This window comes from Enhydra lutris, unplaced genomic scaffold, assembly GCF_002288905.1.
Source record: "Enhydra lutris kenyoni isolate GAN:26980312 unplaced genomic scaffold, ASM228890v2 scaffoldscaffold5, whole genome shotgun sequence".
Classification (NCBI taxonomy): Eukaryota; Metazoa; Chordata; class Mammalia; order Carnivora; family Mustelidae; genus Enhydra; species Enhydra lutris.
The window spans coordinates 13968906-14038518 of NW_019154089.1; the positions used below are offsets into that span (position 1 = coordinate 13968906).

Below are 69613 nucleotides of genomic sequence, written 5' to 3' on the forward strand. Positions count from 1 at the left end.
CCTACCATAGGGAAACTTGGAAGCGGTTGCAGCACAGAAATCACAAACGCAATTTCACGGGCGCTGCTAGCGAGGAGGGGAGGGCTGAGCTGTGGGTGATGCAGGTGTATCTGTGTCCACACGTGTCTGTGACTGTTGCCTGAGTGTGTTGTGTGCGATTATTTAGTCCTTTGATGATGCCTGCCATGTCTGAGATGAGAGGGGCCGCAGGCAACAGCTGTGACAGGACTCACATCCCACTGGTCAGCAAATACTTGGAACAAGGTAATCTGGAGTTCCGTGACCAACAGAAGACAGTGATGTGAGAGATGATGACAAGGAGAGGGTGGTGACCAGTATTAAACTGGGGTGGTCAGATCAGGTATCTGAGGAGGTGAGGTTGGAGCAGAAACCTGAACAAAAAGGGGGTTCGCATGGGAAGATCTGGGGAGAAGAGCACTGCAGCAGAGGAAGGGCCCACCTCTCTGTGTCTGTGTCCATGGCGGGTGGACAGTCAGTGAGGCTGAGCCCGGCCCAGCCTCCCCAGTCTGTGGGTCAAGCCCCACCTCACCTTCCCTTCTTCTGCCTGTGCTCTTTCTTCCACCTGGGTAGCTGCCCTCAACTGTGCCTGTCGAAATCCTTTCCTCCACTGATCTTTCCCTTGTTCTCCAACCACAAGTGATTTCTTACCACCCCATTCTGCTCAGCTGGGCACTCAAGGCCCTACCCCCACCCCTGCACCACCCCCATGTCAGCCCTGGCAGGCCTTTGCTGGCTGGCTCATCTGAAAATTGTCCTCTTTCCCTGACGAAGGGCTGAGGGCTGTCCCGGTGTTCCTCCTATTTGCCTGTCTCCCTCCCAGTCTCCCCACCCCCACCCCTAGTAATCTGGCTCCACAGCTTTCTCTGGAACTTTATTTTTGTTTTCTCCCTTCCCTATTTATAGCTCTCTCCCCTCCGAACCATCCCTGCATCCATCCGGTTGCCTAGAAACTGGCTCTGGGCTGAGGGTGGGGGAAGGCCAGGCCGAGCCCAGGCAGGGGGGAAGGAAGAGCTGTCACCCACAACCCCCCCCAGCACCACCCCCAGGCTCCCAGAAGCCCACCCCGCCCTCTGCCCAGCACCCATGGGTGTTTTTTAAAAGATAAAACAAAATGTGAAAAACAGCAGCTATGGTAAAGCCCTTCACAGCCTCTAAAGGGCAGGCTGCCTGTGATTTCACTTGGGCCTCTCAGTGGCCTACCCCCCAGAGGCCTGGACTCATTTTCTCAGATGAGAAAACTGAGGCTTCAGGAAGCAAAGGCCCCACAGCTGAGGTCTTCTCAGTAGCAACACCACAGCTCTGAATTTGTTAGTTTTGGGATATTGGCCTGAGACACTGAAAAGGAAGATTTAACAGTATAAAAAATTCCATAACCCATGAGTTGCAGAGGGTAAAGAGAAACATTTTGTCACGATCCTTCTGCACACTAAGGAACCAAGAATGCCTCTGCCATGCCCTCCACGGTGCCCCTTTGTGCTGGTCCACCAGCACCCCCTTTTCTTTAGAGGGGGGAGGGGCAGAGAGAGACTCTTAATCGAGCTCCACACCCAGCATGGGTGCCTGATGTGGGGCTTGATCTCACAAGGCTGAGATCATGACTTCAGCCAAAATCAAGAGTTGGAGGCTTAGCCGACTGACCCATCCTGGCACCCCCACCATGCCCCTTTTGATGCCCCAACCACGCGTTCACCATGCCACACTGCAGTCCCCCTACCATGTTGCCCCTATACCCCACCATGTCCAGCTGTAGCTCTTCTCTAGCCCTGATGCTTATCTTCCACAGGTTGGACCGGGAATCCTGAGCTTGGTTCCTGGCTCTGTCATTTCACCAACTGGGTGACCTTGAATAGTTCATGTAACCTCTCCAAGCTTCAGTTTGCTCAGCTCAAAAGTAAGGATATGAATTTTCACCCCATAACACTGATAAGAGAATTAAGTGAGATACTGATGAAAAGGTGTTTTGCAAACTATAGAGGGCTGTATCATGTGAGTGATCAATTAGAATAGTAAATGTTGTTATTGTTGTCATCATCAGGGCCAAGAGATGGGGCAGGGCCACCAAAGTGGACCCTCGGATCAGAGAAGGAGCCCATGACCTGTGTTGGGGGAAGAAAGAGCTCCTTCCCTGGCAGAATAAAGGCCGAGGGTAGGGACTGCCTGAGAGCACCTGCAGGCCACTGAAGAGCAGAGTGTGTTCTTGTGCCTCACTCCTCTTTCTCAAGCACCCCTATTCCCTGTCCCCATCCCCTACTACCCCCTCTTCTTGTCCCCCACCCCAAGGCCCACCTCTGCCTTCAAAATAGCCTCTCTGGGGAGAATGGGGGAGAGGCCTGCCAAGGAGCAGCTGGGCCATGATTCAGCCTGAGTCACCCATCCAAATCCTAGGGCCGCCCCCAGCTGGGCCGGAGCCTGCAGCTGCCAGAGGGAGGGGGGGTGTGGCGAGGGAGGGGGCCTATGTGGGCAGCAGATTGTGCTCAGAGGTGCCTAGTCCAGGGGCTCTCAGGAATATCAGGGCAGAGCTGGGAGGGCCTGGGAGTGATGCATACGAGGAGGTCAGGGTGGGGAAGGTCACCCCACAGACATCAGTTATCTGGGCTGACTGAGGAGGCAGGGTTTTCGTGTGTGTGTGTGTGTGTGTGTGTGTGTGTGTGTGTGTGTGCGCGCCTGCACAGGTACGGGGTGTCACACGTATATGTGTTGTCACTTTCTAGCTCTGTGACCCTGGCAAGTTACTTAACCTCTCTCTGAACATCTGTTTCCTCACTTAGGAAATGGGAAACATATTATCAATCTCAGATGGTTTTCCTTAAGTATTAAATGTAATAAGATGATGATTGAAAAACACCTGGGCAGTCAGTGAACGGAACACCACTACCACCACCACCATCATCTAGGGTTGAGTTGATTATACATTGCTTGCGTGAGAATGGATACATATCTGAGTGCTTGTATTCAGGGGCGTGGGTACAAGCCTCAGTGGGGAGAGGGTCTGGATGAGTGTTTCTTGAACTGGGTGAACGTATTCTGTGTGTATGTTTCTGAAGCACAGATAAGAATTCTTCAGAAAGTGGGTTTATGTGGCACTGTCTGCCATATGGTCCCACCCCTTCTCTCCCTCTCCCTACCCTTTCACACACATACATACACACACACACACACACACACACACACACACACACACATCACACCTCCCTGAGAGGCCATGATTTGCTGAAATTCAGCCTAGACCAGGACCAGTGCTCAGGCAAAGGAGTTGAGAAACTGTGGACGCTGCTGTATTGGCAATCTCAGACTTTCTCAAAAGACTTTAACCTCAAGCAAAGCTGGAATGAGTGTGAAAGGGGGAATGTGGAGTGGATATGAACATGAGAGAGCATGAGCTGTGTGTGTGTGTGTGTGTGTGTGTGCAGGCACACACGCGTGCACACAGGGATGGAATTGGGGGGTGGCTGCCTCTCTGCTCTGGTACAGTCTGCTTGTCTCCATGGCGCCTGTTGCCACACACGCTTGCTTTTCAGAAAGTCACTGGGATTGTTTATTCCACCCCCAGCCTGGGTGCCAGCCAAGGAGCTGCAGGCACTTGTTTATCTTCTGGTGCGTAAGAGTGTGTATGGCTTCCCAGCAGCAGACCAACCCGAGATACGTGCACACACACACTCACACAGGTGTGATGACCATGTTAGTTATCACAAGATGAGCCTGAGCCCCAGGGTGAGCCACAACCCAGCCTGGGCAGATTTGCTCCACATAGAGATGAACCCCCAGCAGCTCCACATAGAGACACACCACCAAGTTAGCAACCCCTAAAGGGCCAGGAAAGTGTGAGAGCCAGTTGCCCTGGTTGTGGTCTTGGGCTCTAGCCCCACCCCCAGAACTAATCACTGCATGGTGGTTGGCCAGTCCTAGGTCACTGCCCACCCCTACAGCTGACAGTGAGGCCCATCCAATGCCACCACATAGACTGGGGTGGGAAGGTAGCCCCCAAGGAAAATGGAGGTGCTGTGCTCAAAAAAGAGTGCACAGGACTGGCCTTGCCATAACCTTAACATCTATTACAAGTGCTGTGCTATGCTTGGTGCTTGGTGGTTTTATCTCTCCCTATATCCTCTTCAGAGCTCTGAGAGCTGAGTTACATAGGATGAAGTTGAGGCTCAGACAGACCTCAATCAAGGCCACACAGCTAGTGCTGGCAAAGTCAGGATCTGAACCCACACTGCCTACTTCCATGCCCCTTTTGAGCTCCCACTGTGCTTTAGCAAGTGTTTTGTTGTCTGGAAATTTTCATTTTTAAACATGTTTATATCAATAAGTCCCCATGAAACAAACATGGTTGGAGAGTTTGACAAAGGACACAGATGGAAAGAGGCCCTGACTGTGCCCATGAGGCAGACACAGCTAGAGATCTGACCACATCCCTTCAGATGCCCTTACAATTTCTGCACCCACCAGCAAAACTCCCAACAGGTGGTCCCTGCACCTTTGTCAAAAATCTCCCCTTGGGCTTTGGAACCCACTTTACCCACATAAACTGTGTGCCATAAGTGCCTGGTAACTAACACATAGCTCCACGGGCTGGCCCTTCATCAGTGTCCGCCAGATGCTGAGATATAAATATACCAGCTCCTGTACCCTCAGCCAGGGGAATTCTGAGGTGTACATTTACCCCATTTTCTAAACTTCCTGCAGGAATACACTTCACCCACCCACTGGGATAGCTGGCTTAACAACCGCCTCTTATTGGATGCCTTCCCCTCCTGGGTCACCTTCCCAGTCCGCTGCTGACACCACCCATGGAGGTGTCTCTGCACCTCCCAAGTAAACCACTTTCCCTCAGTCTTCATCTCAGGATCTCTGGGCTGCCCCAGGGCTCTGGATCCCACCCTCTTCTTCCACCCTGAGCATCTGGGCCCAGCCGTTGTGCTCTCCCTTCCTGGCATCTTCCCTTTCCCTCACTACTGGCCCCTCTCATCAGAATTTAAATGCCTTCAAATCTCCTCAATTTAACCTTCCACCCCACTGTAGAGCTTATGATATTGCCTGTCTCCCTCCAAGCCCAAATCTGCTGAGAGTCATCTGCTAGCTCTCTTTACTTCTTTACTCCAATTTACTCATCAATTCCCCCGCCTCAAGTCTGCCTTCCACCCCCACCACTCAGCTCACTGTGTTTTCATCAAATTTCCATTACCTTCTCTGCAAAGTCCAGCGATCATCTCTCAGGCCATATCTTGTCATCCTGATGCAGTTGACCCTGTCTTCCTTCTGGAACATTATCTCCCCTTGGCTTCTAAGGCATCATTCTCCCAAGTTTCTCCTGGTTTATCAGATTACTGTTTCTCATTCTTCCTTGCAGTATTCTTTTCCCAGCTGGTACTTTAATGTTGGCATTCCTCAGGATGTAAGGTTCTTGTCTCACCTTCTTTTGGTCTATACTCACCTTTCATGTACTGATACCCCTCTCATGGCTTCCATCAACCTTGTCTGTCTCCAGCCTAGTCACTCAAGAGCTCAGTTTTAGACTCAGATGTCTCAGCATGGAGATCCCACAAGCTCCTTCTTTCTCCAGGGCTCATCAGGTACCTGTCCTCCATATACTCAGCTCTCCAAGTCAGAGCTTCAGACAGGCAACAGAATCCTCTCTCCCTTCACAGCCACAACCACCCATGACCAAGACCTGTTGACTTTACCCTTAAAATAGGTATCAAACCCAGCCCTTCCTCTATCCCAACAAACACTGCCATGTTGGACATCGTCATCTGTCACCTGGACAACTTCACGGCACCCTCACTCATGCCCTGGTTCCACTCTTATCCACCCTCACCCTGACCCAGGGGTAGCTTTTTAGATCACAGGTTGGTTCTTGCCAATTTTGATGTCTTGTGAGCCTCCCCAAGACTCGATGTCTTCATCTGTATCATGGGGCCAGTAATGTCTACCTGGAAGGATTGTAGGGGGAATGGAATGAAACAGTGAGTGTAGAATAGGTGTGAAGCAAACAGCTTTTGTGGGCAGCGAATGAGCAATTTTCAGGGCCTGAAACATTAGGAAGCATCCCTTATGTGGGTGTTGTCCGTGGTGCTGAAAACTGGTCCTGCATCCTAAGGATGCTGGATGCTGGGTATCCCTGGGATACTGGTTCCCTGGGATGCTGGCTGAAGACGTTGGTCCGATAGATTTTCATTTGCTGCCTGGATTTTGAAAAGATCACGGTGATGTATGGTTCATTAGGTAAGTGGGAGGAATAGAAGCTAACGGTTTAGCGTGAGGTTTCAGGAGTTAGCTCCACTATTAACTAGCTGTGTGAAAACGAAGTAACCCATCAGTATCTCAGTTTTCGCACCTGAAAAATGGGGCAATAATAAACATTAATTCGCTCCTAAGTAACTGGAAATGAAATTTTGTGACACCTGTAACAAAAACTTAGCACGGTGTCTGACCCTAAATAAATGTTACATTAGTTGTTACCATTTTTAATAGGTGGCTTCACTGTACAGGTGAGAAGGTCGTATCGCCTCTTGGCAATTACAGAATTATTTGTTCAAATCTGGGAGGTCAAGGAGGATAGGACTATTTCTCTGAGAAGAAAGATCCAGAGGGTGGTAGGTAAAAAGGCCTCATGTCCTCGGCAGTTCAGACTCAACTGGAAACCCCTGAACACCTACTTTGGGCTCCTTCATCTTTCCAAGACCATTGCAAGGTAATTAATGATAGTCCCATTTTACAGAGTGGGAAACTGAGGCTAAAAAATGGGGAAATATCTTGCTCAAGGATACCCAGAGAGAAGAGAACCGAGCTTTCATAGCCAGAGAGTGGGCGGGCATCCTGGCTGGGGAGGCCCGTACCGAGGGAATGGAAGGAGCCTCGCTCCCACCCTACTCGTGTCCCTTCGACTCGCGGAAGCGTGGGCGGTGGCGAGACAAAGGGGTGGGGGTGGGGCGGGGTGCTGGGAGAGAAGGCCGGAAGTGCGGCCAAGGCGGAGGCGGGAAATTTCCGCGCAGGGGGAGCTCGGAGATCGCGCCGACCTGCTTCCCTATACAGGCGCAGCGTGCCCTTGGACAAGTGGCTTTCCCTGTCTGAGTCCCAATTTCCTCCTCGGTGAAACTAGTAGAGGGAGTTCGCGGGGCTGGATTGAGTGAGATCTGACAGGCTACGCGCCCCGCCCGCAACAGGCGCGCAGCAAATGGGCAGGCGCTCCGCCCCTCAGTCTCCCTGTCTGTGAAATGGGAACCGGGTCGAGGAGGGCGGGGAACCCAGGAGCCCCCGGACCTCGGTGAGGAGCGCCAGGCGAGGGGCGCCCCTCCCTCCATCCATCCCTCCAGCCTCCTCTTCCTCGCCGGCACCGCCCCCTCCCGGCTTCGGAGGCCTCCGGTCGGCCAGCGCGCATGCCCGGGGCGGGGCGCGAGGCGGGAGCGCGGAGCGCGGAGCGGGCGCGGTGGACGGCGGCGCGGAGTCCGCGGGTCCGCCCGCCAGCCCCGCCGGAGGCAGCCGAGGCCGCTCGGGCGGCGGCGGCAGCGGTGGGAGCCGGAGCGCAGCGCGCTAAGGAAACGGAGCGGCAGCACTGTCGGGTAAGCGCCTAGCCCGCTCCTGCTGCCCGCTACGGGCGGGGGACATCGATCCCATTCCTCGGCTCCCGGCGGACCGGGAGCCGCTGTCCAGGGTCCTCGAACCACCTGGGTGGCGGGGCTTGCGCACCATGCGTGGCGTGTGCCCAGCTTGAGCCCGGGGTGTATGTGTGCGCGCGCGGCCGGGGGCGGCGGTTGTCCATTTCCAGGCTCCTAGCCGGGGCGGGGCGGGGGCGGGTCCCGCAGCAGCGGGCCGGGCACTGGAGGGGCCCTGAGGGCCGGCCCGCCCTGTGTGTAGGACCGGGACCCCGCGCCCCGCCTCGCCGCGTGCGGCCGCATTGTTCGACAGGGCTGTGCGGGAGGGGGCGCTTCCCGCCACCGCGGGGAAGGGGGTCCGCCCGCGTTGATTCATTCCCCCCACCCCGGAGAGAGCTCTGTGCTCGAGTGGCTCCCCTGGAACCACCGGCACCACTGAGCACACTCGCTGTCGCACACTCAATGTGCCACACACTCTGGGGCACCATCACACACCCCATCACACACTTACCGCGTTCGCACACCGGCATCTCTCTCCTGGATGAGGCCATGATCTTCATACACACACACACACACACACACACACACACACACACATACACACATACACACATGGGCCCTTGGTCATTCCATCACACTCATACACATGGCCACCTGTACACCCACCCAGTACACCAAGTAGGAGCCTTGCGTATACACCCAGGCATAGCTACGCATTCATACCAGACATTGCCTATCACAGCACACTCAACAATACTCCCTTATCACAACACACTCCCAGCCACCCTGCTCTGGCTCGCTTTTCCCTATTCACACTTGCTCATGGTGTCCCTCTTGCAGCCCTAGACCCTGGAGTAGGCTGTGCACACGCTTCCTCTCCCATACTCCCCATCTCTAGCTTGCCGCCCATCCCCTGCACTCCCTTAGCTCAAGTGTGCACGCCCCTGCAAGTCTACTCTTGCCCTCCTGTGGATGAATGGATGGATGGTCTGGGGGCCACTTCTGGAAAAAGGTATGGCTATCACCCTTTGTTACACTCTTTCCCCCTTCCAGTCCCAGGCAGGAGGCTTTGCTGCACCAAGGCTACTGGGAGCCAAGGGGAGAGAGAGTGAGGGGCAGCAGACCAAGATTGTTGGAGACACACACACAGGCACACACTCACACCTGCTGAAGCACTGCCAGCCTTTGTTGGTCTTGTCACATGGGAGGCCGTGTTTGCAGGTGCCTGGCAGCTTGGGCTTCTTATCGGGAAGAAATCCTAGAGAAGAAGGAAAGGGCTGGCGAGGTCCCGGGGCCAGAATAAACATCCACAGAGGCTCTTCTGCCCAGGAGTGGGGCACAAGGCCCTCTGTGTACATCCAGGTCAGCTCTATATGAGAGACCCTGAGGTCTCTCATGCTCACACCCACAGGGTCTACATGGCCCCCACAAGATGTAAATGCACAGGACATTCTACATATATGAGTCGCATGTATACACACCAAGGTCTTCTTCAGCAGAATGCAGGAGCCAGGTGCTGGCTTTCCAGGCTAGCCTAAGCTGGCATGGGCATCGACAAGCAGTCTTCACAATCAGGTCACATAAGCGTGCAGGCTCATCTGTTCATCTTGGTGGGTGTGTGCAAGTGGGGACACTCATGCTTCCTCGGGTCCAGGGGATTGGGAGGACCCTTGGTCTGGCCCCAAAGAACAGAAAAGAGCTTTAAGAGCCAAGCGTCAGTGTCCAAAATCTTAGCGGATACAAGCAGGAAGAACCCAGGCTTTGGGTTCAGACACAACAGGCTTTGAACTACCAGCCTCCTGCATCAGCTGCGTACCCTTGTCAAGCCTTTTCTCCCTCTGATCTCAGTGTGTGCATCTGTGAAATGGGATGATAATGCCCCCTCATGAAATCATGGTGGAGTCTAGACGACCAAATGAGCCTGAGAGTGTTGGTCCCAGGGCTGAGCCCAGAGTGGGAGAGCGATGGAACTGGTTTGCAGTGGGAGGGCTGGGCACAAAGAGGGGCACCCCAGGCCTGGGCTGCCTCTTGGAGAAGTGGCTCGAGGATACTGAGGATCCCTCGAGAGCCAGGAAGCACCCAGTAGAACTGTGAGCAGCAGAGTCTGAGAGTGGTTTCTTGGCAGATCTTAAACCCAGGGCTGGGCCAACAATTCTAGATATAACTGCATCCCTTCCCCCGTTTCAGAGACTGAGGCCCAGACCGTGGAAATACTCACTCAAATTCAAGGAGCAGGTCAATGACCAAGCTGGTGCCTGACCCCACCTCTTTCTTGTGCCCTGGCCAGGCTCTTCATCCCTACCCCAGACCTTCTTCTGTGTCCAAGAACTGCACTTTGGGAACCAAGAAGCCAACATTTTCCAGGGGGGTTTTCAGAGGAGACGTGTTACCAGCTGGGCCATGCCTGCCTCTCAGTTTCCTCTTCTGGAAAATAACACAGCACCTGCCTGGCAGGTGGATGAGGTCTGCATAGAGTAAATGTACTAAAGGCTTGATGTGTGAGGTCACCTCCCACCCTTCTCAGCATCTAAGTCAAGGGTCAAAACTCAGGGGGCTATAGGCCAGGCGGATACCTACAGGAGGGGCTGGCTATAAGAAAAACGAGTCAGTGATCGAGAGCAATGTGAAGTCTGCCCCGGTGTCCAGGACACATAGGGAGGGGTGGAGATTGGGGCTAATTGAGGAGTACACCCCCATCCAAGAAGGCAGCCACTGTTTGGCTCCTGCTGACTGTTGCCACGCAGGAAGCATGCTCAGATTGCCAAATTTTAGTTTTCCAAGAGAATTTGGAAATCTGATTTTCACATGAAATCTTTGAATTTTTAAATGTTGATCGGTTAACGCCTTTAAAAATTTCCTTTTAGCACTCTGGGTCAAACAAGCAGGTCTGAGGGCTAGATTCTGCCAGTTTGCACCTCTGCTACAGGCTGTCTGTCCCCTGCCCCCTCTGGGGAGCACAGCTGGGCTCTGACAGGCTTGAGTAGATAAAAACAGGCCTTCCATGTACACAGCCCAGCCCTAAAGCGAGCAGAGCCCCACACACCCCTCATCTTCTCTAATCCTCACAGCAGCCTCGTGGGAGCAGGGGTGGCTTTCTCAGGGTCCCCAGTGAGGAGAAGAGACTTGTCTCAGCTCATAGAACTGCTAAGTGGGGAAATGCCTCACCTCTCTCCCCTTCTCAACCTCACTCCAGCCACTCTGGCCTTTTCACGGCTGCCTCACATGCTGGCTCCTCAGAGGGGCCTTCCTCAGCCAGGTGTGTAAGTCAGCTGCCCCCCACCCCCATAGTCCCACAAGTCCCTCGGCTCAATTTCTAAAGCCAGGTACCCCATTGTCCTCTGCAAGGGGTAGACTGCTCCAACTCTAGTGTCCCCATATTGGTGATGACCTCCATCCGCCCCAGTCCCAAGCCCAAAGCCTGGGGGGACACAGTAGTGAATAGTATCAGCTCAATCCCCATCCAGTGACTCAAGGTCTAGGCAGGGACCTGGAGGTCTAAAGGGCAGAGTGACATGTGTCTGGTTAGGGGAAGAACAAGAGGCCATAGGAACTCCTAGGAAGCTGGTGGGCAAAGAAAGCTCACTGGAGCAGGAGACATTTGAACTGGGACCCGAAGGTTTAATGGGAGTCAGGCAACTGTTTAGAGGCTAAGGTGAGAGAAACTGTGAAGCCACGGGTGAGCCCAGAGAGGTTATCACGCATGCGACACCTGTGTGTGCCCACACGTGTGTGCGTGTTTGTACCTACTTTGAGGAATGCGTCCTGAAAGATAAAACTTAGCGGGTAAGTGAGTACACAGGGGCTTGGGAGCACATGATGGGATTGGACTTGACCCTAAAGGCAATAGGGAGTCATTAAGGTTTCTCCCCCACCCCCCATTTAAAAAAAAAAAAAAAAGTAATATATGCACACATAAACACAATTTCATGCATTGCAAAGGGGCATACCAAAAAAAAAAGTCTCTTCCACCTCCAGATCCCTGGTCTCACTTCCCAGAGGCAATTGCTACTAAGTTTTATGGGTTTCCTTCCAGAAATTTCCTCTTTATAAATAAACCCATACATGTGTATCTGTCCTTTTTTCTTGTCTGCATACGTGGAATCCCACCAGCCCGGGCTTTTTTCACTTAATTTATCTTAGGCATCATTCCTTATCACTCCACACTTTCTGACAGCTGTGGGGGGCGGATTTCGTGAGGCAGTCCCATATTTAATGAACCGGCTTCCTGTTTTTTTCTCATCACCAGCCATGTTCTCATGCATCCATCTTCAAGACCGTTCCTGGAGGTGGTCTTGCTGATCTAAATGCCAAGTGCATTGTAAACTTCTATAGGAACTGACAAATGTCTTTCCAAAAAGATTACAGCTAATTTACTTCCCTAGCAAGAGCAAGGAGGAGTTGGAGACAAAGAGGGGCATGGTAGACCAACATCTTTAAAAGATCATTCAGTCATTCATTTAACAAATATGTCTAGGGGACTACTTGCTTACTATATGCCAGTCATTGGTCTCAACCCTGAGGGTATATAAGTAAATACTACAAAGTTCCCATCCTGCTGGAGCTGACAGTCTAATGGGAGAGACAAACCATGTGTAATAAACAACGGTATGTAATATATCACTGGTGACGGGTTCTGTGAAAAAAAGCCGAGCAAGGCAGAGGGAATGGAGAGTGCCAACCAGTGCTGGGGAGGAGGGGTCAGGAAAAGCCACAGGGAGCAGACCATGCAGATTTTAGGAGGGTAAGCATTCCAGGCAGAGGAACGAGCCAGTGCAAAAGCCCCAGGGCAGCGTGCATCCAAGGATCAACAAGGCAGCCAGTGTGACTGAAGCAGCATGATCGGGAAAAAGTGATAGGAGACAAGGCCAAGATCAGTGATGGGGCCAGAAGGTGCAGGGACATGTAAGGAGTTTACTTTTACTTGGCATGGCATGAGGAGCTACTGCATGGCTCTGAGCAGAGGAGAGATGGGCTACCTTGGGTCTTACTAAATCCTTCCAGCTGCTGTGTTGAGGATGAACCGTATGGGTTGAAGGAAAAAGCCAGGATAAGCCAGGAGGGAGATAGTCCAAGTTCAGCTCAGGAGAGTGGCCAGGTTCCGGCTGTATTTTGAAGGGAGATTTGTCATGTTTTGCTGATGGATGGGACATGGGGTATGCAAGAAAAGTCAAGGGTGATTCTAGGGCTTTTGGCCTGAGCACTAGTGAGATAGCTTTGGGAAGGAGGGTGGGTAGAGCAGGTTTGGGGGCAATCCAGCACGCTGCTCACTCTGGCTGCCGGCGTGTAGTGGGACGAAGTTGCTCGCAGATCCAGCTACCTGCCAGCCCCTCTCCCCAATGTTCCCCAGACACTGCACACTCAGCTTGTCTAAAACACAGCTCCCCATTTTCCCAGATTTCCTGCCTCACCCCCACCCCCAACCCTGGCCAGAATCCCACGGGCCACCCCTACTGCCACCTTCTGCAGCCGGCTGGCTCCTGTCGGTTTTCCCCAGGATCTCTCAGTTCTGCCAGCTCTCATCTCTTGGACCTTTACTGTACCAGCTCTCATCTAGATTATTGCAGAGAAGGGCTGGGTGAATGAAGGAAGAATTGGAAGAAGGAGAGATTAAAGAATGGTTGGCTAGCCCCTCTGCTCCCGCCTCCACACCATCCCAGAGCGGTCTTTGAAATCTCACATTTCAGACTATGTCCCTTCCTAACTATAAATCATCCACATCTTCCCAGGGCCTGCACAGACCAAAACTGCAGTCCACAGATATATCTTATTTGACCCACGTGGTGTTTTTCTTTTTTGATCTTGAATTAGAGATTTCATGTTGAAGTTCTGGATCTCCTGCTACTCGCTGATACCACCGGGATGAATCTGTCCAGAACGGTGCTTGGCTAGCAGAGGAGTGGCTCCCGCCTTAGGGCATACCCTCTCTGCTTTGCAAACTTTCCCTGCCACTCCCTATTATTCTCTACCCAGCCTGGTTCCCTCACTTAAATTACCCTCCTGGCCCCTATGGCATCAAAGTTTGTGACCTGTGTCCTAGAAGACAAAAGTGTAACTGCAGAGTAGCATGCCGAATGGGGTGGGCTGACAAGGAAGACAAAGGGTATATGCTGCATGGGGTGAAGACTGATGAAGTTGAAAAGTCAGACCATGAGGGTCCCTGGGTGGCACAGTCTGTTAAGCGTCCGACACTTGGTGTCAGCTCAGGTCGTGATCTCAGGGTCATGGGATTGAGCCCCCCATCAGGCTCCTAGCTCAGTGCAGAGTCTGTATGAGGCTCTCTCTCTCTCTCTCTCTCTCTCCCTCTGCCCCCCTCCATGTTCTGTCTCCTTCTCTCTCTTAAATAAGCAAATTTTTTTTAGAAAGAAGTTACACTGTGGCCAAGTTGTGAAGGGCCTTGAATGCCATTTTAGGAAGTTTGACCTTTATCTAGAGGGCCACTGGGAGCAGAGAAGCAGGGGAGTGATGGGGTAGGACAGAAGAGGACCAGATGGGGGCAGAGAACCCAGGGAGGAGGCCCAGCTGCTAGGAGAAGGGTGGGAGGGAGAAGATAGAGGTTCCTCCTCACTGGGTCTTCCCTGAGTCTGAGTCTGTTTTCTTTGTGTTTCAGAACCAGATAGAAGCCTGGGGCACAAGTACGGTTAGGAGGGCAGTTGGGCAGTGCTGAAGACCCAACCTGGCTCCAGCTTCTTTGGAAGAACTCCAGCCCCCCAGCACCTCAGCCCACAGCCCTCTGCTGCCCACAGGATGGGAGCCTGGGGGCTGGGAACCCAGCCATGAGGGACTGCTGCCCCTCCCAGCAGAAGGCCAGCCCTGCACCCCCTAGGCACAACCCTGCCCCAAGCCCAGGCATGGACTCTAGACACAGCAGCTCCAGTGGGGCTGGGGAAGGGGCCTCTTGTCCTGAGGGCCCTGGCGGGAGCTTGGCCTGCATCCCTCCCCAAGAGGCAGCCAGCAAAGAGACACTGGGGGCACATGGAGCTTTGATCTCAGGGACACCAGAAGCTACCTTCTCTGAGAAGCCAGAGCCTGTGTCCTCAGTGAAAACTGATCCCTCATCCTTGGAGAACAGAAATCCTTTGTTTTTGGAGAAGATGGAGTCCAAGTCTTCAAAGCAGGCAGATTCCACTTCCATAGGAAAGGAAGCTGCTGGGTCCTTGAGAACGGCAGATCCTGTGTTTATAGTAAAGACAGAGCCTGCAGTCTTGGGAAAAGGGGATCCTGTGGCTTCTGGAAGGATGAATCCTGTGGCCCCAAGAAAGGAGGATCCTGGATCCTTAGGGAAGGTAGATCCTGTGTGCTCTGACAAGGTGGAACCAGTGTCCCCAGGGAAGGAGGCCCCTGTATCCTCTGCCACATCGGATCCTGAGTTCCCAAGAAAGGAGGAGCCCTGGTGCTCAGGAAAAGAGCTTCCTGTGGCCTCAGAAGAGGCGGCTCCAGCATCTGTGGGAAAGGGAGATCTTGTTTCCTTGGGAAAGAGAGCTCCTGGGCCCTCAGGAAAGATGGATCCTGGGTCCTTGGAAAACACAGATTCTGCAACTGCAGGAAAGCTAGATCCTGCCTCCTTGGCAACACTGACTCCAGGGCCATCAGGCAAAACTGGGCCCATGTCTCCGGGAATAGTGGCTCTGGGGTCCTCAGGAAGGATGGAGCCTACTCACTTGGGGATGACAGATTCTCTATCTGTTGGAAGTGCAGAAACTGGGTCCTTGACAAAAGAGGACCCTCAGTTCCCGGGGAAGATGGAGCCTGCCTCCTCGGGAAAGGGAGATCCCATGTCGATGAGCGTGACAAAAACCATGTCTGCTGGGCAGGTGGACGCTGTATTTTCAGGAAAGATGGAACCCACATCTTTGAAAAATGTGGATCCTGTGTCTTCAGGCAAGGTGGATCTGGTGTCCTCCGGAAAGCCAGAGCCCTTGTCTCCCGGGCAGGTGACAGAAACTGTCTCATCACGAAAGGAGGACCCAGTGCCCTCCACCAAGGTAGATCCCATTTCTGTGGGAAATACAAAAACATCATCTTCTGGAAAAGCGAATCCTGAATTGAAAGGAAGGTTAGACCCTGTGCCCTCAGGTCCAGGGAATCCCAAATTCTTGGGGACAGTGGGACCCTCATCCTCTGTCAAAGCTGAGACAGTGACTGAGAGGAAAACAGAGCTGTTGTCCTCAGAGAAGGCAGGTCCTATGGGCTCTGGAATGGTGGGTCCCACAGCCTCAGGGAAGGCTGACGCCATGGCCTTGGGCAAGGCAGACACTGTGAGCAGAGGGAAGGCAGAAAGTGTTCCCCCTGGAGAAATAGACTCTGTGTCTTCTGGAAAAGTGGCCCCTGTGACTCTAGAAAAAACAGTCCCAGCACCCTTGGGAAAAGGAGAAGCTGTCCCGGAGGGAAAGATGGATCCTTTGCCCCCAGAGAAGGGGAATCCTATGAACTCCATAAAGGTGGATCCCAGGGCCTCAGGGAAGGCAGAACCCAAGTCTGAGCGCAAAGCAGAAACAAAGCCCTTTGGGCAGGAGGGCCCTGCTTCATCGGGAAGGGCAGAGACTGCACCTCTGCGGAAGGAGAAGCCGCTGGCCTTGGAGAAAGGGGAGCCGGAAGCCTCAGGAAACATAGACCCTATTGCCTCTGGGAAGGTGGGGCCTTTGATTCCAGGGAAGGCTGAGGCCGTGCCTTCAAGAAAGGCAGAGTCCCCCACTTCCGGGAAGTTGGGTCCCCTGCCTGTGGAGAAGGCAGAGGCCTCCTCCTCCTCCAAGCAGTCAGACGGCAAACCCTACGGCCCAGGCCCTTCTCCCGCGGGGACCGGGAATGGCGGAGGCCTCTTGGAGCCAGTGCCAGAGCCCAGCGCAGAGGCCTCCGGCCTAGGCCAGAAAGACCTGGTGGCCGCTGGGGCCCAGAGAAGCCCCGGCCCGGAGGCCATAGGGCCCCCGCCCGGGCCGCGGACTCGCGACAACTTCACTAAGGCGCCGTCGTGGGAGGCGAGCGCCGCACCGCGCGAGGACGCGGGGACGCAGGCGGGCGCGCAGGCCTGCGTGTCGGTGGCCGTGAGCCCCATGTCTCCGCAGGACGGCGCGGGCGGCCCGGCCTTCAGCTTCCAGGCGGCGCCTCGCGCGCCCAGCCCCGGGCCCAGGCCACCCTCGCGCCGGGACGCGGGCCTGCAGGTGTCGCTGGGCGCCGCCGAGACGCGCTCCGTGGCCACGGGGCCCATGACGCCGCAGGCGGCAGCGCCGTCGGCAGCGCCACCCGCCTTCCCCGAAGTGCGGGTGCGGCCCGGCTCCGCGCTGGCGGCAGCCGTGGCGCCCCAGGAGGCGGCCGAGCCGGTGCGCGACGTGAGCTGGGACGAAAAGGGCATGACGTGGGAGGTGTACGGCGCCGCCATGGAGGTGGAGGTCCTGGGCATGGCCATCCAGAAGCATCTGGAGCGACAGATCGAGGAGCACGGCCGCCAAGGGGCGCCCGCGCCGCCGCCCGCCGCCCGCCCAGGCCCTGGCCGTGCAGGCTCCATGCGCGCTGCGCCCCCCGAGGATCCCGCCAAGCGCCCGCCTGGCCTCTTCCGAGCGCTGCTGCAGAGTGTGCGTCGGCCCAGGTGCTGCTCCCGAGCCGGACCCACGGCCGAGTGATATGCTCCCCTTTTGTACGCCCGGGTTTCCAACCTTTTCAGGCTCCCTTCTTGACCCCAAGATCCTAGAAGGGATCCCCCTCGACGGGCGGGAGGCCCCCCTGAGAGGTGGGCAGCCTCTAGGGCCTTCTCATCCTCTTCTTTCCAGCCTCTTCCCCTGCCAAACTCACCAATGAACCCTCTCTACCCGGCCCCCTCATGGTCATGGGACCACGAACCCAGCCCTGACACCACCCTGTCCCTTTCCAGCCCTCATCGCTCCCTCCCTCCCTGTCACAACTCGGGGATCTGCTCAGCAGGCCCAGCCCTGAGAGCTGAGGCAGGCTCCTGAGATGTCCAGACTGGTAGGCTGAAGTCTTCAGTGGCCACCAAGTCCCCAGAACTGGAGAGACTATGTACAAAAGCTCCAAGTATGCAAGGATTGGTGTGTGAGACCCCTGAGTGTGCAAGGCTCCAAATATGGGGCTCCTGGAAGAGTGTGTGTGTCCATGCAGTGGGCTGGCCCCCATGGCCCGGGCATGTCTTGCATGCTGGTAGTCATCCCCAAATCCTGTCTCCCCCTCATCTGGCCCAGTCCCAGCCCTATCCACCCTCCCTGGACACTGTTCACAATTCCTGACAGCGGGAAGGCAGCTGCAGGAATGCCCGGGGGGCACAGTTGAAAGGAGAGTCTCAGACAGGTCTGGGAATCACAGTCAGAAGCTCATAGAAGGTCTTGGGTCCCAGGCAGCCTTGCAGCTGGTCTTGGGTATTGGGGGCAGGACAGAGAGCTCACTTTATAACCACAGTCCTCCTTTAAAGGCTGCCCCCTCTCCCTCATCCCTGTGTGTTGTGAGCCCCACGAGTCCCTTGTGACCACTCAATACCCCTGTCCCCACCCCTCCAGCCACAGTTTTTGGCTACAAACTGTCACAATATACATTGGTAATAAAATTGTCCTCCAATTCTTGGCAGGTGTGATTGCCTACAAGCAGAAGGGGACAGAGTAGCGTGATATATTAATGCATTTAGAGAGGGGTAGGTGTGGTTTGGGGTGACAAGACTTCTTCCGAGGTAGATCACCGTGGGGGGCTCTGCAGCAAGGGTCCTGTGGCAGGGACATCACACGTCTGTGGTGTCCAGGCCAGCATTGGTGAAGGACAGCTCCTGCTGTCCACCTCTGTCTTCCTTCCTTCCTGACAGCACCATGCCCAGTGGCTCTGTATCTAGCTCCATCAGACTGTGTAGGGCTTCCTTCTGTGGGGAGAAGGAGGGAAGGTGTGAAGGGCAGAGATAGGGTGATTCTCCCAGTCTGTAAGGGACTCTTCAACCCATGACAGATGGCTGCTTAACTGCAGTCCCACATGCTCTTCCTGGGGCCTGTTTCTTGGCTGTGTCCCAGAGGTGACCATGGCCACTAGTGGTGCAGATGGGCTCAGGTGAACAGGTGAAGGGGTGGACCTGAGGGGGGAAGTCTCCTCTGGCCTTTGCCTGACCCACGGACACAGCAGGACTTCGGTGTTGTTCTCAGTCCTGAATAATAGCAGGCTCAGTGTCCTGTGCCAAGAAGTCAGTCCAATCCAGTTCCTGCCACCTGTACCCCAAGGCCAACACTGTGCTAGGCGCAGTCCATGACCTGAACTACCCACAGGAGACCCCTGAGGCAGGGATCCTGTACCGCACTTTACAGATGTGGAAACTGAGGCTCAGAGGGCTCTCATGGCCAGGAAGAGGCAGAGCAGGGTTTGGATCACTGGGTCTTGTTGGCCCTAAAGACTGTCCGTTGCTGCCCCTGGTTGAATCTGGCATCTCCCTGTGCCACCCTCAAAGGGCCACGTCACACCCAGGGTACCACCTGCAGCTCATCACAGCACATGCTCATCTCCCTACCTTTCCTCTTCCCCCTTCCCTTGCAACTTGCCACAAACTCAAACCTCCTCACAAGGTTGCCCTCCTGTGGAGCCTGCCCCAGGCTCAGCTCCACCAACACAGAGACACCTCTGGGGGCAGAGCCCCTGCCACCATTCTCCCCAGGGCATTCCACGGGTTTTTTTCTGGACTAGGGCTTTTCCAGTCCCTGGTAAACAGTGGAACATCTGAGGGGCCCCAGGAAGGACTAAACAGGGCTCCCCCGAGTCCTCACCGTAGACCCCCGGTGGGAGCCATTAGTGCAGTGCGGCCTAGGACAATTCAAACTGTCCTTGGAGACAGGAGACCTGAGTTCTGGTCTGCCCTTGCCTTGCAAGCTTTCGGACCTCAGGCAGGTCAGCCCCAGAGCCTTCTGGCCTTGGTTGCTTGTGAAGGTTGCATTAGATCACCTCTCGGCTCCCTCAGACCTTCCACACAAACATTTATGGAGGTTTGGGGTGAGTTAGGGCACCAAGAGATCCTCAGAAAAAGGTCCCACCTGTGTTCCTCACCCAGAGACTGCAGCGCCCACCCGCTGTTGAAGGAGAGACGGTAGAGTCTGGGCAGCTTCTCTGAGTTATAACAACCTCTGTCATCCTAGGACGGTCTTGTCTCTTTTCTGGCTTTTGAAGGCTCTCAGTGGCCCAGCCTCTCCCCTTCTCTAGACTCATCTCTCAGGCTCCCTGCCCCTCCCAGCCCACAAGCCCAGCCCCACCGGGAACCTCCAATGCCACTCCCCTATAGGGGTCTGTCTTGGCCTCCACCAGGGGCCACCAACTTGGCCACGAGTTCTCACCCACAAGACTGTTCTCTTCTTCCTCAGTTCCCCCCAGACATATTCATTGAAGTTTTGGCCCCAAACCATCTTCAACCAGAGATGAACCGTCCACCCCAAGGCCTTCAGCACTGCCTGGCCGCCCGGATTGCCATCCGTGACCTCCATCTTTGGGGGCCCATTTGGTGGCCTCCATGCTACAGCCAGATCCCTGTGCAACACCCCCCCACACCCCACCTGCTGATCTCGCTGTTCCTCTATCCTGTACATTAGAACGTCAAGAGCTTTAACGACACACCCAAGCAGGCTGGATCCCCACCCATTGGGTCAGAATCTCCAGGCTGTGACACCACATCTGCACTTCTAAAGAGTTCCCCATGCGATTCTAGTTAGCAGCCCAGGCTGTGTGAACTGTTGATCTAATTGAACCATCTCCCCTACTGAACAAATAACAGCACAGCTATTTATGTGAGCCTCCCTTCTCTCCTTTACTAGTCTATGTCCACCTCTGGATTTCTTCCCTGCACCCCGCCAGCTTTCATACAAAGGTATAAACAGAAGGGACCAGATTTTTTAGCTCTTGCTTCATACCAGGTGGTTTTCATACCTGCTCTAACTTCACTCTCAAAAAGCCCTGCATGTTTAGTGTTCCAATCTCCATTTACAGAAGAGAAAACAGAACCAGAGGGAAGTCACCCACCTCAAGTCTCAGTGAACCAGGATTAGAGCAAAGGTTGGGTTCCATCCAAGGCTGTGGGCTTCCCAGGGCCTAGTGTGGAGACATGCATGTCAGCAGCAGGTCCTGCAGCTCTGTCCCGAACCCCACCCATTCAGAGAAGGACCCCATGTCAAGAAGCCCCAGGCACCAGCTCATCCCCCAGCTTGCCTTGATTATCTCCTTGTCCTTTTCCAGGTCAACAGAGTTGTCATCCAGGGAATTGAGACTGTGGGAGAGATGATGGAGCTCAGTCAGTAGCCCCAGTCTTCCCTGTCCGTGGCCAAGAACCACCATTGCCTCCACCATCATCACCACGCGACTGTCTCCATCTCCACCACCATCACCTCCACCTCCACCATTACCATCACCTCCACTACCAACACCACCACACCACCAGCACCACCAGCACCATCACCTCCACCACCAACACCACCACCATCGCCACCACCACCTCCATTACCTCCACCACCATCACCACCACCATCACCATCACCATCACCACCGTCACCAACACCACCAACATCACCAACACCACCACCACCGCCACCACCACCATCGCCATCACTGACCAGCATGGCTGTGAGGGTCTCTGCTCACCTCATGTGATCTAGGTCACTGGAGGAGGATTGGGAATTGAAGTTCAGGTCCTTGGTGGGGAGGTCCAACATAGGGTTGGCCCTGGAGAGAAGGCTTATTCAAGCAGTTGTGAACCTCAGACTCCCCATGGAGCTTCTTACCCACTCTCTGAACCCCGCTCACCGCTCAGTGGTGTACATGTTCGTCCCAGGGATGGCAGAGGCCAAGGGCATCACCCCTGCCGCTGTCTTTCGGGCCTCCTTAGCAGCCTTCACAGCCCGAAGCTTCCGGTGGTAGCTGTGGAGAGTCAGGGGCTGGGAGAGTCACTACTTTGCCTGCATGCCCACTGTGTGCCCAGTGCACATACTGAGAGTGTGGCTTCACAACAGCCCTGGCAGTTCAGAGGGTTAGCACCATAATACCGAGGGCACAAGTAAGAGCCAGGGAAAGGAAAGGACTCCTCAAGGGTTGGCCAGTGGCAAGGCCTGGAGTCAAATCCAGATGTGGCTCCTGGCCCCAAACATATTGCAAAAGGAAAAAGAGGCAGCATTTATGAAAAGACTAGCATTTTCCTGCTCGCAGGGTGCACGTTGCGTCCTTGTGCACCTTGAGGAATCTAGTGTTGTGCTCATTCTACAAAGGAAACAGAGGCTCAGGAAGGGGAGATGACCTATCTGAGTGGTCACGACAGGTTTCAGGGGACTAAATACAGATATACCGGATGTCTAAAGCCAAGCTTTCTCTACCCACCAAATGTCTCAAAGGGTGGGAAATGCAGGGCTGGAGACAAGGGGGCTGATGGGAGCAGTACCTCTTCCGGATACACACAAGGGCCGTGGTCATGATCACGATGACCAGCAGCAAAGCCACTCCCAATCCTATGATGACACTGATGAGCAACTTTGGCAGGTCTGACTCCTGGCTCTCCTGGGAACCCTGGAGAAGTGTGAGGCAGGTTGTGGGTGGACCTTCCCCCTCTCTGCTCCCCTCATCAGCTCCCCTGCGCTGACACTCACCAGTACCACCAGCCCCAGCTGCAGCAGCTGCATCAGTGAGTCCTGGTCATTCCGGATCATCCTGGCCACAGAGTCCCACTCAGACCCAAGGGATGTCGGCATCCCCCAGGGTTTTGCTCACCCTCCTGCCCACCCAAGGGGAGCCCCACTCACACACTCAGCTCATCAAGGGTCAGGGCTGTCCCGTTCGAGAAGACAAAATAGGCATCAAGGTAGGAACGGCCCCGGGCCCTGGAATGGGGCGGGGGTAAAGAGTAAACCGTCCAGAACCACCCAGCAGGCCCCTCATGCTGCTGCTTCTCATCTTCACTCCAGCCACTGAGCCTGTGGGCACTCACCGAGCTGTGGATTCCATGTCCTGAATGCTCACAACATAGACAGTAGTCCTGGTGGTCTGAGCGAGAACACTGCAAAGGGGGCAGATGTCACTGAGGCATAGGGTAGGAGCCTTAGACTGGGTCTATGGCCAGGACTCTACCAGGGGAATTAGGAATTGTGTGAATTAGAAAGGGACACCTCCTCTGGACAGCTTCATTGGCTACTCAGATAGCACCTCTGTGCAGATTAGACAGGGCAGCCCCTTCCTCTGGGGTTGGGCTTATGACTTAGCGAGCAGAATACCCCTGTGCAGTGCACAGCCTTCACAACCATACATGACGGTCCTATTTAGGGCTCTCTATCCCCAGCCAATCCTATGCTTCTAGGAGCATTGAGAGAGGAAGTGCAGGTACAGTTACAGATCGAAGACGGACAAAATCAAGTGTAGGTCAGGGACAGGTTTGACCTACATTCTGTCCAGGTCTCGTCAGGGATCAGACTCTCAGGCCCTGTTCTTCCCCACAGCCCCCTCTAAGCGTCCCAAACCTACGCGACAATCTTCTCCACGTTGGCGCCCACCTCCTCCTTGTTCATGGAGAACTGCAACCTGACACGATAACTTTGGTCCACAGTGAAGAGCTACAGGAGGAAGGCATGGGGAAGATGAGGCATAAGGGACCCAGGAGCTGGCAGAGGGTATTGGGGGCTAGAGGCAGGACCCAATACTCACATTCAGGGTGATTTTAGCTTCCTGAGCAGGACCCACTGAAGGTTTGTCCTGGGCCAGGACTGTCACTTGGTAGGTGCCTTGGAGAGTGGAATCAAGGTTGGTCACCAGCCTATTGAAGGTAGATGAGCATGGCTAAGTCTTGGAACCCAAACTGGAGTCCTCTGGAACTCACTGTCTTGAGGCCCTGTTGACTCCCACCCAACCAGGGGCTGCCCACGTTACTCAATGTTGCCAATGAACATGTCTGCCTCTAAAGAGGTAGTGACCCGGAAGTAGCCCTGGAAAGGGGTTGTGGCCCCATCCTTGGCGATGAAATCCACTTGGAGGATAGAGAAGAGGATGGCTCCATTATTCCCTGAGTCATTGTCTCTGGCCTGGGAGAAAGAATGGACAACACCTAGGGGCTAGGCCAGGCAACCCTTCACCCCCAGCAGGAATCAGCAGGTGAGATGGCCTGGGCTGGTCCCAGTATTTCTATCAGCCTCCTCCAGGCCACCCCAACTAAGCAAACACTTTAAACAGTGTGCTTGCTCTGCAAATCCAGGTTTGGACGAGTCCCTGCTTCTGGCCCTCTAACTCAACAGGTTGCTGTCCAAAGTCTATCCCATGTGGAAATCCTGTCCTGCTTTGCCCCAACCCAAAGCCACACACACACACACACACACACACACACACACACACATTTCCTGAACACCTACTGTGTGCACCTTCCCTTAAATCCCTCATTTCAGTGTTTACTGACATGAATACAAATTCCCTTAGCAGACCATGAAATAATTGGAGGGGGGGCCTACAAACGTTCTTATTCATTCTAGTACCTTTTAGAGATACGTAGAGCCAACACATAGACCTGTGAGTCTACTTTTCAGAATGAGACCAAAGTTGGTGTTTAAGTTTAAAAAAAAAGAGTCAATTTAAAGAAAAGGGCTCCAAGCTATGGCCACTCATGACATTGGAATGTAATTGGCTGAAGACTGGAAGACTCTTTAGGGCTTGAAAGAACCTGAAGAGAGAATTACTATCCCTATTTTATAGAGGAAACTGTGGTGAGGACTCAGCTTGAAGTGGGGAAGGCTGGCCTCTTTCCACAGCAAAGGAGGGCACACACATATCACCCAACCTCTTCATCCCCACACATCACTGCCAGGAACTGCCAGCTTCTTCCAGGAGGGAAACTGAGCCCCAGAAAGGCAGGCAGCTCCCCAAGTCAGTTAAAGGGCCCACCAGAGCCAGGTTCCTGGCATGTGTGGGAGGCCTCGCTTGCCCATGTGGCACACCCAGCACCCTCTCACAAACATACTCACATCCCACATCCCATGTATAAAAATACACGGAAGTATTTTTATAATTTCACTCTGGAAATTATTTATCTGCAAGGAACTCATTTAATTTACAGCTGTTATGATTTGTCTGTATGACTCAAGAATTGTGGCATAGTGAAAAAAAATCTAGCCTGCAAATAGTTTTTATGATCATGAAATTTTTATGACAACAAAATGATAATTAATGGAGTTTAAATCCTACCAATTAGGCAAGTGTTCATCTCCATTCTGGGGTTTTCTTTTGATATGTTGGAGCCAATACATTTCCTTTCTTGTGTTAAAACAGTCTGGGGGCGGCCAAAAGGCCTGAAGGCCTTAGTCCTGTCTCCTGGGGCTAACGTGATGGACAGAGGCAGGAGCCGAGGGCTTACCTGGACAGAAGCCACCTGCTGGTTGGGGACCACAAGTTCTGGGATGATAACTACAAGTTGAATGAGAAAGGGTCAGTGGGGTCAGGGCCAGTGCCCACCCGGCTGAGTGCTGATTATAAGCCCAGCTCAGGATGCAATCCCCCCAAATCTTTCCTCAACCTCTCTACCATCAAAACCCCCATTACAACAGCCTCTGTGCCATCAGTTAGCAACTCATCCACCTCTCATTGTGCAGATGAGGAAACTGAGGCCCAGAGGGGAGGGCCTGGCCCGGGGTCCGATATTATGAGTTGGGGCAGAGCTGGGCTGAAAACTCAGATGTCCCCACTTGTTGAAACTTTGGGGAGAGGTGGGATTGGAGGCCTTCCTTTCTCTCCACAGGCCAACTTGGGGTTGGAAGAGGGCCTATGGGAGCTGCCCGAAGGAAATCCTGGCAGAGTATGGAGGGAAAGGGTGGCCACTTACCGAAAGTCTTACTTTCAGGCAGAAAATAGGGGGCGTTGTCATTCATGTCCTCGATGGTGATGGCAAGGCTTCCTACAGGAATAAGTTTGGCTGGTTCTGGCCTCTGGGCCAAGGCCTGACCCAGAAGGCCTGGGCCTAAGCCATGCTCCCTGCTGCCTCCCTCCTGCGCATCTCCCATGCACCACCCCCTCCCCTGCTCCTGCCCGGGGGTGCCCACTCTGTTTCCTCTGGCCTTTGTGGTGGGAAGTATCCTTCCCATACCACAGAGAGGGGAGCACTTGTCCAAGGTCATCCGGCAAGTACTGAGCCCCGCCGGGGAATGTCCCCCCTGTTACTTGTTAGCTGTGTAAGCTAGGTTACTGGCACTGTGTGCCTCAGTTTCCTCATCTGTAAAATTGAACAGGGATCACCTAGCCTACCAGTAGTATGGGAAGGACACACAGGAGGACTTTTATGGTGCCTGGCACAGCTCTCAGTGGCAGGACGGTCTCAGAGTAGGCTAGCTGTTAGTGCAGTTCTTCTAGCGACCACAGTCAGAGGTGGGCTACGAGTACAGTGACGGCTGCCCTCCCCTTCACCCTGCCTCACAAGTGGCTCTGGGCCAGGCACCATGCTAAATGCTTTACATGTGTCCTGGCCCCTATGCAACAGCCTCCTGGGCCCGGCAGGCTGGGCCGCCTCACCGTTGTCACTGTGGGCCAGGAAGCGGGGGTCTGTGGTGATGTCCCAGGCCCGCACAACCAGCGTGACCAGGTCACAGGACTCATAGTCAATGGCCTCACTCTGACTGATGAACACTGAGCCATTGGCCAGCACGGAGAACCAGCCATGGCACAGGCTGCCCACGTTGACCCCGGCCTTGGTACAGACGACGTTCACAAGTTGTATCTCCAGCTGGGACAAGGTATCCACGTCCCAGGCCACCACCTGGGCCACCATGCCATGCTGTGTGCCATTCTCAGAGACCCGGATGCCCCGGAGTGAGGTTGAGTCCAGAGTGGGGGGCTCATCGTTCACGTCCTCCACGGCCACAGAAACTCCTGCTGTGGCCTCTCTCCCCTGGGGGTCTGGGTTCTCAGCACTCACAGTCAGATTGTAGGAAGCCTGTGTCTCATAGTCCAGGCTCACATCTGAGGGCAGCCAGAGGCGGCCCTGAGCCCACCCAGACCCCAGAACCAAGCCACGCAGTACGAAGGTGTTGGCGCCGCTCCCCGACAGGATGAAGCTGATGCGGTTGTTAGCTTCCGTCTGATCCGCATCCCAGGCAGTCACCACACCCACCAGCTTGCCTGTGGAGGAGGGCAGACTGCACAGGGACCCCGGGCGCAGCCACTGGAGGCTTCCCCTGCCCTCACCTCCCTCAAGTGCCCCGGGAGGGATTCGACACCTCACCTGGCCCCTGCCCCAGCACCCGGCCTGACCCAGAGAGGACTTACCTTGGTCCCTCTCCTTCACTGAGAAGGAGTAAACGGACTGGTTGAAGATGGGCAGGTTGTCATTAATGTCCTGCAGGCAAAGGAAATTCTGAGCACACGAACCTCAGGAGCCCTCACAGTTCGATCTCCCCAGAGCCAGTCTGAGAAGCTCGTGTTTCCTCTGACCCAAGGCACGGACTCTCTGTCAACATCTCCGCACTTCACCCGTGAGAAAAGTGCCTCTGAGAGGACAGAACCAGCCCAGGGCGCACACGTGGGGCTCACAGGCCTATGGCAGGACCTCTGGAATTGGTTAGACACTTTCAGGGAGGCCCCACTCCTCCCTGCTTCTCTGACCACAATTCAGAGCCATCTCAGACTCTGCTTTCCAGAAGGGGAGTTGAGCTCCTATTGGCGTCCCCATCCGGCCAGCTTGACTCACCATGCCTTGGATTTATTCTGTTGGTCTCACTGTTTCCACAAAGGCCCATGGCCCAGGCTTTCCCTTGTCCCCTCTTTTTGCCTGTCCTTCCTGAGCTCAGCTGACCCCAGGACCCTTGCTCTGTGCTCAGGCAGAGCTGAGCTCCAGGAACCTGCTAAGGCTCAGGCCTGGTCCTGGCCTTAGACGCCCACTGTTTTCCATTCTTACCTACCCTCTCCGGCCCTGGCCACCTACACCTACAGAGACTGACACTGTTGTCCCCGCACAGAGCCACCTCCACCTGCTGCTTCCTCCCCAAATACTAACACATGCTGCAGGTGCCCTTGGCTTTTCCTGCCCTTCCCCCGGGCAGCCCACAGGTATCTGCTTTTGCCTTCAGCTTTTTCTAAGTAAGCATTCAACAGACATCTATGAAAACAAAGCCATCTCCTCCTTAACTAGGTGTGTTTTCTGCGGCAATTTCCCAGAATGGCATGTCTGGCTCAGTGCATGCAGCCAGCAGCTTCCTAAGTCACGGGGGTGGCCGAGCTGTGGCAAATCCAGTCCCACCTCTGCCTCACATGTGACTTGACTCCTCTGAGTCTCAGTGTCTTCATCTGCAAGATGGGGTCATGGTCCCCACTCTAGGGGCGGTTGTGAAGACGAGTCTGTGGGTGTGAAAGGACCTACTCACTCACTAAATGCGGTCCTGCTTTCTTCCTTCTTCATGGCCTACTTCACCCCGAGGACAGTGGAACAAGCTGACAAGTCCTAATTCGGCTCTGTTTCTCCATTTTCCCTGAGGTCTCCCTCTGATCCTTGCAGGGAAGCAGCACATCCCAACCCAGTGGCACACAGGGCTGCCCTGTGGGGTGGCGCAGGCTGCGCACTGCACAGGCCTAGGGGGCGCCATCCACATCATAGATATTGGAGAGGCACACATTTGTTACAACACTTCTTTAGAGGAAAGTGCCCTGGGGGCTGGTGGCAGCCTAAGAACCAGACAGACCAGGTTCAAAACCCCATTCTGTGGCTCTAGGCAAGACTCTCACCCTCCGTGCCTCAGTTTCTTGATCAATAAAATGGTAATCACCATCTCTAACTTGCAGGGCCAGGTGTGCAGTAAACCCTGTAAATGCTGATTTTCACCCCTTCTCTTTGCCTGTGAATGGTGGTGAGGCGATAGGAGAGTTTCAGTAGAACTTTGTGAATTATAGCTAGAACCAATAGAGTAAATAGTTCCTGCCTTATCTGTGGGAGAAACGTTCCAAGACCCCCAGCGGATGCCTGGAACCTGGTACCGAGCCCTGTACGCACGATGTTTTTCCTGAGCAAACATACCCGTGATAAAGTTTAATTTACAAATTAGGCATAGGAAGAGATAAAAAATAACTAATACTAAATAGAACAATGGTAACGATATACTGTGATAGCAGTCAGTGTGAATGTGGTCTCTCTCTCTCTCCTCTTTCAAAATATGCGATTGTCCTGCACTCATCCTACTTGTCGTGCTGATGTGAGATGATGACATGCCCCCATACATGAAGAGAGGTGGACCACGTGGGTGTTGTGACGTCACTAGGCTCCCGACCTTGTGATGACCTGATACATCATAAGGAGGATCAGCTGTTCCCAGAACGCTATTGACCACAAGTGACCCAAACTGGGGAGAGTAAAACCATGGAATTAGGGGGCAAATGGAAACACTGGGGACCTCCTCTGGGTCTGGCACTCTGCAAAGCACCTTCCACTCGTTAACTCACTTTCTGGCATTTTTGTCACCATTTTACAGATGAAGAACTTGAGGGCACAGGGAGGCTGAGTGGTTGCCTAAAGCCCCACAAGAGAGCCAGAATCCTAACCCAAGCGGCCTGCTTCCAGAACTCTCTTGCCCACCCTACCACAAAGGGCAGAAATTTTATTCCAGCTGGAGGTGTGGGGGTGCTGGCCACCTGTTGGGAGCTCCCCAACACGGGGCCCATCCTGGCATCCTGCCCGCAGCTGAGCCAGGCCTTACCTCCACATTGATGGTAACGTTGACTTCGGTGCTGAGGACCGGCTCGCCGCAGTCAGACACAAGCACGGTCAGCACGATTTGGCCCCCCAGGGCAGGTTCAATGGCCTCTCGGTCCAGGGGCCCCAGGTTTCTGAGGATCCCTTTATCGGGGTCTACCGAGAAGTTATGGCTGTAGGTGCCGGGCAGCAGGCTGAAATGCAGACGGCTGTTTTTGTTGTCGGGCTGGTCATCGTCCCGAGCCTATAAGAGAACCAGCATCCAGCATCAGTTACCGGGGCTTCCCAGCTCCCCAGCGCCTCCCCTGCAGCCTGGCTTTCCTCTCCAGCACCAGCCCACAAGGGCAGTAACCAGGCCTAAAGCCGGTGGGACACGGGCTCATCTCTTGGCCTCAGTGTCCCATCAAGGAGGGTCACATCAACAGCTTGCAGGATTCTGAGGTCTTCAGCCCTGAGCTCGTTCCTCGATCCCACAGACATTTACTGCACACTGCCAGGTGTCCGGCCCCATTTTAGACACTAGAGCCGTGATCAAGACAGTGCCCTTAGGGAGCTGAGGTCCTAGTGGACAGGAGGCATGGGGCAGCATATCATAGATACTCAAAAGTCAAAAGCAAACAAGTGTAAACTGGGGTGAAGTCCAACAAGATTCTGATTTTTCCACAATGACTACTTTAGTGCTGCTTTATTTAAAACAGCTGATTCTTCACCCAACTCCTTTGTGTGTGTGTGTGTGTGTGTGTGTGTGTGTGTGTGTGTGTTCTTGTCCTGCCAGAGTCCTGAACATGTGCTCAGTTTGCCTTTGGGGTGACCCAGCATGAAGACTACAGCAGGTTCCATCATGCTCCTGGGCCTTTGCATAGGCCTTCCCCTCTACGCCCCTCTGCCTGACTCCGGGCCAGGCTGGTGATTCCCCTGGGCCTCCACGTCCCCTGAGCTATCTTCAGCACAACACAAGTGATACCCTTGGGTGACTCTCCAGCGCTCTTCCCCTAACTGAGAGTCCTGTGTGGCGGGCATTATGGTGGATTCGTCTCAGAGGACTGGGGCCCAGCAGAGAGCCTAGTGCATAGCAGGTTTTTTGGCAAACGTGGCTTTGAATCCAGAGCCTTTTTCCCTTCCTCCTTTCCCACCCCCTCCCCCATTCTTGCATCTCAGATCCTTTGGGATGTTGTTTATTAAATGCCTCCCCTACAGACAGCCAGAGATGATTTTTCCAGTAGCCTGATCCTGTCTTTTCCCCTCTTAGCACTTTGAATTCAGGCCAGTTAATTCACCAAGCGCGTCTCAGGGCTCCTGTTAGTTACAGCAGCAGATCTGAAATGCTCCTGCCCCAAGGAACCCACAGACCAGAGGAGCAAGAAGCAAAGGCCCAGGTTTCCCTGGCAGAAAGTTCTGGGCTCTGGTTTCAGGGCTGCCACCTATTGGCTATGCCACCCAAAAAAGTCGCTGAACTTCTCTGAGCCTCGGGGTTCCCCTTCTGTGACCTGGGGACCATCAGAGCATCTACTTCCCATGTCAGTCAAGACACCAGAGATGGGAATGTGCTCTGGAAACCTCACAGCTCCAGGAGTGGGAGAGCGCTCTGTGGCCACGTGATTGTCATTCTGAGCACCTGGTTTCTTTCCCACTTCTTCCAAGGCCCCCTTTTCAGATGACTCTGGGAGACACATGTCTCTGATATGTCTTTGGAGCCAACCATGGGTTTTTATCTCATAGACTCTGTGAACCTGGCTGCTGTTATTTCCCTTTTTGCACTGGCCATCAGGAAGCTCAGAACTGAATGTTCAGCTGCCCTCCTGGCAATGGCATGGTTCTCCGTTCTAACTTTACTTTTGTGCCCATTAGCAACACCACTCTCATTTTCTCTTTTTCCTTATTTCTCCAATTTTTTTTACCTGACCTTTTAATCAAAGTCACCTCAAATCCTTTCTGGAATGAGACAGGGGCTGGAATTAAAAGGGCCAATAGGTTTTTGAGGGTGTGCTCTGTGCTGGGCTTTGTGCTGAACACTTTACACATATTATCTCATGATTCCCCAGTGACCCTGGGAAAAAGGACCATGATTGTCCTCATTTTCCAAAGAGGAGACAGAGGCCCTGAGAGATGGATTAACTTTCTCAGGAACCACAGAGGAGAGCCCAGATTCCAACCCAGGGCCGCCATGATCACAGAGCCCGTCCCTGTCCTATCCGCACCTGGATGGTCACAAAGACGTCGCCCTCCTCCTCCTGGACAAAGATGTTGTAGGAGCCGCTGACCACAGGCTTGTTGTCGTTGATGTCCAGCAGGACAATGTGCAGCGTAGTGGAGGCTGCCAAGTTCCCACCGTCTGTGGCCTGCAACGTCAGGTAGTACTCGGCCTGCTTCTCTCGGTCCAACACCTCACCGTTCCTCACTGTCACTGTGCCTGAGCTCTGGTCCACCTCAAAGATGTCTGCCCTGTGCAGCGTGGCCAGAGGGAGCCAACAAAAATACGGGATGTCCACTTAAGTTAGAATCTCAGATAAACCGTCAAAAATATTGAAGAATGCCCCCTGCGATATTTGCCATCCACTTATACTAAACAGATTATCCGTTGTTTATCTGAAATTGAAATGGAACTGGGTGTCCTAGAGTTTGCCTGCACCCTAGCCCCACAGCAAGGCAGCGAGGCAGGCCCGGGCCCCGCTCATCTGCCCGCCCCCCCTCCGCCCACCCTGAGACCTTACCCATTCCCTGGAAGCAGGCTGTAGGTGATGCGGCCCCCCTCTCCTGTGTCAGGGTCAAAGGCCTGTGGGGCAGAGAGTTAGACAATGGGACATGGTTTGGAAATGATGGTACTCGCTGCCAGCCAAGCGATCGAAGGGGACAGGGCTGTACAGGCTTCCAAGAACGCCTGACACACTCTGATTCACAAATAGACACCCCCACACACACGCGTGCATGCTGGCTCGAGCCTGAGGACATCAGATGATAGAGAGTCACGGGCAGGGTCACGGTCCCCAGGTCTGTGTTTCTCCATGTCTCACCGAGCCCAGCCCCACAGGGTCCCCCTCACTCACATGGATGTTGTCGGTGACCACAGTGCCATCTGCACTGTGCTCCCAGATACTGAGGTTGTAAAAGCTGTAGGGGAATGTGGGCCGGTGGTCATTAATGTCTCTAAGGTGGATGGTCACCAGGGCGACGGAGGCGTTCCCACTGACTGAGTCAGTAGCCACGACCTGAGGATAGAGGAAGAATCAGCAGTGTGGGGACCAGAGGGCCCATGGGCCGGGCTCCCTGCTGGCCCAGAACACCCCTCACCTGCACCAGCATCACTGTCTTATTCTCATAGTCCACCAGCGCGGGAGCTCTCACCAACACCTGCACGTCCGTGGAGCCTGCTGCCCGATCCGGGGAGACGCTGAAGGCCTCAGCATCAGGTCCACCCACAGATAGCAGGAAGGTGCCATTGCTGCCCTGTGGAGATGGGCTTAAGGTATAGTAGAGACCCCAACCCCTGCAACACACCACCCTGCCCCTTGCCCCTAATCCTGGCTGTAGGTGCCTATGTCAGGAGGCCCTGCCTCTGAAGTCCCATGAGGGGAGGCTCTCAAGAGACTGCGGCAAGAGGACCCTGGGGAAGCCAGGCTGCTCACTGTTCCCTGCAAAGGTGGGCTCGTTAGAAGACGTCTGCAGGTGACTGGGCTCCTGGTTTGGGCTGGAAAGACAGAGCCTGGACACATTCCCCTCACTCCCAGAAGACATTCCTGAGTCTTCTTTACCAACCCCAACTCAACACAGTCGGCCACCCATACCAACACCAACCACCAGCAGCATCCAAAGTCACCTGGTTACCCACATCACCCTCCATTCCACACCATTTCCACTCCACTCAATGCCAACCACCAACTCAACACACTTGCCCACCTACCACAACCCGACACCTCCTCCACCCACATTTTGTACCAACTCAATATCACCAAATACTACCAAACATTGTCTATAGGTAGTCATTGTTCAATACCACCCAGACTGCCCATCACTCAGTATCAATGTTCACTTAAGAATACACCTCCAGGGGTGCCTGGGTGGCTCAGTGGGTTAAAGCCTCTGCCTTCGGCTCAGGTCATGATCCCAGGGTCCTGGGATTGAGCCCCACATCAGGCTCTCTGCTCAGCGGGGAGCCTGCTTCCTCCTCTTTCTCTCTCTGCCTACTTGTGATCTCTGTCAAATAAATAAATAAAATCTTAAAAAAAAATAAAAAGAAAAAATAAAAAGAATACACCTCCAACTTCACACCCACTCAGACTAGTTTATGCTCAACACTGCCACATCCCCCAAGATCCCTCAACTTCACCAAGCACCCATCACCACCCTCTCCTCAATGCCACTCAGCATTACCTAGCATCCAGTATCAACCTCCACTCAGTGTTGTCTTTCTGCTTACCAGCACCTAGCACCGCCCTGAGCACAAAACTACACACCATTGTAACATCACCCAACATTTCCAAACGTCACCGAACAACTCCAATTTCCCACCGCTGCTCATGATCATCACCACCATCACCCACCCTCTGCTCCCCTCCCCACTTCGCATCTGGGTACCTTGTTCTACGGGTCACTCCCCACCATCTCCCCTAGCCATCTCCCACCATCCCCCTCACCAAGCCACCCCTTGTCTGGGCACCCCGACCTTGTCTGGGTCGTAGACCACCATGGTGAGGCTGTCGATAGGGATGCGGGTGGAGGCATGTTCATCCACGTAGCCGGTGAAGTTGACTTGGGCCTCTTGGGGGGAGAAGGTGCAGGCCGGGAGGCTGCAGTTGTAGAACTCAGGTTTGTGGTCATTGACATCTGTCACCATCAGCGTGACCCATGTGCTCACCTTGGCATTTTGTCCATAGATGTTGGGGTGCATCTCGGTGGCCTGGGACCCGAGCAGAAGCCAGAAAGCAGAGGTCAGAGAACCAAGGCTCAGAGAGAACAGAGATCAAAGGTCAGAAGTTGAAGTTCGGGTACAAAAGAGCCAGTGGACTCCTCACTCACCGTGACCTGCACCTTCACCTCCTCATCCTCCTCCAGCAGCTGCTCACGGTCCAGGGAACCGGTGACCCTGATCACCCCATCCGGCCCGATGTCAAACCAGCCGGGCATTGTGGAGTCTGGAGAGAGGCAGTGGGAGCTGCTGCTTCCAGTAGCTCTGGCAGAGCCCTATCCCTTCCTCCACCTGGGGACACACCCATTCTCACTGGAAATGCTGTAGGTCACCAGGTCATTAATGCCTTTGTCACTATCCACAGCCTCTACCTTCAGCACCGATTCTCCCTGTGAAGAGAACCAGGTGGATCAGCGTCCCAGGCCCTTTTTCTGCCTCTTTTTTTTTTTTTAAGATTTTATTTATTTATTTGACAGACAAGAGATCACAAGTAGGCAGAGAGGCAGAGAGAGAGAGGAGGAAGCAGGCTCCCCGCTGAGCAGAGGGCCTAATGTGGGGCTCAATTCCAGGACCCTGAGATCATGACCTGAGCAGAAGGCAGAGGCTTAACCCACTGAGCCACCCAGGCGCCCCCTTTCCCTGCCTCTTGTGTCCACCCAGACCCCCCCCCAGGTCCTCTGGCACACCTGGGGTGCATCCTCAGCCACAGAGGCCGAGTAAATCTCCCTGACAAACTGGGGGTCCAGGTCTGGCTCATCGACCACAGAGATGGACAGGAAGACATGTGAGGAGTTGCGGATGATGAAGGTGTTGTTGTATAAGCCACCTGAGTCCTGTGGGGAAACGGGTCTCCGTAAGGCCAGGCCTCAGGTTGTGGGGCCCCTCCATCTGTACCCCCACTCACAGAGGCCTTCAGCTCCAGCTGATAGAAGGCACTCTTGTTGTTGTAGCTGAGGCTGCCATTGAGGATGATGGAGCCATTGGGTAAGATCTTGAAGAGGTGCTGGTTCTCCTCAGTGCTAGGGATGACCTAGGGCAGAGCACAGTCAAGCCAGAACCTCTCTCAGACAGACTGGGACTTGACCCCTAGCTCTGCTATTGATCAGCCCTGCCACCCTCACCAGGTCACATAACCTCTCTGAGCCTCAGTTTCTACCTCTGGGAAATGAGCTCAGATATGTCAACAGCAGGTTGAGAGGAAAGTCAAATGGGGTAATGAATCTGCTGGGCTCATCATAGGCACTTAGGAGACAGGAGCTATAGCTAGCAAACTTGTCTTCAGGAGAAATGGGGTCACAGCCCCCGCTGTCTGTGTGACCTTGGACAAGACACTGTACCTCTCAATTTCCTCTTCTGTGTATCAGATACCTGGTGATGTCACACGAACCCAACAGGGATGCAGACAGTGTCCCAGGCAAGAGGGTGGGGAAGAAGGGAAGAAGGGTCCTGTCCACAGAAGGGACCCTCCTTAGGTAGCTTGGCCAAGTGAAGTTCAGAGGGGGCCAGCAAAAGGTTTGGAAACCGGGGCTGGGCCACCACTAAGACCCTATCCTCACCCCAACACTCAAGGTTCCTGTAGGCTGTGTGTGACATGCTGCCCCCTGGTGGCCATGAGAGGCAGTGGGGCCCATATTCCCACAGGACTGGCCCATGCTCACCTTCTCTATGGAGTACACCACCACTCCTGCTAACCCCGTGTCTGGGTCCGTGGCCAGCACAGAGAATACCAGGGAGCCGACTGGCAGGGTCTGTAATGAGGAATTCCAATCCATCCCCTCCATGACCGAGCACTCATGTCCACCCCCCGAACTTGTGTCCCCAGTTGTACCATAGACATAAAAAATCCTGAAACCCAATGTTCCCCTTTCTTTCCCACCTGGGCTGGGCCTCTGGACACAGTTTAGGGGAGAGAGGGCAGGGAACAGAGTACAGTCATTCCAGAACCAAGGATGTGCCACTCCCCTGCTCTTCCTGTGGGCTTTCTACAGCCTACAGCAGTACATTCCAGACAGCACTCTGCAGAGCTGGAAGGTTCTCTGGGGAGGCCTTCGCCCCTGTGACCTGTCCACACTTTCAGTATTTCCACACAGTGGCCAACGTGATCTTTGAAAATCATGCATCAGACCACATTACTCTTGTGCTAAAACCCCCCCAATGGTTCCACAGAATGCAGTCCACCCTGCTTCTATAGCCCTTTGAGGTCAGGCCACTGGCTAATTCTCTGAGCTCACCTTCTCCTCACCTTCTACCCTCCATTCACACCAGCTTCCTGGCTATGCCTAGAACACTCCAAATTCATTCCCAGCTCAGAGCCATTGAATCTGCTGTTCCCCTGCCTGGAACATTCTTCTCCTGGAGCATCCCACAGCTGGCGCCTTCTTGCCATGTAGGTCTCTGTTCAGATGTCACCTACTCAGAAAAGCCTTTCCTGGTCACTCAACCTAAGCCAGCCCCCTTCCTGGTCAGTTTCTTTCATTTTACCCTGTTTTATGCTCCTCGTGGAGCTTAGTGCCACCTGAAATAATCCTGCTTATTTAATGTTTCATTGATTATTATCTATATTCTTCATTAGAATGCGAGCTACTGAGGGTGGTAAGACCAGGTCTGCCTTATTTACCAGGTAGTCTCAGCACCAAGGACAGTGCCTGGTATCCAGTGGGTGCTCCATCAAAGCCTGTCAAATGGCTACCTGGACCTCACTGGTCTTATGCCTGACCTAGTGTGGGGACCCACACCTCATACATCTTCAAAGCCACATGGTTATGAAGATCCAGGAGTGGTGTTGTGATTGCTGCTCAGGGACCATTGGGGAACCTCCTCCCCATGCAGGTGGTTCTAGTGGGCCTGCCCTCCCCTGCTGGGGGGGGGGGGCTCATGATGTAGACCTAGCCAAACAGAGTATTCTGTACCCCTAGGTTGATAGGCACGTGACCCAAAATGGGCCAATGATAGTCAATCCTGGAGTTTTGGCCAGGACAATGGAGAAAGAGACAGTCTATGTTCAACTTGCAAAGAGTGGAGCTGCTCTCTTATCACCACAAGAGAGAATGGCCCTCTTACCCAAGGATGGGGGCAACAAGATAAGCAGAGCTGAGAGGTAGAGAGAAATCTCTTTTTTTTTCTTTTTTTAAAAAGATTTTATTTGTTTATTTGACAGAGATCACAAGTAGGCAGAGAGGCAGGCAGAGAGAGAGGGGGAAGCAGGCTCCCTGCTTAGCAGAGAACCCGATGTGGGACTCGATCCCAGGACTCTGGGATCATGACCTGAGCTGAAGGCAGAGGCTTAACCCACTGAGCCACCCAGGTACCCCGAGATATCTCTTCTTGATGGCAAGGCTTGAGTACCTGGATTCATCGTGCTTGAAGTTAGTATACCTCTAAATTTTTCAGATACATGAAAAAATAAATTCTGTTTTTCAAAAAAATTTGCTTTCATAACTAGAATCATTCTCATCCAGTCTTGTTGTTTGTAACATGTTGCTATAACTATTCCATGGGGTTACATTCCCCTGAATTTGGTTCCTGCAGCTACCCCTTTTAAGGCGTGCTTTTCCCCGATCCTGGACACCCCCCCCCGCCCCCCCGCTGGCTGTCTCTGGTCCTTTGCACCCTGAGAAGAGCTTCTGGGAAGCCTGCATCTCACACACACACACACACACACACACACCTCTAGGGCAGATGTTACCTCATTGATGCTGGTGGAGAAGCCAGTATTCTGGAAAACGGGAGCATTGTCGTTTCTATCTTCTACAATCACCTGCATTGTCTTCTGCACCTGCAGGTGAGAAACCCCAAGTGAGCCTGGAAAATGCAAGAGCTTGAGAAGACAAAAGGAGCGTCTGGCTGGGACTGCAAGTTGGCTTCGTTTCTGAGACACTTTGGCAATATTTGGGGTACTCTCGTTTTTAATACAATTTCAAACACCAGAATATAGTACACAAAACTCCCAAATCTCTTCACCCAGATTTAGTCATTGTTTGATCTCTCTCTTCACATCTTTACAGAACCATTCCAGAGGAAGTTGCAGACATAATTAGGTCATTTTGAAAAAATCTGAAATGTGTCTGATCTACTACAGGAATGTTCATTTCAGATTTGTTTGCATAGTTTTAAGCTGCGGACAACCTAAGTGTCTGTCCAAGGAGACCAGCTAAAGCATCACGGTATGTCCCCACATGGAAAATAGTACAAGAAACAGGCAGCTCATGAGGAGACACGGGCAGAGCTCCAAAGCTGACTGTTCAATTGGACAGGGCAATTCAAGATACTATGTTCAGGTGGCACCTGGGTGGCTCAGTGGGTTAAAGCCTCTGCCTTCAGCTCAGGTCATGATCCCGGGGTCCTGGGATCGAGCCCCGTATCGGGCTCTCTGCTCAGCGGGGAGCCTGCTTCCTCCTCTCTCTCTGCCTGCCTCTCTGCCTACTTGTGATCTCTGTCTGTCCAGTAAATAAATAAAATCTTTAAAAAAAAAAAAAAAGATACTATGTTCAGTAGGATCCCATCTGGGTTTCAGGAAATGCTCCAAAACTACAATCTTTCTTCCAGGGATGCATATATATGTAAATGCATAGCAAGGGGTGTGGCAGAACTGTGACTGGAGGCTTTGGCTGGGAGTGGGCTGGGAAGGGTTTACCCAGGGGACTCAAGCTTGAGCTGCAACTTTTAAGATGTTTACAAAGAGAATATATTCATGAATATCCAAGTCATTAAAATGATTTTTCTTAATGGACAGGGTTTGGGGAGTGTATTTTAAAGACAAAATCCTCAACTTTCACAGACGTAAGGCACAGTGGTGTCAGCATGCCATTTAGAAATCTGAGTGCTGACCCCAACACTTTTAGCCTGGAGAGTTGAAAGTACTGCCTCGGAAGAGCTAAGAGAGGGAGGTATTTAGCACTTGTTTTTTATTAACATTTGTATTAACATGAATTAATACAATTAAACTTATGATGTAGGTGAGATCTTCATGTAACTAAAGTAAATTAATAATAATGTTAAAATCTTGGTAATATTGTGTGGCCCAAAATGGATGAGTATAATTTAGATGAAAATAAATATTGAATTCAGTTTTTGTTAACTAGGGCTCTCTCTGCTTGCTTGAGGTAGGGGATGCAGGCAGGAGGGGCCCCTAGTGCCCTGCTCTCCGATTCCAGGGCCATCTCCCCTCCCCTCCCCTCTTCCAACTCACTGGCTTGTTGTGCTGGTCGGTCACGGAGATGATGATTTGGAGTAAGTAGGCGGTCTGCAGCGGGCAGGGAGAAGAGGTCCAAGGTGAGCCTCTGCTTGGGGTGAGGGCACAGGGAGGGCCCTCACCTCCCCACGCCCCTCCCGGGGTCTCCCCAGGCTGCTGCCGTTTACCTCATAGTCCAGAGGGTGAGCCAGCTTCACTTCCCCGGTGGTCGGGGTGACAGAGAAGACGGAGGCATCTGGGCCACTAATCGCATAGGTCAATGTATCATTGTCCTGGTCCTGCGCGACCAACCAGAAGGCCTCGGCACCTGGAGATGGGACAGGGAATGCCCACGGTCCATGGTCACCTCTTTTAGCCCTGGCCTGGCTGAGCTGGGCTAGGGGGCCTGTCTTTTCTGTGTGCAGAAATCTGGGACCTCCCAGCCGCCAGGGTTCTGGCCCTGGTGGCCATAAACGTCAGGTTTGATTTTGTTGCTTGGCACCTGCACAATGGCTTTGATAACAACATGCTGATTTCCTCCAGGGGAAGACCCCTTCTGCCCTGGACATGGTAGGGTGGGCTGCGATTCAGGCATCACCCTTTCTCCTGGCCCTGGAATTCCCTTCCTGGCATTCCTTGAGAGGAGACCAAAGATGGCTGGAGGGGAAGTGTCTGGCTGTAGCTGCTGGGGACATCCTTGGACGGGGAACTCCTGAAGTCCCTCTGGGGGTGCCTGGGCCACCTCAAAGCCCTCCCTTCACCCAGAGAGCTTGCTCAAAGCCTGCCAGAAACACCTGATCTGGTGAGCATCCACTGCTAGCCAGGGGCCACCACTCTTTCACTGTGCCCCAGAGGGCATGTCCCTGGGGAGAGCAGGGGCTTGGAGATATTGGGGGACTCGAAGATCCCAAGGCCACCAACTCTCCAATCTCAAAGAAACTTTTTACAGATTCATCCAGCCCCTCTCCAAAACCTTACATCCATTATCCCACCCAGCCTCTGCTCTGCCACTGAGAAACGTTACTCTCTTCTCAGCCACCCCCTTCCATTGTCAGACAACTATCCCTTAGCAAGGGCTTTCTCCATTTTCCCAAAGTGTGTTTCCCTGTAAGTCCTGGCTGTGGGGACCCAAAGGCCTCATCTCTTCTGTCCATGAGGTATGGAACCCAGGGCCTATGAGACTTTTAGGAGACCTACAAGAATGTTTCATTTCTATCATAAAACATAATTTTAATATAGAGTCAGGGACCCACAAAGTTCAAAAGTGCCACAACAAATTCCATGGGGCCCTGCGGCCCCATGCTCAGCCTGAGGGCCTCAGCGGACCAGCCCACCCCTCCTGCCCATGACATCTCTTCAGGGACAGGTTCCGCACTATGCCCCCGAGGCCGCTCTTCTCTGGCCCAACAGTCCCAGCTCCTCCCACAACTCCTCAGAAAGCTTGGTTATAGTCCTTCCCCACCAAGACCCCCTCCTCTAGGAAGACCACCAGACCAACGTTCTGCAAAGATGATGTCAGTGTCTACTTTATGTTTCCTCGATTGTGAGACACACTATCAATGTAATGACTGCTTCTGGGGGGAGAAAAGTCACTCTGTGTTAAATGACTATCTCAATGGTAAGATACATCCTGATTCACTTAAAGTGCAAAAAGATGTGGCCTTTATACCTAAGGAAATCCAGGAGGTGTGTGGGCGGGCATAAACCCTTACTTGTATATATTTGACTGGGGGCATAGAAACATGCATCAGGGAGGAAATGCTCTTTTTTCTCTTTTTTAAGATTTTATTTATGTATTTGACAGAGAGGGAGAGCGCAAGAGAGGGAACACAAGCAGGGACAGTGGGAGAGGGAGAAGCAGGCTTCCCACTGAGCAGGGAGCCTGATTCGGGGCTCGATCCCAGGACCCCGGGATCATGACCTGAGCCAAAGGCAGATGCTTAACTGACTGAGCCACCCAGGTGTCCCAGAAATGCTCTTTTAAAAGTTGACCTGAAGGGGAGTTGGATGGGTCAGTCGATTGAGCCTCCAATTCTTGATTTCAGCTCAGGTTGTTGTCTTGGGGTTGTGGGATCTGGGTTGTGGGATCAAGCCCCAGGGCTGGGCTCTGTGCTGAGTGCGGAATCTGCCTGAGTGTCTCTCTCTCCCTCTGCCCCTCCTCCCTGCTCACACACTCTCTAAATAAATAAATAAATAAAATCCTTTTTTTAAAAGTGGCCTAAAAAAATTAAATGTAGGCATGCCTGGGTGGATCAGTCATTAAACATCTGCCTTCAGCTCAGGTCATGATCTCAGGGTCCTGGGATTGAGCCCCACGTCAGGCTCCCTGCTCGGTGGGGAGTCTGCTTCTCCCTCTCCCTCCTCTCCTGCTTGTGTTTCCTGTCTCACTGTCTCTCTCTGTCAAATAAATAAACAAAATCTTAAAAAAAATTAAATGCAACATATCAATAAAATCTACAAAAACAAAAGACCTATATTAGGTCTCTGTATATTAAGAATTATATATGTTTGGGGTGTCCAGGTGGCTCAGTCGCTTAAGCAGCTGTCTTCAGCTCAGGTCCTGATCCCAGGGTCCTGGGATTGAGCCTGCATCAGGCTCCCGGCCCACCGGAGAGCCTGCTTCTCCCTCTTCCTCTGCCTGCTGCTCTGCCTACTTGTGCTCTCTCTCTGTCAAATAAATAAATAAAATCTTTAAAAAAAAAAAGAATTATGTATGTTTGTCACTAAACTAAAATTGGTATTTAAAACATCATAATTATATATATATTTTAAAAGTCTGCCTGATGAAACAGATCTGTGGTACAGTGTTAGTGTCAGGAAAAGAAGTCTTGTGTAGGGAAGAAAGGACAGGAAGTGACCAAAGGGATGAGAGAGGGGGCCTGGAGCTGTTGGCAACATCTTAGTTCCGGATCCAGTGGTAATTCCATGTGATTCAATGCACTTTCCTGCGCATATATTAACTTCAAAATAGAAAGTCTAAATGACATACTTGAAAAAAAAAAAAAATCTCACGGAAAATGCTCTCCCATGGTAAGAGAGCCATAGAATTTATCTCAGGAAGAAGGAAATCGCCCTTTGGTTTAAGAAAGCCCAGAGCAGAGCCATGTGGTTATCAAAGATCCTCATTTGATCTGGCTCGGGGAAGGAGGTGCACTGCTCTGAACAATAAAGTTATTCGTTTTCTGTTTCGGGGGGGGGGGTGCGGAGGACAGAGTGTGCAGGAGTCCCAGGGCTGGGGAGTCGAGGAGACATCTTTCATTTCCATTTCCCCAACCCATATCCTGCCTGCTGGGAATTAGGTCTTCAGTCCCTGCAGCTTCTTCCAAAACAATGCTTCCCAGATGTCATTCCCTCTTGTACACTGCTGCGATCTTTACCATATCCAACGTCTCATTCTTTATGATCCTTCTTTTAATCAACTTAGCATTTCATGTAAATACACTTATTTTAAATAAGCTTTAGGGATGCCCGGGTGGTTCAGTCAGTTAAGTGTCTGACTCTTGGTTTCAGCTCAGATCATGATATCAGGGTTGCGGGGCCAAGCCCCACTTTGGGCTCCACGCTCAGTACAGAGTCTGCTTGAGATTCTCTCTCCCTCTCCCTCTGCCCCTGTCCCCACGCATATTCTCTCTGTCTCTCAAATAAATTTTTAAAAATCTTTTCAAAAAAGAAAATAAAAGCAAGCTTTAGATTGTGGCTGTAAATAGAAATCCATTTCACTTGCCATAGATAGAAAGCAGCTCTATGAACAAAGGCAATGGAAGTAAAACACAATTATTAACTTCCGGTGAGAAGTCCGTGAAAGGCTTTGAGCCTGAGACCTGCTTCCTGTTTAGAGGGGAGAAAAGCAGGGAGTGGAGGGAGGTTAGCAAGTGTGAGAGATGGGAGAGAAAGAATGGTCCCAGATGGGTCCTCTCTCTTTGGGCCATCGGAAACACCAGCCAGAGATGGGAAACAGGAAGAATGTTCTCGTGGGGTGTCTTGGTTACTTGACGCCATGTGAGGGCCCTGACACAAAAGCTGAAGAGAAGAAAACAAATTCTAGAACAAACTCCCTCCTGGCCACCTTCGCCCCGTGACGAGCCACGGGGCTGCAGGATGGGAAGCAAGCCCATAAGGGAGACCCTGGGACCCTCTCTGGGTAAGGGCTTGGCGCAGTCTGTGCACAGGGATAGTCACTCACCCACTGGTAAGTCCTCGGGCAAATTCACTCTTGACATGTTTTTTAAGAACACTGGGGCCGTGTTGGCTGTCACTGTAGGAAGAGAGAGCACTTAGAACACTTGGATGCCCCTACGAAGCCTGACCCCCTCCTGCCCTCTGTGGGAGCCCACACCAGTCCCAGCTTCAGCCCAGCTCACCCGCCTGGGCCTGGACTCCTCCCTAGGTCTCCCCAGGGCTGCCAAGCAGGGGTCTGGGTCATAGGAGCTGGGAGTTTGCTGACGAGGCAGTGTCACTCTCTTCTGGAGGGTCCTGCCAAGGATCTCCAGGCTAGTGTTACTCTAGTGGGGGAGGGGAAGTACCCACCAGACACCACAAGGGTAAGAAGCAGGAGGCAGGACAGCCACGGCCATGCCATCATGTCTGGAAGGACCTGAGGGAAGAGGGAACAGGGAAGGGGCAACTGTCCCCAGGCCCCCCTCCCTTTGGTGGACCCTCCCTCTGTCTGGGTCTGAACTGAGCCCACCCCCCACTCCAACTCAGCAGTTCCCCAACCTCCAGGGCTCCTGTCACTCACTGCCCTTTTCCAGATGTTCCAGGGTAGTGGGGGGGAACCCAGAGGGGTAGGCAGGGTAGCTGAGCCTGGTCCAGAATTCCAGCCTGAGAATGACCTTGAGCTTGACTCCAGAATTCAGTGTCTTGTGTAACAGGGACAGCTGTAAGCACATTACATGTGTAATCTCTCTATTCTTGCAACTATGAGGTGGCTGAGAGAGGAAGGGGCTTTCCTGAGGCCGCACAGGGCATCAGTGACAAGACTCTGCTCTGTACACGGGAGTTTGGGACTCCAGAATTCATTTCCTCAACCACTAAACTACCCTGCCTATTTCAAGTGTCTACGCTAATAGCATACTTCAAAATCAGGTGCCTAAAGAGGGACTGTGACTTATCGAGGACAATCTAGATGTTCTGTGAGTGGGCAAGTTCCTTTGCCCTACTTGCTGATGCATTTAACAGCCGCCTTGGCAGCCTTTCCCAAAGTGTGCTCCCTGGAACCCTGGCCCTGTAAGATGGGAGGGTTCCCTAGTCAAGTCAGTTTGGGAAGGACTCCAAAGCCATGGGAGAACCAAGAGAAAATGACCCCAATCTGTGGCTGATTCCAAAAGATGGGGGTCCTCCAAGGGAGAGAGAAAGAGACAGCAGAGCAAGAAGGGCTGCCACAGCTGAACCTTGACAAAGAAACTGCATCAAAACCCGGAAGTCTTCTCCCTCATGCCATGCTCCCCTCCTCCCAAGTTCCCGCCTCAGAGATGCACCCATTTGCCCAGGTCACCCTTGACTCCCCTTTTCTGGAGTGCCCCTATCCAGTCTCTGATGACTCCTGCATTTCTCTCCATCCCACAGTGGCTACACTCACAGCCACCTTCCCCCTTCGCCTGGCTCAGCCCTCCTCCAGGCCTCTCTCCCTTCAGTCTCTAATCCAGTCCGCTCAGCTCAAGTAATCCTTCCTTAACTCCTCTGATGACCTCCCTCCCCATTCCAAGCCTTTTTTTTTTTTTTAAGATTTTATTTATTTATTTGAGATAGAATGAGAACAAATGAGAGAGAGACAGAGCACAAGAAGGGGGAGCAGTAGAGGCAGAGGGAGAAGCAGGCTCCCCACTGAGCAGGGAGCCTGATGTGGGACGTGATCCCAGGACCCTGGGATCCTGACCTGAGCCGAAGGCAGGTGCTTAACCCACTGAGCCACCCAGGCGCCCCCCATTCCAAGCCCTTTAATGGCTTCCCACCACCTAAGTCCAAACGCCATAGAAGGGCTTCCATAGACCCTCCATGTCTGACTGCCACCTCCCTCCCCCGGGTCTTTTCTAACCATTTCTAACCATGCCCTGTTTCACCCCTCATGCCTCGCCAGGCCACAGGTACACCCCGTTTTCCCTCACTGCTGGGAAAACCACAGGCATATCAGGAGGGTTGGTAATCTTAAATATCTGCTGACATTTCCTGAGCACCTACCATGTTCTGGGTACCCTGATTCATTCATTCATTCATTCATTCATTCATTCATTCTTTTAATAATTATCTAGGGATGTACATGGTCCCCTATGTGCTAGACCTTTTTCCCAGCACTGGGAGAATAATTACGAGCAAAAGAGCCAAGGGGATGCCTTCATCGAGCTGACAGCTTAGTGAATAAGACAGACCCTGAACAGGTAAACAAGTGTAACTGCTTGCTGCCTTCCGTGCTATGAAGAAAGAGAATGAGGCTACTGTGAGAGCCTGAAGAAGGCTGCTACTTTAGGCAGATAAAGAGGGCCACAATCCTTCTGACTCTGCTCCCAGCAAGAGATGAGATGTTTTTATTTTCTCTATTTATGAGGTTTTAACATCTCGGGGGCCTCACCGGCCTTTCCCAGGGGAGCTAGTTCCTAGAGATGGCAAATGACTTGCCTGCAAACACTCCTCTCCTATACAAACCAACCAGTCCAGAGCCCACACTCCAACTCCCTCCTTTGTCTAACTCACACACCAAGTCAGAGTTGTCCCTGCCCTGAGTCTCCCCAGGACTAAGCAATGGGCAACTAAGAACGACTCCTTTAGCCAGTGCAAATTATTCCAACTGTTCAGTCCTCAGCTTGCTCTACTGTTTGACCTGCAGCTTTTCCCACCTTCCTCCCCATGGAAAACGCATTAAGGCTCTAGATCATGCTTTCGCCTTTCTCCTTCTGCCTCCTGACCGAATGCTCCCCCCATGTGGCCGTGCATGGTATGGCAAGCCCCCTTCTTTAGAAAATCGTGACAAAAATCTTCTCTCAATGGCTTTAGGCTTTCTTTGTTGTTACACAGCCATCTCCATAAATTAAAAATCCCACTGGTTGGGTGCCTGGGTGGCTCAGTCGTTAAGCATCTGCCTTCGGCTCAGGTCATGATCCCAGGGTCCTGGGATGGAGCCCTGCTTTTCCCTCTCCCACTCCCCCTGCTTATGTTCCCTCTCTCGCTGTCTTTCTCTGTCAAATAAATAAATAAAATTTTTAAAAAATCCCACTGGTTTTATAATTAAGACATCTGGGCAGCCGCCATGACTGATGGATACAATATGGCCCCAGAGATGCTGTGCCCTTTCCAGGCCTTGGCCCCCAGAAAGAAAGCCCCAGCAGTCTCTTGAAGAAACTCACGTGGACAAGAACCAAAGCCCCTGGCCAACAGCCCAGTTGAGCTCCCAGCAAACAGCCAACATCCACCTGTGTGAGTAAGCCGTGGGCATAAACCATCCCAAGATGGATGCTCTCCCTCCTAATGAGCCACCCATGCTGAGCCCCGCCCAAAGGGCAGATTTCTAGTCATAATAAACGACTGCTACTGTTTACCAGTAAGTCTTGGGGTGGTGTGTTATGTGGCAGAGGCTAATGGGAGCATACAGGGTGGAGTCTCTGAGGAAGGGACATGTCTGAAGGGTAAGAAGAGGGCATCCCGTGAGGAGTGGAGGAGGGAGCTTCCACTTCAGCACGGAGGATTCAACATTTATCTCCACTTCCTCCCTCTCGAAACCTCATTAAAATGGTGGTAAAGATTTTAGAAGTTCAACAGAGTTGATGAGAGATGAACAACTTTTAAAGTTAGTGACAGTTAAAATTTTTTTTCTTTTAATGTACTCGACAGAGAGAGAGAGAGAGCACAAGCAGGCAGAGCGGCAGGCAGAGGGAGAGGGAGAAGTAGGCTCCCTACCAAGCAGGGAGCCCGAGGCAGGGCTCCATCCCAGGACCCTGGGACCATGACCTAAGCCGAAAGCAGACCCTCAACCGACCAAGCCATCCAGGTGCCCTAAAGCTAGTGACAGTTAAAACTAAAGGGGGGGGCGCTCCTGGGTGGCTCAGTCAGTTAAGTATCCGACTCTTGTTTTCAGCTAAGGTCATGATCTCAGGGTTCTGGGATTGAATCCCGTGCTGGGTTTTGCACTCAGTGCGGAATCTGCTTGTCTCCCTTCTCCCTCTGCTCCTCCCCCACCTCAAAACAATTAAATAAACAAACAAACAAATATAAGTAAATAAAACAAGGGTAGGAATGGCACCCACAGGAAGCCAGCTCAAAACCCTAGCAAGGCTGAAGTATTGAAGGTTCTAGAACCCTCTGAAAACAAAGGGGTGGGGTGGCCTAAAAGCGGGAAAATTGGTTAAAAGTATCCATGTGGGGTGCCTGGGTGGCTCAGTGGGTTGAGCCTCTGCTTCGGCTCAGGTCATGATCCCAGGGTTCTGGGATGGAGCCCCATATCGGCTCTCTGCTCGGCGGGGAGCCTACTTCCCCCCCTCTCTCTGCCTGCCTCTCTGCCTACTTGTGATCTCTGTCTGTCAAATAAATAAATAAAATTAAAAAAAAAAAAAAGTATCCATGTGAAGTCATTAGACTCCCAGATACCACTCCCCACTCCATGCAGTCAGGGGCTGACACCCTACCCCCCAACACTAGACAATGTACCTGGAGGCTCCTTCCTGGAAAGACTGAATCAGAGAGCTCTGGACTCCAGGGCACTAGGACTGGTGGAGGTGGGGCCCCACAGCAAAACAGGGGACTACGTGAAAGACTGCACAACAAATAGGGACACTCTCAGCCCCTCTCCCTGTCTCAGTCCCTAAAGCACTGACAGATGATAGGACATTTCCCCGTTGGGTCACCCTGGGAGGCTCAGTCAGTGAAGCATCTGCCTTCCCTCAGGTCATGATTCCAGGATCCTGGGATCCATGTGGGGCTCCTTGCTCAGCGGGAATCCTGCTTCTCCCTCTCCTCCCAGCTCGTGCTCTCTCTATCTCTATTGCTATCTCTATCTTTCTGTCAAATAAATAACATCTTTTAAAAAAACAAAAATGATAGGGGCACCTGGGTGGCTCAGTGGGTTAAAGCCTCTGCCGTCGGCTCAGGTCATGATCTCAGGGTCCTGATCAAGCCCTGCATCGGGCTCTCTGCTCAGCGGGGATCCTACCTCCTCCTCTGCCTGCCTCTCTGCCTACTTGTGATCTGTCAAATAAATAAATAATTTAAAAAATCTTTAAAAAAAAAACAAAAACAAAAACAAAAATGGACACCTCCCCCAACCACCAGAAATAAAAAACAGATAAAATGGACCATTCAAGAGAAAAAACCCCACAGATTCTGAAACGTGGGGGCCTCCATTGGATCACTTTACAAAGTGGCTTCCAAAAGACAAGCCCCCCCCCAACCCAGGGACATCACTGGACCCAGAGCCTTGTTCTTAATCATGAACAGGGAGCATCAGACGCTGAAGGGAAGACAGGTGGCATCACAGGCTAGAGCTGCTACTGAAAGCCGCCATAGCTTCAGGAAATTTAGAAGCTGGTTGGCATTATGTTCGTGGCTTGAAGTGAGCCCGGGTGGAAGCATTTACACCACAGAAACAGGCAAATACAACACATCACGGAAACCTGAACACTAGGGACAGATGCCGAAAAATCCAAACCAAATCAAACAAAAATGTGGAAAAAGGCAACTCAGAGGTGGATTGTTATTATAAATCTTGTAGTATTATTTAAATTTTTAAAAATTCAGTGCCCAGCAGGTAGAGCATGCGACTCTTAACATGGGGGTTGTGAGTTCGAGTCCCATGATGGGTGTACAGAGTACTTAAAAATAAAATCTTAAAAAAAAAAAATTCAGTCCCAGGACACCTGGGTGACTCAGATGGTTGACCTTTTGCTTTCGACTCAGGTCATGATCTCTGTGTCCTGGGATCAAGCCCCCAGTGAGCAGGAAGACTGCTTCTCCCTCTCCCTATGCCTCTCACCCTGTTTGTGCACTCTCTCTCTCTCTCTCTCTCTCTCTCTCTGTATCTCTCTGTCTCAAATGAATAAGTAAAATCTTTTTTAAAAATTCATTCCCATGTTACACTGCTAAAGCGAGCACTGTTACAAGGTTGCTCCGGGTAACTCTGCCAATATGAGAGATGGCCCCTGGCCAACTAAGAACCAGGTGTGTTCCAGAAATTGGAAAGAGGGGCCCTGTGGCTGGAGCAAAGGGAGAGAGAGGCAGGGATGGGGAGGCAGGCAGAGGCAGATCGTGCCTGGCCCCATAAGACTCGGTGAGGACGGTCTGCTTTAGTCTAAGGAAAACAGAGGGTCATTTCAAGGTTTAAGCAGGGGAATGACAGAGACTAATTTGCTTTTCTAAAAGATCTTTCTAGCTGCTACGTGCTGGTGGGTTGAAATGGTGGCAGCAGGGCTGGAGAGAAGAGGCAGGAATAGAGATTTGGAGAGATTTGGAGGCAGGACATTTGAAATTCACATAATTTAATCTCCCCAGGCACCCATTTTGCAGACAGAGAACTCAGAGGAGCTCACAGCTAGAAGGGAGGGGGACTCTCCCATACACAGAGGGAAGGGTGCAGCCCTCACCTTCCCCCAGGGCTCCAGCAGGAGGGGAAAACCCCACATAAGCTGTGAACCCCAAACCTTCAAAAGATTTGTCCTCCCTGACTGGTAATCCAGCTAACCGAAAATAAGGAATCTCTTGCTGCGGCAAACTGTTCATCACAAGCAGTTATTTATAATCATGGAAAACAGAACTAAACTAAGCGTGGAAACACTAAGGAATGGTCAACAAAGCTGTCACCAAGGCATCAGTGGATACGTGGCAGCTGTTAAGGGTCACGAAGGAGCAGCAATACCTGTCATAGAAGGAATGTCTACTTTGAGTCAGACACTGAGCTGGACACGACTTAACCAGAGAACACTGGAGATAGGCTCTACTATGCGCACTTTACAGATGGGGAAACTAAAGGTCAGAAAGACAAATTGCTTACAGACCTAAGAGGCAGCAAAGGCTCTCCAGAGGGGCAAGTTGATGCCCTCCTCTGAGCCTATTTCCTCAATTTTTTTTTTCTAAAAGATTTTATTTGTTGATTTGAGAGAGAGAGCGAGCAGGAATTGGGGGGTTTGGGGGTGGAGGGGCAGAGGGAGAGGGAGAGGCAGACTCCCCTTTGAGAAGGGAGCCCAGTATGGGATTCGATCCCAGGACCCTAGGATCATGAGCGGAAGGCAGGTACTTCATGGACTGAGCCACCCGGTAGCCCCTACCATTTCCTCATTTGTAAGATGGGACTGACAGCTCTCAGAAGTCGTAAAATGTGGGGGAGGGAATGAAAATAGATTGTGCCAGCTCAGCGCCCCGGGGCACAGAAGGTGCTCAGCAAATGCAAATACCCTCCTTCTGCCTGTTGTGGGCTCATCTTTACCTTCTGACTGCTACTGCCAATCCTCCGTGAGACACCAGCCATGAGACATGAGCCATGCTCTGGAGGGTGCCAGCTTGATGGAACTGAGGTCAAGTGTAGAGTGTGAGGCGGTCCTGGAGCTGGGCGTGGACAGGGGGTTGGGGTGGAGACAGTAGTTTGGTTGGGGGTAGAGGTGACAGTGGGGCTGGAAGCAGGGATGGGGATGGACACACTGGTAACATTTGTGATGATGAGCGTGGAAAGACAGGTGGAGCTGGTAGAGACTGCGGTGGGATGGTGGTGGGATGATGGTGTGAGCGCACGGCGAGCCCACAGATGTTAGACACCAGTGATGGTGGCATCCATCGTGTGAGCAAACTCCAGGGCACCTTAACCCTGGCTAGATGCAGCCAGCCCTGACGTCCCCTCTCTGTGCGATCTTGGACCTCACCTCTCACCTCTTTGGTTCCCCTCCTTCCCCTCCTTCAGAGATGAGTCAGTCCCACAGGACAATTAGTCATTAAGCATGCTGCCACAGGAGTGCAAAGTGTGCTCTTCACTATGACAAAGTGCAATTGGGAAAACAGGAAACTCCTGCCCTTGGGATCCAGTCTTCGAGTGGAAAAAATAGTAAGGATGAGCCAGGTGTTGCGACTGGCACACCCTGAGCCATTCAGCCCTCTGCACGCCATGATCCAGGAGCAGAAGGGACATGATCCGGTCACTAATGGGATCAGAACCCACAGCGGGAAGTCTGTGCTCTCTCTTTCCCAGCTTCCAGTTTGCTCTTCCTCATCAACCAGACTTCCCCCAGACACGGAAGAATCCCCTAGGGGAAGGTAGAGGGACAACAGCCTTCATAGGCAGCTTCACCCTCTAGGGTCCCTGACGCCTCCACCTCCAGGCCCCCTCCCTAGAGCCAGCTACATTCTTTCGCTCATGGAAGCTTCTTCCAACTTCTCCCTCCCATTCTCACAGGCCTCTAGAAGCCTGATAATCCTTACTCAGGGCAAGAGTGATGACCCTCTACATTAGCGTAAGGCAGACCTGAAGTCTTTCCCCTGCATCTAATCCAGACCATTCTCCTAGAAGGCAGAAGTGGCTGTCAATCCCCTTTAAACCTGAGCTGGGGGAGGATAAGGCTCCTGCCCCATGCCCCCAAGCCAGCTGGGGACAAAACTGGGATGCCACCCCTCAGCCTCCCGTCCCTCCCAGCCCAGTGCTCTTTCTTGCTATGGTCCTGCCTCTCCTCCCCACTTCACTGCCTCCGAGCTCGGTTTCCCACAGTCTTGGCTCCTTGTTCGAGACTTTTTACACACACACAGATACACACACACACTCATTTGATCATAATGAGGCCAAAGTTCTTTGGTCCAGAGTGTCACCTTTGGATTTGGTCATTTGAAAAAAATTCACAGGGCCTGTGTGAGCTAGAGAAGGAACAAGAATGAACCTGCCCCACCAATGAGCCTTCCCACTCACTGGGCACAACACAGACCTCTGCCAGGGCTCAGGCTGGCTGGGAGACACACTTCCTGCCCCTCAGCCTGGTGGGCTACGTCCTCATAGGTCCTGACTCCTTTTCCCACACAAGCTCCTCCCCCACCTTTTCCTGTGGTCCCGAAGCGCTGAACGCTCCGTTCTCAGTCCCCACCCTCTATTTTCCTCCCTCCATGCATTTGCATATGCCATCCCCTCCGCCCAGAATGCCTTCCCTGGCCTTCTGCATCTGTGTAAATTTTCTCCATTCTCTGAGGCCAGGTCAGGTGCAGAGCCTGGTTTATGCATTGATGGTCCCTCCTCTGGCCCCGAGGTTCCTGGCCTCCCAGCAGGAGCAGGGGACAGAGCAATTGCAGATGAATAAGACAGGAATGGAGCTGCCTATGGGCTGGGACTGGGGGAGATCTGGACGATGCCCTCGCCAGCCCCTGCCCCCCAGGCTTCCACAGTGCCAACCCACCCTGGGCCTTCCCTGGGCCGTCCGCCCAGGGCCTCTGCTATGCCGGAGGTGGGGGGCCTGGGTGGGAAGGAGGCAAACTCACCCAGCCCCAATACCATGCGGCCACTCCCAGAGGCTCTTCTTTCCTCCTCTCCACCCCTCAGTTTGCCTTCTAAAAACTGGGGCTATCTACATCCTAGAAATTCCAACTTCTTTCCCCCCACACTTACTCACTCTCCTTACTCTCAAAAAGGGCTGCTTGGAGAAGCGTCAAGAAAGGACACAGAGGTGAATCGGGAGTTCCTGAACCCCTGGGAGGCCCCTCGGGTTTGGCACAGGCGCACTCGCCCTGGGCTTTGGCAGCACCGGTTCCTTGACCCCAGTGGGCCGAAGCACCAGCCGCAGCTCCCAACAGCCCAGGGCTTCCAAACTTTCTCCCAGGCTGGGAGTGAGGACCCCAGGTGTACCCAGGGCCTCTAGGAGGACCAGAGAGGGAGGCGGCCCTCATCATCCACAGGCCACCAAAGAGCAAACTCGGCCACCAAGGCCGCTGCCGCCTCCAGCTCACCACATACTTTCACTTCCGCTCTGTTTCCTTCTCACAGCTGTGCCCCTGCTGAAGGCATTATCGTCCCAGGGCCCAGGTGAAAAACTGAGGCTCAGAGAAGCTCAGAGAGGGATGTCCAAGAACAAGGGACAGAGCATTAGACCCGGACTAGCTCCAATTCCAGGAGTCCCTGGGCAAGCCTTGGTCGGGGCTCCACTGGACTCCATGGAGCCCTATGTAAACCCACAAGGCAGATGCCAGCCCACCCAGGGAGCACTGGTGCAAAGATGTGGACCCCAAGGGCACTGGGCTCCCTGCCATGGAACCCCTCCAGTGCCCATCACCCTGGCTGCCTCAGTGACAGACAGGTAATGGGGTCAAACGGCCCTGGTTCAGATTCAAGAATCTTCCTTACTCACTGTGTACCTCCCCTGCCCCCTGCCACCAAACCCCAGGCAAGCCCTTACTCCCTCTGGGCCTCAGTTTCCCTGTGGAGAAATGGGGTGACATTAAGAACCACATAGTCTACACACAGGTTTCCATCCATGATCCCACTGTTCCCTGAGCCTGGGCATCTGGTGCCCTAGCCTGCCTCAGGGAAGAGGCCCACCCTGCCCCTGGCTCTCAGCTGAGTCTCCACCTGGCACACCAGGCCTGGAATGAGCCAGAGCTGAGGGCCAGCCTACACTCAGTGCCAACCGGACACATCCTAGCGCTGGCTGGAGTGGCCGTCCATCCACGGTAGACCACTGGCCCACCTCTGCCTCCCGGTTCTCCAGTTTCTTTCCTGTGCTGGGACCAGCCTGCTTCTACAGATGTGGCAACAGAGGTCCAGAAGAATTCCAGAGCCCCCCAAAGCCAGGATGGATCTGGGATCTGGACCCAAGCAGTTGGGCTCAGAGCCCCGTTCTTTCTCCTTGAGCTCTGGGGTCCCCCAGCTCGGCCCCTCTGTCTTTAATCAACAGCCCCACCTGAAGATGCAGACAGCCTGGGACTCAGCTCCAGATTCGCCCAACTCAGCACCAGCGCACCCACCCACCTGGGTGGGACCCCCTGGGTTCCCCTGGGCCCCTACTCCTGACCAGAAGACTCCCGAGCCCCTGCGGCAGCCAGGCTCTGCAGTCCTACCTGGGCCCCAGAAGAGGCCGCGGATGCAGCAAATGGGCTCCGGCGGGCACCGTCTGGGGCCTGCCACAGCGCAGCCGGCAGACTTTGGCACCATCTCCTCCTCCCTTGAACAATCATTAACTCTGCCAGAGACCACACCCTCCAGGAGGGGAAGTACGGGACCGACTCCTCAGCAGGTGCTGACCATGGCTGGTGAGGGGGCAGGAGGGCAGGATGGAGGCAGCCCGACCCAGTACTGTCAGGACAGGATGCTCAGGCCCCAGGAGAGAGCGCCTGGCAGAGCCTGAGCCCAGAGGACCTGGGACCCAGGCCCAGCCCTGGGGCAGGCAGGAGGTGGGGAAGGGGACAATGGAAAGTCCAGACAGTCCGAAAGTGGCACCTAGCCCCTCCATCCCCACCAGGCTATAAAGGGCCTCAGTGACAGGGAGCCGGTGGAGAAGGGGAGAGAGTGCTTAAGTCAGGAGAAGGAACTAATAAGCAATCAAATATGGAGATTCCAGAGGGCATCTTGAGGTTTTCAGAGAAGGGTGAGAGCAACCCTGAACTTGGATAATGCACTCTCCTGCCTATTGCTAACATTCCCCCTCCCTGAGGCCCTCAGAAGTTATCTCCCTTCTGCCAGGGGTTCATCCACACCCAGGCTGGCTTTATTTTATTTTATTTTTTTTAAAGATTTCATTTGTATATTTGACAGAGAGAGAGAGAGAGAGAGACAGCAAGAGAGGGAACACAAGCAGAGGGAGTGGGTGAGGGAGAAGCAGACTTCCCACTGAGCAGGGAGCCCAATGCAGGGCTCGGTCCCAGGACCCAGGGATTGTGGCCTGAGCAGAAGGCAGAAGCCCAATGACTGAACCACCCAGGTGCCCCCGGGGTTGGCTTTAAATACCATCCAGGTGCTCAGCAGGGTCTGAGCCCCCACATCCCCCTCCAGCCACAGAGGCCCAACATCCCTGCATTGCCACAGGAGAAAGGGGACCCCCGGTACAAGATCACCTGCCTCTTCTATGGTGGCCTCTCTTTATGGGTGGGGACCACTCCAGACTCAATAGAAACGGACCCGATGTTACTATGGGTCAGGTGCTTTCAGGGGGATGTTTGCTCGCCATCCCCACCCCCACGCCCCCAAAATTTAAAGTAGATTATCAAAGTACACATGCTTTGTGTATACTCATGTTCCCAGCCTCCTTATTCTCATCAGCTAAAACGTGGAAACAGCCCAGTGACCATTGACAGATGAACGGATAAACAATATGTGGTGTATATACACAACGGAGTTTATTCAGCCTTAAAAAGGAAGGACATTATCACACACGCTCGAACACAGATGAGCTTTGAGAACATTATGCTGAGTGGAATAAACCAGTCACAGAAGGACAAGTGCTGTAGGATTGCACTTACATGTGGTATCTAGTCAGATTCATAGGGACAGAAGGTAGAATGGTGGTCACAAGGGGCTGGGGGAGAGGGAAGAAGTTATTTAATGGGGACAGAGTTGCAGTTTTGCAAGATGAAATGAGTTCTGTGATGAGTACACGGCACCTCTGAACTCTACACTTGAAAATAGGGAATTTTGTGTTATGTGTATTTTAGCCCAACTGAAAAAGTGGAAAGAAAATATATGCTTCCACAAGCTTTAAAAAGGTGAAGAAACCAGGATGAAGGGAAAAGGTATACAAAAAACAAGGAGAATATAGGCCTGAAGGAAGTCCATAAAATATTTAAATATTTGCCTTGGAGTTCTGGTTGCTTGTCAGAGGTGGGTCCTGAGTTGCACTCTGAGCTTCTTGGCAGGCAAAGGGAAGAGAAGAATATGATCCATTGATCCATTAAGTCCGGCATCCATCCACTAAATCTCACACACACACACACACACACACACACACACACACACACGGAGGGGTGCAGGGAGGGGGACAGGGGATGGCGGAGAACCTGCAAATGTCAGGATCTGGGAGCCAAGGCGATCTGAGTTCTAATAACTGAGAGGTGCTTCCTTCTGTGCGACTCCTAGGATCGGATGCTGCCAAAGGTGGGTGGCACTTGACACGACTATCACAAGATGGCTGTTGAGGGGGCACATGGCTGGCCCAGTGCGTAGAGCATGTGACTCTTAATCTTGGGGTTGTGAGTTCAAGCCTCCTGTTGGGTGTGTGGATTACTTAAAAATAATAAAATCTTAACAAGGGGGCACCTGGGTGGCTCGGTCAGTTGGGCATCCGACTTGATTTCGGATCAGATCGTGATCTTGGGATCATGAGACAGAAGCCTGCATGGGGCTCTGAGCTCAGTGCCAAGTCTGCTGGAAATTCTCTCCCTCCACCCCTCCCCACACCCTCAGGCTTGCTCTCTCTCTCTCTTTCAAATAAATAAATAAAATCTTTAAAAAACAAAACAAAACAAGGTGGTCATCTAGAGATTTGGCTCAGCGGCCAGAAAGCCAGGTTCAATTGTGGTGGAGCAAGTTCCATCACCTCCGTAAGCCTCAGCTCCCCTGCCTGTAAATCGTGGATAACGTAGGAGACCCATCTCAGAAGAGGGTGGGGAGGGTGAAATGAAGTCCTACATTTAAAGTCCCGAGCACGGTCGTGGGATTGAGCCTCATGTCAGTCTCTGTAAAATGGGTGTAATCTGTAAAATGGGTGTAATGGCAGAACCCAACACAAAGGTTTATTATAAAGGTTAATCAGGTAGGTGCAGCTCTCTTGAGCTTACCCACTCTCATATCTGGAGAGTGTACTTTTTGGTTTCATAGACTTTCCCACTTGTGTTACTCGTCCCCTATTTGAAAAACAAAACAAAACAAAAAAAAACCCAAAACCCTCAGGGAATACAAGGAAGCCCTTAGCACAATAGCAAGAGATAGAGATGTGCACATGGTATAGTGATTCAGACACACACCAGGGCTCTGTCCTAGCCACTGTTCTAGGTGTGTGGTTTTTAAAAAAATTTTGTTCAGAAAAGCTTCCCATTGCCTGTCTTTGTTGGCAACCTACTGTGTGCACCCACTATGTGCCTGGAAATTGATCGAGTCGAAATCAAGCCCTCACTTGCCTCCAGCTAGCTGGATGACATTGGGCAAGTCACTCCTCTCAGAGCTTCCCCTTGTTCATCTGCATCATGGAGACACCATACGCCTCCCCTTCCCACCCCCCACCCCTGCCACATGGTACAACCTCAGGAGTTGAGCTGGAGAGCCTGAACTGAGAGTGTCCATTTGCTGTGGCTGTGTCCAATCCCTCCTCAACTTCCCAGTCATCCCTCTACGCTGCACATAGCTTTGCAGAGTACAAGATTTCTTCCTTCCTCCGTTCTACAGCCCAAGAACAGCCCCTCGGTGTCAGAAACTCACAGCCTCCAACACTAGAGAGAATTTAGGACCCAAGAAACCAGCTCCTCCCCAACCCCAGACCCCTGAGCCCCTTTCCCAGACACACATTCCCTCTAAAGTATCCTTTCCAAGTGGCTGCTCTGTCATGCTTGCATGCCTCCAATGATGGGGAGCTCACCTGCTTACATGGCCTCCACTCCATGACTCCAACCATACATGTCTTACTGAGTTGAGATCTTCCCTGACCACTTCTATCAGGTTCACCTTCTGAGGGTACCAGATCCTGCTTCCTGTCTCTGCTGTGAGGCAGCCCTTCCAGAGCTTTCCCTCAGGCCTCTCCAGCCTCTCCCCACTACCACCATAAGCAGGCGTAGTAGCCATGCAGACCTAGGTTCACGTTCCAGCTCTGTCCCTTTTCTGGCTCTGTGTCCTAAGGAAAGCCACTCTCCTTCTCTGAGCTTTATTTAGCTTCTGCATCAGGAAAATAAGGGAAACGAATCATGTGGCTGTTTCCTTTCAGAAGTTTCCCTAACCTCAGTTAGTGGAGTTCTGAGGTGGAACATAATGCCTCTGAGCCCTCTAGGAATGTGACTTGATGCCTCATGGCCCTCCTGGGCCTCCTTGCCACTTCGGTGTTCATTCAACAGACAGGGATTGAACACTCGCTTTATGCCACACACTGTGCTTGGTGCTGGGCCCTGGCAGGGTTGAAGGGGACCAGGTATTCCTGCCCCACAGAGGGATAATCTGAATGAGAGCAGAGTAGGCCAGGCCAAGAGAAAAAAGGGAAGCCCAGGCACACAGAATAGGGTGTACAAAATCCCATTCAGAAAGAGCCTCACCCTTAAGGGGAGCTGAAAGACCAAGGCTGGAGCACAGAGGCCATTTGTTCAGAAGACTGGGTTTCAAAAACGATTGTACATTTATACAGAAGGATACTATTCAGTGACTTAGAAACATCTCTGTGTCCACGGCAGTACTATTCACAGTAGCCAAGACCTGGGAAAAACCTAAGTGTCCATCAACAGATGAATGGGTAAAGAAGATGTGGGATATGTACACAGTGGAATAGTATTCAGCCATTAAGGGGCGCCTGGGTGGCTCAGTGGGTTAAAGCCTCTGCCTTAAGCTCAGGTCATGATCCCAAGGTCCTGGGATCGAGCCCCGCATCAAGCTCTCTGCTCAACGGGGAGCCTGCTTCCTCCTCTCTCTCTGCCTGTCTCTCTGCCTACCTCTCTGCCTACTTGTGCTCTGTCTGCCAAACAAATAAATAAATAAAATCTTAAAAAAAAAAAAGAAAAAGGAAGGAAATCCTGCCATTTGTGACAGCATGGATGGGCCTAGATGGCATCATGCTAAGTCAACTAAGCCAGACAGACAAATGCTGCATCATGTCATTAATACGTGGAATCATTTTTTTTAACTTTTAATTTTTTTAAAGCTTTTATTTATTTATTTTAGAGAGAGAGAGAGAGAGAGCACGAGCAGGAGGTGCAGACAGAGAGGGACAGAGAGAGAGACTCTCAAGCCAACTATGCACCTAGCAGAGCCTGATGCAGAACTCGATCCCAGGACCCCAAGTTCATAACCTAAGCCGAAACCAAGAGTTGGATCTTAACCGGCTATGCCACCCTGGTGCCCCTATACGTGGAATCTTAAAACAAAACAAAAAAAAACTGAATATGTAGAAACAGATTGTAGAATGTGGTTGCCAGGTGCCAGGGGCTGGGGCATCAGGGAAATTGGGTGATGTTGGTCAAAGTGTACAAACTTTCAGTTATAAGATGAGTAAATTCCAGGGATTTAATGTACAACATGGTGACTACAATTAACAACACTGTATCTTATTTTTGAAAGCTGCTAAGAGAGTAGAGCTTTAATGTTCTCATCTTAACAACAAAATGGTAATTATATGAGGTGAAGGATGCATGGTAACATTTTGCAGTATATACATGTATCAAATCATCAAATTGTACACCTTGAACTTACACAATGTCCTATGTCAGATATATTTCAATAAAGCTGGAGGAGTGATGGGAAGTAACAGACTACTCATACACACAATAGATAGGATCTCAAAAATATGAGGACCGCTGAAAGGAGGCAGTATCTACAGAGCCAGCCATTCCATTGATCTAAAGTTCTAAACACATGTAACTAATCTATAGTGACAGGAACCAGAGGAATAGTTATGTCTGGAGGGAAATGACTTGAAGTAGGTAAGAGGGAACTTTTTGGGGTGATGAAAATGTTCTCAATCTTGATTGGAGTTTTAGTTATACGGAGGTATACATTTATGAAAAATTCACTAAGCTATACACATAAGGACTCGTGCATTTTAGTGTTTATCTGTAAAATATATTCTAAATTACGCCTTACTGTAGATGTAGTTCTGATGAAGGGAAGGGGAAGGAAGAATCAGGTTTGTTGAAGGATGAACCGGAGTAAGGCAGAAAGCAGGCTCCAGGTGTCAGGAGTGAGTGGAAATCTTGGAGCCTGCCACTTCCTAGCAAAATTTCTTCACCTCACTAATGCTTAGATTTTCAAATCTATAGAACAGGGATAATAATTTTCTCTCACTGAGTTGTTAGACTTTAAGGAATAACGAAGTTAATTCGTGTTAAGCACTTAGAACATTGCTGTACACGTGGTAGAAACTCAACAAATGGAAGCTTTAAAAAATAAGACGGCCTCCAAGCAGCTGGCAGCGGAGCCAAACCCCGGACCGCGGGGCAGCCTCTGCGAGGCGAGGACTGCAGGGACTACAACGGGCTCGACCTGGCGGGCGCGGGGCAAGCTGGGAGTTGTAGTTCTCGCCGGTCTAAACCGCCCACGGACGCGGGGCCACCAGAATCAAGGATCCGCTCTGGGAGTAGGGAATGTGCGGCCAGAGCAGGGGGCGGTCGCTCTGCTCCAGGGTGTCTCTAGCCATGGACATATGCGTCCTATTGTCACTGGAGTCTCCTAACCTCTCGAAAAGGGTATCAACGCTCGCAGTTCGAAGACGAGGAAGCAGGCTTAGAGAAGGGACCAAAGCGGGGAACATCTGCGGACGCCAGTCTTTACTCTGTATTACCGACCCTACCCCCCCAATCCGAAGCCTGGTAGGGGGACAAACTCTCCGGGCAGCAAAGGTTCTTTGAACGGGCATGGAGTCGCGTTATGTTCTGCATTTCACAGACGAGACAGAGTCACTCGCTCGCCCAAGATCACGCGCGTAGTAAGTGAGCCGCTGGGACGCCAGGCCCTAGGTGCTTCGCCCTTGCACGCCCTTTGCCGCCTCACTCTGAGGGGCGTGCCTAGAGGCGCCCCGCCTCCTCCACCCTCCGCTCTTGTGCACTTGGTGCAGTCCAGGTAGTTCCACACGCGCACAGGATTGGGGGTGAAGCTGCGCAGCCGCCGTAGGCCGCGCGCCCGGGTGGTGAGGTCTGCGGACGGTTCCACGCACGGGGCCAGAGGGGGGGCCGCGGCAGGCGGCGCTCAGGCCGCAGCGGGACCCGGAACCCGGGCTGCAGCGGGAGCGACTCGCCGGCCGCCCGGTTGGGGTGGAGCCCAGCCGCGGTCCCAGGTAACGCCTGGCCCGGACCCTGCGCCTTGCGCCTCAGGCTCGAGGCCAGCGAGGACGGAGCGATAGGGGGCGGCCGCGGGCTGACAGAGTAGCTCAGGGACTTCCAGCGAGGCCTCTGCCTGCGTCTGCAGTGCTGAGCTCGCTGTCCCGGGACCGGGAGCCCGAGGTGCTCCGCTCACCAGTGCGTCCGCCCGCCCGCTAGGTCCAAGTGCCCCAGTTTGGGGACAGCCCCCTACGAACTACGAGTCCCAGAGTGCCCTGCGCCCCGCACGTGACCCGACCGACACCCACCCCACCCCCACCCCGCGTGGGTTCCGGCTCCCGCAGGGGTCCTGTTGTCAGGGAACCGGAGCTAAAGTGGCGCCGCAGTCCTCCGGCTTCATAACGTCCTTCCAAACATTTTACCAGCGCTCCTTGTGCCAGCCGCTGGGGAGCCAGAGCTTCCCGAGCCTTGCCCTGGAGCGTCTGCCGGGTGCGAGGAACAGGCCACCACACCCCAGCGCCGTCGATACAGCTTTCAGAATGGCTGAACGCGGGGGCGGGGGGGGAGGGGCGGCGGTCCAGAGAAGGTCTGTGTCTTACGCAAGGTCACACAGCTTCCGTTGCCTAAGGATCTCTAGACTCGAACTGAGGGGCTGTCGGGTATCAGGGCGGTGGTGTGAACAGGACGGGGTAGGAAGCCGGCCCTCAGAAGAGAAATTTACATGGAGAGAAAGTGGGGAATTGAGTTGAACTCATCTCCTTGGGTCTCCCAGACACCGCACTCCTGCAGGCCCCCGGTTTTCATCTCTGGATGATGTGATAGTACCTGCTCCCACCTCTGCAGACCCCGGGAGTTACAGCGGCCAGAGCTGCAGGGGGAAGGGCATCAGAAAAGGGAATCCCTTCCAACACCATGCCCACAGAGCTCACACACTCAGGTGCAGACCCAGACCCAGAAAGTTGGGCAGGTCAGGTCAAAGATGCACACATAGTGGGAGAAACTGTTGACAACACTGAGGTAGGTACTGTCCCCTCCGTTTTACCCCTGGCCAAACTGAGCTGTAAAAAGGTAGTGATTTCCTCAAGATGACATAGCTAATAAGAGGCAGAGAGCCAGGCTCCAAGCCCAGACAGGCTGACCAGAGGCTCTGTATTTAACCGTCAGTGTGTGCCTGTCCTCAGTAGCCTATAGGAGATGAATAATAGTGGTGCACACTAAGTGCTCAGTAAATACCATGTGTCACTAGTGTTATTGTCTTGATTTTACAGATAAAACTAAGGTAGAGAGAAGCCAAATAACTGACCCAACTTAGAACTAAAAGTACCCCCGACCTGAGCCCCAGGCCTGTGAACACCTTAATGGACGCCCTGCCCTACCCCCATGTGCACAAACAGCCACTTCTTTTTAGGGGAGCCAAAGCTTGGAGCTCAGATGTGGAGGTGGTGTGTTCAGGCATGTCCTGAGCAGAGAGGACTTGGCAGGGAGCCCATCAACCCCCAATCTGGGGTGTGTGAGGCTCTGGGCTCAGGTCCACAATGTTCTGTGGTAGCTAGGAGGTCTTTGTCCCAGGCTGGCTCTACCAGGCTGTGCTGTGTGACCCTGGGTGATCCCTCAATCTCTGCTCTACAGGCTACTGGGCCCTGCATCTGTAGAAGTTGAGGAGTCTTAGAAGAAAGGAGTGGGGTGCTTTCTGACCCTGAGGGAAGAATGGAGGCAACCAGCTGTCCAAGTTCTTAGGGAGGGCAGGGCCCCAGCAGGAATCCATGACCACCCCCCTTTCTGCCAAAGTGGAATCCCTCCCATCTGAAGACGAGGCTTGTGGGTGGAAGCTGGACTGTAACATCCAGGGCTTTGCCTTGGAGGGACTGGGATTTGAATCCTCTGCTGCTCATGCACAAGTCCTTGAGCCTCCATGGTCTACTTTTGCCTTGGTGTATCTGTGCTTTTTATTATTGAGCAACACTTGGGGACTCTGTTTTGACATTTGTATTGCATGAACCAAACTTAATGTGAGATTAGAATGTGATCCCAGGTTTGCCCCTTGATGGCTAAATCATCCCCCTCCTCACCCATTTCTTCATCTGCAAAATCCTGGCACCTAGCTCTTTGGTCATCGGGAGGACCAGTGAGATGATCAGGATGGGAATTCCTTAGACTGTGCAGGAGACCCTAGAATTTCTCCACAGAACCTCATTGCACGTGCTTGATTAAGAATGAGCCACCCCCACCTGTGGCCTCTGGAACCCACTGGGCCACACTTCCGGGATCTGAGGCAAGGAGAGGCACTTCCTGAACCACTTTCCTCATATGTGAGATGAAAATAGAACCTGTCTTCAAGTGGCAGGGGTGGAGTAGGGTGGAGTAGGGTGGATGCAAGTGGGGCACACAGTACGTGTGCAGGCCATATCACCACGTTGGGGTTCCCAAGCAGACCTGTAGGTGAACCTGAGGGGATTTCACAGGAAAGCCCAGACTTCTGGCTTCTCTGGAAAATCTGGTAAAATTGAGCCTTCTGCCCACTTGCTCCAGGGTGATTCTGCATGTGCCCAGGAAGGTTTTTCAGATCAGGAGGAGAAGTGTTACTGGCCTCTGGCCCTGGGGGCACCCTGGGGGTCTGTGGGTGCTTGCTTAGGGCCTCCCAGGGGAGTAAGCCAGAAGGTCATGCATTTAAAGGACAGAGCAGGGTTTTCCCAGCCCTGTAGCATCAGAGGTGAGAGTCAAACTCAGAGCCCCTTCCGTAAGCATCTGCTGCCCAGTGTGAGCCAGTGCCTGCTGGGGGCGGGGAGAGCAGCCCCATGGAGATGGTTTTTCTGCCATCCTGGTGCAGTGTGGTAACAGCTGTGCTGTGCATTAAGGAAGCCAGGGCAGCTGACTGCAGAAGACAGGTCAGGGAGGCCTCGCAAAGGCAGTCTTGGAGCTGAACCCCAAAGGCTGAGCAGGGTTCTGCTGGAGTTACAGAGTGGTGGGGAGGTTTTAATTAGAGTTGTACAGTCAGAGGTTTGGTGGCTTCAAAGTACCTGGCTTGATTGTGGCTGAAGAATTGCATTCTGAGGGTGCAGGAGTGGTAAGGTAGTCTCTCTCCAGCAAGTCACTCTTGGGCAAGTCTCTTCTTTCCTTAGGCCTCATATCCTCACTCATAAACTGAGCCCTTCCGGTGAAGGTGCACTTAGATGATAGTGCACTTAAAGATGATGAATTCCCTTAGGCCAGCTGGGGGTTATGGAGTGAGACATGAAGTGAAGTGACCGTGACAGGGCTATGTGCAAATCAGTTGATAAGAAGAGAAGACTGGGGTACGTCTAGCCCTGAGTTCAGAGATGGGGGAGGTTCAGTACATGCTGGAGACTCCAGAGCTTCCTATAAGAGGTGAGATGGGAACAGAGCCCTGAAGGACAGAGAAGAGAAATAGATTGGTAGCAAGAAAGAGAGAGGGCATCTGAGGGAGGCAATCCAGCTAAGCACAGGCAGGAAGATAGCAGGCAGGGAAGGCCAGTAGGTGCTCCATCGTGGCTGTGGGAGAACTGGGGAGAGGTGAGCCTGAAAGGCTAGGGGAAGCTGGTTAAGGACAGCACCAGGGGCAGGCAGTAGGGAGCCATTGCAGGTTCTGTCCCTACACAGGCAAGCAGGGGGTGGTCTTAACAACGTGGCACCTTCCAATGAGGGGAGGATTTTCTAGTTGCTTTTACATAATGGGGAGAAAGAAAAGGTCGGAAGGGATATAGTAGAAGGGAGAGTTGATGAAAAGGAGTTGCTTAGAGAAAGGCATCCCCTCTATACCCCCATTCATTCTCATGCATACACAATTAAAAGCATGGTTAGAGTTGGGCAGGTAACATCCACAGTACTGCATCATGAACTTGCTCTCCTGTGCTTAGATATCTGCAAAGTGCCCCTGGGAACCATCTTCAGTCATTGCATTGCTGGCTGCACATCACCGTGCAATAATAGATTGTTGCTGGTCTAAACAAAACTTGAATAAGTATCTCTGTTCCCCAAACTTCTGGGTTGTTTCCATTGGATAACTTTCCTGAAGGGGGATTTCTGAATTTCTTACTTTAAGGGAACAAAAGTTTTTATGGCTTAGAAGATTTAAAAAAATACTCTTTCACAGTAGTTTTTAAGAATTTCTTTAATTTTTAAAAAAAGATTTTATTTATTTGAGAGAGAGAAGGAACAAGCAAGGGACATGGCACTCAATCCCAGAACTCTGGGATCATGACCTGAGCCAGGAGAGAGTCTTAAACTCCATGCTGAGCATGGAGCCCAACGCAGGGCTCAGTCTCACCACCCTGAGATCACTACCTGAGCTGAAACCAAGAATTGGAGGTTTAACCGACTGTGCCACCCAGGCACCCCTGTATAGGTTTTTTGTTGTTGTTGTTGTTTTTTAAGAGCAAATGAACATAAGCATATACAATAAAAAAGTCTTATCCTCCGGATCCCATACTCTCTTCCAGTTCTCCCTGAGGACAGTTGCTTCCTGTATCTTCCAGAAGTATTCTGTGCAGATATATATCCAGTTTTCAGCAAAATGGATACATAGTAACACCCTGTTCAAGCAAATTGCTTTCCATTTTTATTTTTAAATTTGGGGTTATGAAGTACACCAAAGCAGCATAGAAAATGACACCACCCCACCCTCAGTAGCCCTACACACAGGCTTTAATAAATGTTAACATTTTGCATTGGCATCTTGTTTAGGGGGTAGCCCTATGTCAGCGCATTCCCACGCGGAGCAGTCCGGTTATTGATCATATGCACATGATTCTTTTCAGCCTATGCCCAGCTCTTAGATATTTAGAGCATTACTGATTTTTTTTTCTTAAATAATCGATGTGGAGGTAATACCCCACTTCGTATAATGTTGCCCCTGTATTAAGCAGAGGAGAACGAGCTTGGCTGTGGTTTCGGTTCAAATACCTATTCGGCCACCCTTCATAGCTGTGTGACTTGGGGTGAGTGGGTAACGCCCCCCTTGACCCTCCTGACCCATCTGTAAAATCCTGTAGCAATCCTTCCTTCTCATCGCTGCTGGGAGGAGTACAGTAGGAAACTGAAGACTTTTTTGGGCTTAGTTTTCCAAAACCCTTAAGCAGGGAGCCCTCCATGGAAGAGACCAAGCTCTCCCGGCCACGCGCCGACTGCTACCAGAGCGCCGGACAACTGCAGCTCATGCTTCAAACTGTTCCCCGCCCCTTTCCCGGGCCACGCCGGGGGCGGGGCGGTTAAGTGTCTCTGTGGCGTCGGCGCACGCAGGACCAATCCCCTTGCCCCGCAGGCGTTAGCTCGTTTGTATGGGTCACCCGCTATTGGTCCGTTGGGCAACCCAGGTGTCTCAGCTTTTTAAAGCTGCCGCGTAGTATAAACAAGGAGATGCAGGGCGGCCAGGCCATGATGTCATCGCGGCGCGGTAGCTCTTGGGGCTGACGTCATCTCCGGGGAGGTTGCCGGCCCAAGGCTGTTAGAGCCTTCCTAACCCAGTTGGGCTGGCTTAAGAGGCCGCCCCTGCCTCGTCGAAGGTCAGTCCCATTGCACTTCAGTATCCCAGGAGGCGCCCCGTCCCCGAAGAGAAGACCATGATACAGTAAGTCTGGGCTGCGGCTCTTCTAGGGGGACCCATTTCTCCGGCAGGGAAACTGAGCCTCAGAGGCGCGAGTGGTTCACGAGTTTGCACAGCAAGTTCGAGTTGCAGCTGGTTGGCCTTGCCCACCCCGGGGTCTCCCATCTTTAGCTCAGGCCATGTGGCCCCGCCCCCTGCTTGTGATGAGGGCGGTCACTTTAAGTGCGAAGGTGGGGGCAAGGAGGAGGTTTTAAGAAAATCTGCCTTTCAAGATGGCGTCCCATTAATCACGTGCCGAGTCGCGGTGAGCGATTGGCTCTCATAGCCCCCGCGGGGCGGAGCTCTTCGCAGGGCTGCCGCGGGCAGCAGCCGGCTACTGTTTGCCGGAACCTCCCGGCGCGCCCCCGCGAGCCCCCCTCCCGCCCGGCGCGCGACCCCGCCGCTTCGAATGTTGTGAATCAAATGTGGGGTTTGTTACATTCCGCTGCCGCCGCGGACAGTTCTTAAAGGGCCAGCCGCCTGCAGCTGCGCAAACCCGGCTGCGTCCTGCGCCGTCTCCCGCTCCCGGAGGGCCTGGGCTGAGAGAGGCAGACTGCGCGTGGGCCTCGCGAGGCAGACGCCGGCGGACCGACAACAAAGAGAGAGCCCCGGAAGGAGCTGGACTGCCCCCGGACCGGGGGGGTGGGGAGGGGAGCACATTGTTCCGCAGGGCGGGGGCTCTCTTAAAGGGTCCAGGCAGCCCCCCCCCCCCCGTCCAGCTTGGCCGTCCTAGATCGGGAACAAAGGAGCCAACGTGTGGCCTGGCGGCCCAAGGTGAGTAGAGGCCAGAGCCTCAACTCCCTATTTCCGCATCCCTGGAACTCCTGTCCCTCTCCCCTGGGATTGGGGGCTGTGATCTAGGTGGCTCCGCAGGGGTTAATCACGGACGGTCCAGAGGGGATAAGGAGAGACCTCTAGAATCAAGGAGGATCCCCAGCCCCCAAGGCCGGGTCGAGCCTCCCTTCTCTGGAGGCTGAGTGCTGCGGAGGCTGAGTGCTGCGGTTGGAAAGGAAGGAGCCGCCCCCTCCCCCTGCCGCCGCCACTTCCTTTGTTGTTGCTTTTGTCTCACGCCGAGCACATGGTCCGGGAACCTCGGCTCTTAAAGTCACAGTGCTCTGGCCCCAACGCCGCAGTCCGGCCTCCCGCCCCCCATGCCCTTCCTAGCGCGGCACAAATGAGTGAGGGGGGACATTGGGGGTCTCCTCGCCGGGCGGGTGTCTGTACCTTGGCCCCCCATCCCCGGGGAAGGGTGGCTGAGGAAGCTCCCCGGAGCCCCGAAACCTGCGCCTGGCCCGCGTTGAGGAGGGGCAGGTCCTTCAGGAACACTGGTTTCCTCCCCCGCTAATGTGACCACCTGGTTTCTTGCGTCTTGTTTCTTCTGGCTTTATTTGGGCGTTCTAGGAAGGAGATATTTCCACCCCCATTTCACAGCTGTGACAACTGAGGCTTACAGAAGCAGAGAGATTTCCTTGACCAAGGTCACCTAGGGAACCTGGGCTAGCCAAGGACTCCTAGCTCTGAGGCTGATGGTCCTACTCTCAGCTACCTCCAGGCAGCACACGTTCGGAGAGCTCTGCTTGCCTACCAGCCTGCCCCTTGCGGGGGAGGGGGCTTCTCATCCTGCTTAAATCTACTCTGGCTCCTCTCAGACAGACATCCCCAGGGCAAATGACTTGGCAGGGGTTCCCTAGACTTGGACTGGAATAGCTGCATGGGGCACTGGAAGTAGGGAGTTGGCTGCCTCCTGGGGAAAGAGGTGGCTGCAAAGTGTGGTGCCTGCTTCCAGGCAAGATTGGGTTTAGGGATGGGACCCTGCAGACCCATTTATCCACACCTCATTGAAAGTGCAGCACCAAGGACTATGGAATTACAGAAATTGGGGGTGGTCACCTGGCCACCCTTGCAGTTTGACCTTGAGCAAATTGCTTCCTCCAACTCTGGGTCTCAACTTGCTTCATTCACCACAATAGTCATGAGTGCCTAAAACAGAAAACTCTTGATCCCCTTTAGGGACTGAAATTAGTTGGGATTAGGTGGGTTTGGGGGCTACTGATGCTAATGAGAGTGTCAGGGGTTGGGGGATCTGAGCCTTGGTGGCCAGCAAGGTAGAACTAGTTCTGTCTCTCTCTGGCTTTGCCGGCTAGAGCAAGTTACTTCCTTTCTCTGGGTCTCAGTTTCCTCAACTGTGAAGTGGGTGTGTCCCTTCCGCACAACCTCTGTTCTTAGTAGGACTTCCAAGAACCAGGGGTCCTTCCCTTGCCAGCTGGGGTTTCCCCTAGGGAGGCATATTTCCCAGTATCTCTTGGAGAGCTTGAAGTGGCACCTGATTTCTGTTTGTGAGGGTGAGAGTGGAGGTTAGCTTCTCTTAATTTCTAATAGTGATCACTCACACATGCGCTTTAGAAATCACCTTTCCTTTGTGCAGTCCTTGCCAGTCCCCTTTCAGGTGGTTATCTGGCTGTTCCATCTTACAGGTGAAGAAGCGGAGGCTGAGAGGGGAAGTGATGCGCCCAATCCTCAGCCAGGACTGTGGCCAGAGTTGGGGTATCGTGTAGAAGAATGCAAGGGTTGACACTTAAAACTTATCACAGTCATCTACAGCGGGAGGCCCTTTGGTCTGCTGGTTTGGTTTCTCAGCTCCTTGCCACTTCCCTTTCCTGAGGAATGGGTGTTTTTGAAGGGGCTGACCAGAGCAGATTCCCATGTGCCTGAGCCCCGATGCCATCCACATCCTACAGACTTCAGCAAGGCAGCCTGGAGCCATTGAAGATGCTGCCTGGGCCATGTCCTAGTGCACTCACAGCTCTGGCTG

General features: G+C 53.0%; 3 protein-coding genes across 4 annotated transcripts in view; 2 read left to right on the forward strand and 1 right to left on the reverse strand.

The window, feature by feature from the left end:
• The first annotated feature begins 7400 nt into the window (after positions 1-7400).
• LOC111141078 (G protein regulated inducer of neurite outgrowth 1) lies at positions 7401-18132 on the forward strand. The gene is made up of 2 exons (XM_022493411.1): positions 7401-7583; positions 14234-18132. Exons 1-2 carry the CDS (start codon positions 7401-7403, stop codon positions 17228-17230), a joined length of 3180 nt encoding a protein of 1059 aa, XP_022349119.1. The 3' UTR covers positions 17231-18132.
• Positions 18133-18257: 125 nt separating this feature from the next.
• On the reverse strand, positions 18258-43908 carry LOC111141079 (cadherin related family member 2). The gene is made up of 31 exons (XM_022493412.1): positions 43857-43908; positions 43513-43584; positions 39518-39657; positions 39362-39401; positions 37845-37945; positions 35818-35907; positions 35064-35189; positions 34846-34992; positions 34473-34548; positions 34270-34385; positions 33917-34150; positions 32545-32700; positions 32301-32462; positions 31968-32029; positions 31455-31698; positions 29261-29500; positions 26844-26913; positions 26091-26696; positions 25408-25479; positions 24943-24992; positions 23472-23623; positions 23250-23358; positions 23070-23158; positions 22540-22608; positions 22355-22432; positions 22202-22262; positions 21997-22121; positions 21369-21482; positions 21207-21287; positions 20778-20835; positions 18258-18465 (listed from the first exon to the last, which is right to left on the reverse strand). The coding sequence occupies exons 1-31, from the start codon at positions 43906-43908 to the stop codon at positions 18331-18333; spliced, it is 3927 nt and encodes a 1308-aa protein (XP_022349120.1). The 3' UTR covers positions 18258-18330.
• Positions 43909-67160: 23252 nt separating this feature from the next.
• The window catches only part of LOC111140838 (ring finger protein 44), a 9835-nt gene continuing 7382 nt past the window's right edge, over positions 67161-69613 (forward strand). For both annotated transcript variants that reach the window (XM_022493051.1, XM_022493052.1), the window contains exon 1: positions 67161-67575. The gene's annotated coding sequence lies outside the window, so the exon portion shown is untranslated. The remainder of the gene's footprint in view (positions 67576-69613) is intronic.

Excerpts from the sequence above, each read along its gene's own strand:
- LOC111141078 (XM_022493411.1), top strand. The coding sequence starts at position 7,401 with ATGCCCGGGGCGGGGCGCGAGGCGGGAGCGCGGAGCGCGGAGCGGGCG. Across the intron at positions 7,584-14,233 it reads CGGAGCGGCAGCACTGTCGG|AAGCCTGGGGCACAAGTACG; the intron begins GTAAGCGCCTAG and ends AGAACCAGATAG.
- LOC111141079 (XM_022493412.1), bottom strand. The coding sequence starts at position 43,908 with ATGGCATGGCCGTGGCTGTCCTGCCTCCTGCTTCTTACCCTTGTGGTG. Across the intron at positions 37,946-39,361 it reads CATCATCTCCGTGACCGACC|CTCACCTGCAGGTGCAGAAG; the intron begins AGCACAACAAGC and ends CACTTGGGGTTT. Across the intron at positions 21,483-21,996 it reads CTTGTGTGTATCCGGAAGAG|CTACCACCGGAAGCTTCGGG; the intron begins GTACTGCTCCCA and ends GACTCTCCACAG.